At 42.4% G+C, this 72,089-nt stretch overlaps 2 protein-coding genes across 4 annotated transcripts; one reads left to right on the forward strand and one right to left on the reverse strand.

Annotated features, from left to right (window-relative positions):
* Positions 1–1,420: 1,420 nt before the first annotated feature.
* LOC111149402 (olfactory receptor 1052-like) lies at positions 1,421–2,530 on the forward strand. The gene has a single exon (XM_022506427.1). The coding sequence runs from the start codon at positions 1,421–1,423 to the stop codon at positions 2,528–2,530; it is 1,110 nt and encodes a 369-aa protein (XP_022362135.1).
* Positions 2,531–32,498: 29,968 nt separating this feature from the next.
* LOC111149671 (catenin delta 1) lies at positions 32,499–56,783 on the reverse strand. 3 transcript variants are annotated; one of them, XM_022506880.1, is made up of 19 exons: positions 56,671–56,783; positions 55,133–55,427; positions 53,136–53,207; positions 52,259–52,411; positions 50,888–51,423; positions 47,233–47,696; positions 45,722–45,905; positions 44,616–44,733; positions 43,984–44,137; positions 43,572–43,589; positions 43,039–43,107; positions 42,106–42,233; positions 41,852–42,002; positions 40,517–40,709; positions 40,044–40,158; positions 39,389–39,476; positions 37,080–37,142; positions 36,219–36,322; positions 32,499–35,816 (listed from the first exon to the last, which is right to left on the reverse strand). In XM_022506880.1, exons 2-19 carry the CDS (start codon positions 55,325–55,327, stop codon positions 35,589–35,591), a joined length of 3,033 nt encoding a protein of 1,010 aa, XP_022362588.1. In that variant the 5' UTR covers positions 55,328–55,427; positions 56,671–56,783; the 3' UTR covers positions 32,499–35,588. The 3 variants fall into 3 exon arrangements, with proteins under 3 accessions (XP_022362588.1, XP_022362590.1, XP_022362587.1); XM_022506882.1 differs by lacking the exon at positions 43,572–43,589 and having other exon boundaries at positions 32,499–35,439; XM_022506879.1 differs by lacking the exons at positions 43,572–43,589; positions 56,671–56,783 and having other exon boundaries at positions 55,133–55,605.
* Between the last annotated feature and the right edge of the window lie 15,306 nt (positions 56,784–72,089).

The following is a 72,089-nucleotide window of genomic DNA, read 5'->3' on the forward strand; positions in this document are numbered from 1 at the left end:
AAAGACCCATCCCCAGGCAGCAAGTTCAGGGAGGATGCCCTCACTCATTGTCATCGTCACAGCCAAGTGTGATCTCTGAGATCTTCCACGCCAAACCTTGACTCGCCAACGAGGAATCAGAGAGAAGAGAATTTCCCGAGGTAACAGAGCGGTAACTAAAAAAGCTGGTCTCTATCCTGTACATATTACAGCAGTTGGGAACAAAGGTGAGGCTACTCCATGTTCTTCTGTGAGGAGACACCACATTTCCTCCTTGTCTTCCACATAAACCATTTGACGTGGATGAAGGGATTAGTGAGGCTTTCCTAGGACTAATTTTCAGGGTGTATCCCAGATCCCCAAGGAGGTGGGATATGAGGGGCAGAAGAGATAGGGATGTAAGGGGAAGAAGGAAAGGACTATGGGCATTTCCAATACTCCTACAGATAAATATCTTGGAGGACAGTCAAGCAAGCACTAAAACACTATTTCCAAGCTGATGGTCTCCCAGGTAACATTCAACCTGATAGATTCTCAGAGGACACAATGGTTACTATATAGAGGGGATGCCCTGAAGGATGTTTAAATACGAGACAGAATTCATGCTACGCCATGAATAAACCTTGGAAACTTTAAGTGAAAGGAGCCAGACACAAAAAGCCACTAATTGTATGAATCCATGTATATGAAATGCCCAGAACAGACAGACCTAAAGAGACAGAAAGTAGATTAATGATTTTCAGGAGCTGGGGGAAGGGTAGAATGGGGAGCGCCTACCAATGGCCACGTGGTTTTCTTTGTTGGGTGATAGAAGTGTTCTGCAGTTAAATAGTGGGGATGGTTGTGTGGCCAGTGAATCATACACTTCATTTTTTTACAGATTTTACTTATTTATTTATTTATTTATTTAGCTGTCTAACTATCTAGCTGTTTATTTGTTTGTTTGTTTGTTTGTTTTAGAGAGATAGAGAGAACCCAGGGCAGGCACAGGCAGAGAGAGAGAATCTCAAGCAGACTCCCCATTGAGCACCGAGCCCAACATGGGGTTCAATCCCAGGACCCCCAAATCATGACCTGTTCTGGAATCGAGAGTCAGACGCTTAACTGACTGAGCCACTCAGGTGTCCCTAAAATGGTGAATGTGAATTATATCTGGATTTTTTAAATGAATGAAAAAATTGTCAAATCCAGTCATAAGCGTATGTATAGATACAGGCACTAGAAATTGGGGAAGAGGCCTCATAACTCATTGATCACTTACTGTGTCCCAGACGTTCAGATATTTTACATTCCTTTTTTCATTTGGGCCATGCAGCAAGCCTGAAAAGTAGGCATACTTTCTTCACTTCATGCAAAGAAAACTAAAGCGCATCAATACAGCTTATCCAAGGGGACAAAACTAGTTAGTGCCATATTCAGAATCTGTCGGGCTTCCCGGTTCATGTCCTTTCCACTATGCACCATGCTTCCCATTAGCATCTTGTGCAAGAAGCCTTATACCTGCTTATACTCTCCCTCATTGTCCTATGCACCACAGTGGACGTGCTTAGGTAATTCCCATTTGAGCGATTATCACTTGTCACCTCTGCAGATGACACCTGGAGAACTAGCCCTTGCCAGTGGAAACCACACTCCAGTCACCCAGTTCATCTTGTTGGGGTTCTCCAGTTATCCAGATCTCCAGGAGCTTCTATTTGTAACCTTCCTGCTCGTTTATGTTATCACGGTGACGGGCAACCTGGGAATGATGGCACTCATCTTCACGGACTCCCATCTCCATAGCCCCATGTATTTCTTCCTCAGCGTCCTCTCTTTTCTTGACATTTGTTACTCTTCTGTGGTCACACCCAAGCTCTTAGCCAACTTCCTGGCCTCTGACAAGACCATCTCTTTCGAGGGCTGTGTGGTCCAATTGACATTCTTTGTGGTGCACGTGACAGCCGAGAGCTTCCTGCTGGCCTCCATGGCTTATGACCGCTTCGTGGCCATCTGCCAACCCCTCCGTTATGGTTTGGTCATGACCAAGGAGACCTGTCTCCAGCTGGTAGCAGCTTCCTATGCACTCGGTGGTGCCAACTCTGCTATACAGACTGGGAATGTCTTTGCTCTGCCTTTCTGTGGGCCCAACCAAGTAACACACTACTTCTGCGACATCCCTCCCCTTCTCCGCCTGGCTTGTGCCAACACAGCCACAGCAGGAGTGGTCCTCTACATCTTCTCCGCTCTGGTTACCCTTCTGCCTGCTGCAGTCATCCTCACCTCCTACAGCTTGGTCTTGGTGGCCATTGGGAGGATGCGCTCAGCAGCTGGACGGGAGAAGGCCCTCTCCACCTGTGCCTCCCACTTCCTGGCCATTGCCATTTTCTATGGCACTGTGGTTTTCACCTATGTCCAGCCTCATGGGTCCACTAATGATACCAATGGCCAAATAGTGTCCGTGTTCTATACCATCATAATTCCCATGCTCAACCCCTTCATCTATAGCTTCCGCAACAAGGAGGTCAAGGGCGCACTGAAAAGGAAGCTCCAGGTCAGTATCTTTCCCTGCTGAATGCTGCAAGGTTATTTGTTGGAATGAGGAAGGCAGAGCCTCTTCCAAATCACACTGTGAATTGACTGAATGGAGAGCAGCCCTGGTTCTGAAGGAGGTGGAAGAAGTAGGGAAGGAACAGCAAATAGCATTCTTAGTACAGAGAACTGCAATTTTTAAAAGCATCTTCATATCCATTATGGTGTTGAATGTTTGTATCCGTATGGTGAGGCAGTCCTTGTTATGATGATCTCGTTTTACAAACAAAGCGACTCAGTAAAAATAAGTTACCTAAGGGCACCTGAGTGATTCAGTCGCTTAAGCAGCTGCCTTCAGCTGAGATCATGATCTCAGGGTCCTGAGATCGAGCCCAGCATCGGGCTCCCTGCTCGGTAGAGAGTCTGCTTCCCCCCTGCCCTCTTTTGCTGCTCCCCCAGCTTGTGTTCTCTCTCTCTCTCTTCCTCTCTCTCTAATAAATAAATAAAATCTTTAAAAATTTTTTACCTAAAACTATACAGTGAGAGAGTGAGTATTCAGTGTCAGGATTTCCCCACCAAAACCAGGGATATCTCTTCCACACCAGAGCCACGAGCTGAGTCCTCTACTGGCAGTTCAACACAATTTCCAAGAGACATGGGACAAGGGGCAGCAGAATCATTTCTGTCTTGTCACTGACTTAAGGAGGTAGGGGTAAGCTATGAGGGGCTCAGTTCTTTCTTCCTAGTCCCATTTCAAAAAGAAAGATGGCCAGAATAGAAGTCCCATTTCTTATTATTGCTGCATTGGCTGAGCTGCCCCATTAAATAAAGCCTCAGGCTCAAGAAAGACCTTTCCTCATACATCTATTTTCTAGTCAGATGTATGTGCATGCCTCATAAGTCTCCAGGGCACATGTGCGCATGTGTGTTTGATATTTGCTGTTACAACATCAAATAAGACAATGTGCTTTAGGAGACCGATTCCAAAAAAAAATTACATTTGGCCTAAACGTCTTTAAATATGCATGTAATATGGTTGAGTATATGTGTTTTAGAGAATCACACAAATGAAGGAGCTGAACTTGACCTAATTCAAGGCCGACCACTGGACTGGAAAGCAAGCTCTCAAACTTTCACAAAGTCCTAACTGGAGCTGAGTCAGCTTCAGTCTGAGATTTCTGGCCTGAGGTCATTTAAAAGACACTTTTTTTTTTCCAGTCAGATCTACCTTAAAGGAAACTATTCTAAATACAGAAAATCTTGCTATACAAACCGGTTTGTCACAACACTATTTTTTTTTAAAGATTTTATTTATTTATTTATTTGGGAGAGAGATCACAAGTAGGCAGAGAAGCAGGCATGGGGGTGCGGGGGAGTAGGCTCCCTGCTGAGCAAAGAGCCTGTTGTGGGGCTCGATCCCAGGACCCTGAGATCATGAGCTGAGCTGAAGGCAGAGGCTTAACCCACTGAGCCACCCAGGCGCCCCACAACACCATTTTTGAAAACAGAAAGTTGGAAACAGCATAAATGGTCAAAGGGAGAAAGGGTGAGAGGATTCTTCCCTGAGAGGGATTCTGATGTAACCGCTAACAATCATCCGTGTAAGGACGAAGTAAGAACACAGACAACAGCAGGCGGGAAGGCCCAGAGGGCGACAGCAGCCTTGTAACAAAATGAGTGGCCCAAAAGAACACACAGACATCTGAGTGACGGCTGTGTGAGAGTGGGCGTACAATGGAGGAAAATGTCATCCTGTTTCTCTCAAAAAGTCTCCAAAACTTTCGTACTGAGCATGTTTGATTCTGATACTTTAATCCTAAAAAGAACTAACTCAATCCTTTCCAGGAAAATGAGTGTGAATCTTCCACTTCTCTCTTCTTTTATTAAGCCAGTATTTCCTAAAGTCCCTCCTATGCTCCATATTCCTTTAATGTATAAACTTTAACGTATAAACTGAGTTTCTGGTACCTGCCTACAGTTGAGGTCAGGACTGGAACAATTGTACGGTCTTGGGTTCAAGCACCGTGTTGGGCTCCCTCCTCAGCAGGGAGCCTGCTTCTCCCTCTCCCTCTGCCCCTCTCTTTGCTTGTGTGCTCTCTCTCTCTCTCTCTCTCAAATAAATAAATAAAATTTTTTAAAAACCTGTTTTAATTAACTATATAAATGTTGAACAAATACGTATAAACTTGCAACCTGAGGAGTGGCAAATTACTATCGCAGTCCATTCCCTGTTGTCGCCTCAATGCCTGGCACACTGTAGGCACTCAATAAAGATCTCGTCAGTAAACGAACGGTGGGCTTCTACATGACTGTTCTTCTTGGACCAGTGGTACTGTCATCAACGGAGATCTTTTGAGAGATGCAGAAGCTGGGGGCCTGCCCCAGACCTGTTAAATCAGAATCCACAGTTTCACAAGATCCCCAGGGGATTGGTGTGCATATTAAGGTTTGAGAAGCACAGAAAAGAAATTTTAAAAATAAATGAGAATTTTAAAACAAAAAACAAAACAAAACAAAAAAAGGTTTGAGAAGCACTGATTCACATTACTTGATCCAGCTCTAAATTCTTGAGTGAAAACAGTATGCAGTTTTTCTCCCCGAGCTCACAGTTTAGTCTGGGAGAGGGTCCTTAGCAGAGGATAAAGCATGGCAAAAGCCAAGAAGTGAGAAAACGGCGTGTCTTCTTCCCTGATTCTTTCTCAGCACTGCGTGATCTACATTAAAATGAGCAGGAAGGGGTGCCTGGGTGGCTCAGTGGGTTAAGCCTCTGCCTTCAGGATCTCAGGGTCCTGGGATGGAGCCCAGCATCAGTCTCTGCTCCGTAGGGAGCCTGCTTCCCCCTCTCTCTCTGCCTGCCTCTCTGCATACTTGTGATTTCTCTCTCTTTCAAGTAAATAAGTAAAATCTAAAAAATAAAATAAAATGAGCAGGAAGAGGAGAATCAACAGGAACAGGGGAATCACATTGCCTAAGTGGGGATGGAAGGAGAGGATGGCAATGCCGCCTGCGTTGGTCGTGGATTAACACCGTGTCTGACTGTGGCTTCCCTTCCATAAAGTCCTGTTGTTGCTGGCAGGTAGCAGCCCAACCCAGGACTATACTTCTGTGGTCTCCTCACATCTGGATGTGGTCATGTGACCAGGTCTCACCAAAGGAATGTGATCAGAAGAGACATTTCATTTCCAGGCATTCACTTTAAAGAAGTGGGTGGATGTTGGGACCTCCCGACTCTTGTTCCCTCTGTGCCAGAGGAAGCAGGAGACTCTATGGCCCTAGGGCATAGTGGGGCCACAGGTTTCCTAAATCAGTGGAGAAAAACTGCCTTCCGAATGGGAACACAGGAACCAGATGTATACTCTGGTTAACTTACTTTGTTAAGCCACTGAAATTTAGGGTTTGTTTATTAAAGCTGTTAGTGTCACCTTAAATAAAACAATGAACATTAGGTTCCTTCCTTTCTTTTCTTTCTTTCTTTTCTTTCCTTCCTTCCTTCCTTCCTTCCTTCCTTCTTTCCTTCCCTTCCTTTTCTTTCTTTCTTTCTTTCTTTCTTTCTTTCTTTCTTTCTTTCTCTCTTTCTTTCTTTCTTTCTTTTTCTTTCTTTCTTTCTTTCTCTCTAGTAGGCTCCATGCCCAACGTGGAGCCCAAACCAGGGGCTGGAACCCACAAGAGTAAAATCAAGACTGAACCGACACCAAGAATTGCATACTCAACCGACAGAGCCACCCAGCCACCCCTTGTTTTGCTTTCTTAACCAGACTGATACAGCCCTCTCCTTTCCCCAGGTTGCATCTCTGAACCTGTCATCTCTCCATTGACCGCTGCATCATCTGGAGATGTATCCCCCAGAGATCTACTCCTCAGAGCAATACTAGTCAAAATGCTATCTAAAAGTAAGCTAAGCAAATGTCATTTGACCATGGCAGGTTCTTCCTCCAAAGGGCAATATCTTGTGAGGTGTATGTCATTACCCTCCTGGATTTCCTGATGAAGAAAAGAAGATCCAAATTAAGCAACACATCCAAGTTATCACAGCTAATAAGACGTGCTGTACTTGGTTGGCCAATAAATATTTGAAAGCCTCATTGACAATTAAGGAGATGAAAATTAAAATCCCGACATATACTTTTATACCCTCCAAAACAGCAAAAATTAGAAAATCAGACAATCTAGAGGCTCTTGGGTGGCTAAATCAGTTAAGCGTCTGCCTTCAGCTCGGGTGATGATCTCAGGGTCCTGGGGTCGAACCCCATGTTGGGCTCCTTGCTGAGCAAGGAGTCTGCTTCTCCTTCTCCTTCTGCCCCTTCTCCCCATAGCCTCTCTCCCTTTCTCTCTCAAATAAATAAACAAAATCCTTTAAAAAATCAGACACGTCAATAATGTCTGTGTGTAAATTGTACCAAGCACTTCGACCACAATGAGACATCAAATTTAAAAGTTGAGCCAGCAGGGGCACCTGGGTGGCTCACTTGGTTAAGCTTCCCCTTCTTGATTTCGGCTCAGGTCATGATCTCAGGGTGGTGGGACAGAGCCCCTCAGTAGAGCATCTGCTTGGGATTCTCACCCTCTGCTTCTACCCCACTTGCATCTCTCTCAAATAAATAAATACATCTTTAAACAAAACAAGTTGAGCCAGCAGTTCTATGAGTAGGCATGTAATCTAGAAAAATTCTTGCACACTGCATTGTGAAACGTGCTCACAGCAGCATTGTTTGTCATAGCAAAAAACCAGAAGGAACACAGATGTCTGTAACAGTAGAAATGGATGAATACAATAGGGCACAGTCACGCAACAGAAATTAACCAGCAGCTGGAACAAGTGAACTACAGGTTCACGTACCAACATGAACGTGTCTCTAAAACATAAGCTTGGGTGAAGTAAGGACAGAAATAAGTAACAGAAGGATGCACACAGTATTATTCCATTTGTATAAAATTTTAAAACAGGCAAAACTAAACAAACATAATGTTTAGAAATGCATTCACAGATGGTAAAACTATTTAAAATGAAGCAAAGTGTAACTGACGGAAAGTTTGGGATAGCGCTTCTCATGAGGGGAAAAACACAGGTGACATTTGAGGGAGGCACGCAGGAGCCTTCTTAGATCACACCACTAAGTGTGTGACCTGTGCACCACTGACATCAGCATTGTCTAGTTTCTAAATAGTTTCTAAATACTTTAAAATGTATACTTTTAATACTTTAAAATACTTTAATAATTTAAAATACTTTAAAATGTTTCTAAATACTTTAAAATGTAAAACTTTAAAAAGTTTCTAAGTACTTTAAAATGTATATAAATACAAAGACAAATACCATAAAATGACAAAGAAATGAAACCAAAACCTGGTATGTAGACTCAAAATCCAGCACTATTTCCACTATGCCCTGCCTTTGGCTCAGGTAGTAAATGAACTGACTACAGTGTTTTTATCCATTTCTAATTCATACTGCAATTGGGTAGGCCAAATCCGTGTAATAAAAATAGATAAACTACTGGAAGATTCAGTGGCTTGATCTTTTTTTATTTAGATATTCTGGGATGGGGAGTGAGCAGGAAAGTTATTTCCCCATTCAGACAATCCTTGCCTTTCCTGGAAATGCTTTCCTGGAACACGTTTTGGAAAGTGTAACGCCTGAAATTTGAACTTCATACTCACATGTTTTATTTGCTTGGAAGGAAAGGAGGAAGGGGAGGGGTACAATTCAGAGACCTAAAAAGAATTATAAAGGCTCAAATATGACATAATTGCTTAATTTGATTTTATATCTGAATGTTATATACCGTATACGTGAATATGTAAAGTATTCAAAATAAATTACACTTTAAATATTGACAATTAAATTCAATTTTCTGCTATTAACTTGTTCATCTGATTTACTTTAAAAGTTATTTGGTAAAGAGAAAATTTAACTTTGATGTCGGATAGAAAGATCTAATAGTAATTGTGCAAACGATAGAGCAAGAGATTGTATAACTGTGAAATGTCTTTTCAATGCTCATGAATAATTTGTAAAAAGAGGATTTAAACAGTGCTGGTCTCTCCCTTGATAAAGAAGCCTGTAACACAAGAAATCATTGCAAACAGTTTGTTGGACTGTGAGGTTCCCTCCGTGAAACTCGCTGATGCCCCTGCTCAGCCCAGTCAGAATAGGTGCTTAAGTGGCCCAAACTCACCTGTACAAGAAGTGTGACTACCCCCGCCCCCAAACTGGCAAATTCTCTTTTGAACTCCTCCTCTGCCAGATGGCTAAAACATCCTTTCTGTCAAATCTGGGCATTATCGGTCAATTTAAGAGTCCGCCTCCCCAGCACCCACCCATACACACACTCCGTCCCTTTCTCAGGGGTTAGAGAGTATCAGCAAGTACAGATGGGACAGACTGGGATGTCGCCTGGTTGTCTGGCGCGGTCTTTCCGGCTTTTACTGAGACATCTTATGGCCCTTTCTTCTCAATTGTTCCTACGCCTCGGGAGGTACAGGACCTCTAGAGACTGGGCTACAGGATTCCTTCCTAGGGATTCACCAGCCTCTAAACTTACTTCTGCTCTTTCTTCTCCTTACACGGCCCAGGGAACTTTTATCTAGTCTCTGAGAGAAAGAAAGCCACTAGAAAACCTGGCTCCGACTGATCACAAATTCTTATATGCCTGTGGTTGCCGCTTCAGTTTCTGCCCTGGGTTATTGATGGTTCTAGCTTTTGAAGTTCAAAAGCTTCTTATCACAAAGTTTTATCTCTGCCTTGGGTTTCTAAAACATATTTTAAACCTCAAAGGCCAGGGATTGACTTTTTTGGTATCTGCACTATGCTGCAACACCCCTAGCCTGAGGCATGGCTGCCAAGGGGTCTAGTTTGAACGGGGAAGGACCCCCGAGTAAAAAAAAAAAAAAAAAAAAATCAGAAAAACAAAGTCAGTGTCTCAAAATAATATTCTACTAAACATAATTGTCAAGATCTACCCATTTGTTCTACCACCATACCCTACCTTTTAGCCACAAACTATGGCAAGTTACTTAAAGCATTTTGTACATGTGTTTTAAATTGTGTTGTTTTCCTTTATAATTGAACACAGTTGACAGACTTGCTTAAATTCAATAAGCATCAACTTTACTGTTTTTGGCCTACCAAATGATATCTTCCTTTGTCTCGACTGTAAAATCATTAACATCAGCACTTACTTTTACCATTTTCCACTATCCCTTTATAAATAAGGGCAAGTATGCAAAAATAACGTTAAAGTAATTACACAAACATTGCCATATTTAGATGGTAGTACTGCCTAAATGAAGCTATTGGCTGGCAGACAGCAGTACCTTGAGGGAACTTAGAGTGGTTATTTGCTGAAATAGAAAAGTACAATTTGGTGAAGGAAGGAAGCTTAGAGGTGTATATATATAATATGGGAAAGGGCCAGCTGTGCAAATTAACGATTACTCTCCCTACCTTCACATCTCTAAGTATGAACAATTATAACAATTGTATTTGTAGCACTATAATTCACCTACCCTACAATTTACCTAAGTAGGAACATCACCCTTCTGCTCCTGTGTTTCTCCTTTACCCTCCACACCACTACACTCACAACACTTCTGACCCCAGATGTTTGGGGATCTTTCCCACACCAAGCAATTCCTGGCAACATCAGCTGGGTGTCCTAAAATTCAGTTCATTTCTAACACTAATCAGAGTTAGCACAGACCCCACAGGTGAAAGCTTGGTTCCACAAGACTACCTCTGCCTTAGTTCAACACCAATCCCAAGTAGGTCCCAAGTTACCCACAACTTCTGTCCTACTTGGCTACAAACCAGGGGCTCCCATGATCCATCCACCCACCCTTGGATCTGATTATTTGCTAGAAGAGCTCACAGAACTCAGGAAAGTTTACCTGTTTATAAGTTTACCTGTTTATAAAAAATAAAGGATACAGATGAACAGCCAAACTAAGAGCTCTATAGGGCGAGGTCTAGCAGTCCCAAGTGCAGAAGTGGAGTTGGGGTGGACCACCCTCCCAGCAGGTAGATGTGTTCACCAACCCTGACGGCCTGAAAACTCCATACTATTAGGATTTTTATGGAAAGTTCATCATGATTTGATTCCCAGCCCTTCTCCCCTTTCTGGAGAAGTTCAGTGGGGCTTAAAATTCCAAGCTTCTAATCATAGCTTGATCTTTCTGACGACCAGCCCCCATCTGGGAACCCACCAAAAGTCACCCCATTCAAACAAAAGACATTGTTATGACCCAGGAAATTCCAAGGGATTTAGGGACTCTTGTGGAGAATCAGGGTCAAAGACCAAATTTTAGGACAAAAGATGCTCCTATTGCTCCTATCACTTAGAAAAATTATAAGGGTATTGGTTCCCATGCCAGGGACCAGGGTCAGAGACTAACATACATATTTTTTCTATTATTTCACATCATCCATTTAAAGTGTACAATGCAATGACTTTTAGTTTATTCACAGAGTTGTACAACCATCACCACAATTAATTTTGGAACTTTTTTTTAAAAGATTTTATTTATTTAGGGACACCTAGGTGGCTCAGTCTGTTAAGCATCTGCCTTGGGCTCAGGTCATGATCCTAGAGTCCTGGGATCGAGTCCCGCCTCAGGGTCCTAGTTGAGTGGGGAGCCTGCTTCTCCCTCTGCCTTCCACTCCTTCTGCTTGTGTGCTCTCCCTCTTTCTCTCTCTGATAAATAAATAAATAAATAAATAAATAAATCTTTAAAAGATTTTATTTATTTAGTTGAGAGAGAGAAAGAGCATGAGTGTGGGGGAGGAGAGAGACGAAGAAGCAGACTCCCCACTGAGCAGGGAGCCCAACGTAGGGCTCAATCCCAAGACCCTGGGGACCATGACCTGAGCCCAAGACATATGCTTAACTGAGCCACCCAGGCACCCCAGTTTTGGAACGTCTTTATCACACCTAGAAGAAATCCTTCACCATTTGGCCACCACACTCCAATCCCTCCACACTTCAGGCCTTGGTGATCACTAACCTATTTTCTATCTCAAGACATTGGCCTGGACATTTCATATAAATGGAATCCTGTGGTCTTTATGACTGGCTTCTTCGACTGAGCATAATGTTTTCAAGGTTTATCAGTATTTTGTTTCTTTATATGGCTGAATAATATTCCATCGTATGGATACACCACATTTTATTTATCTTTTCAACAGTTGATAGATATTTGGTTTGTTTCCACCTTTTAACTATTGTGAATAATGCTGCTAAGAACAATCATGAGAATGTAGCCATCTGCAAGCCAGAAACAGCCCTCAATGGAAACACTGACACTCTGATCTCAGGCTTCCAGCCTTCAAAACTGAGAAATAAATTTCTGTTGCTTAAACCACCCAGACTATGATATTTTGTTACAGCAGCCTGAGCTAACTAAGAAATTTATTTTTTTCTTTTGTTGCTTATACTTCTGGTGTCAAATCCAAAACTCCATCGCCAAATCCAAGGTCATGAAGATTTACCTCTATGTTTTCTTTGAACAGTTTTTTGGTTTAAGCTCTTGTATTTAGGTCTTTATTTCATTTTGAGTTCATTTTTGTATATGGTGTGAGGAAAGGGTCCAACTTCATTATTTTGTGTGTGGATGTCCAAGTGTCTTAACACCATTTGTTGTAGAGACTGTTCTCTATTAAATAATCTTGGCATCCTTATAAAAAATCAATTGGCCATAAGTGTATGGGTTTATTTTTGGACTTTCAATTCTACTTCATTGGTCTATATGCCTATTCTTTGCCAGGTCCCACACTCTTTTGATTATTGTAGATTTGTAGTAAGTTTTGAAATTAAGAATCATGAGTCCTCCAACTTTACTATTCTTTTTTTTTCTTTTCAGCGTAACAGAATTCATTGTTTTTGCACCACACCCAGTGCTCCATGCAATACGTGCCCTCCATAATACCCACCACCTGGCTCCCCCAACCACCCACCCCCTCCTTCAAAACCCTCAGGTTGTTTTTCAAAGTCCATAGTCTCTCATGGTTCACCTCCCCTTCCAATTTCCCTCAACTCCCTTCTCCTCTCCATCTCCTTATGTCCAGTGTTTTAGCTATTCTTGGTCTCTTGAATTTCTATGTGAATTTTAGGATCAGCTTCTCCAGATCTCCCCAGAAGCCAGCTTGGATATTGATAAGGACTGCATCAAATCTGTAGACCAATTTGGAGAGCATCGTCATTTTAAAAATATCAAACTTTCCTATTCATGAATATGGGACGTCTTTCAATTTACTTAGATCTCTTATTTCTTTCAACAACGTGTTGTAGTTTTAGGGTATTAATTCTGCACTCCTTTTTAAAAAATTATTCTAAAATATTTTGTTCTTTTTGATGCTACTGTAAATGGAATTTTCTTAACTTCATTTTAGGAATGGTCATTGCACGTATATAGAAATACAACTGATTTTTTAGCAACTTTATTTAGGTATAAATCATACTATACAATTCACTCACTCGAAGTATACAATTCAATGGTAGAAATACATTCGATTTCTGTACACTCTATATCTTGCAAACTTGCTGAATTCCTTTACTACTTCTAACAGTTTTTAGTGGATTCATTAGGAATACAGGGTTATATTGCTTCCTTCTTTACAATCTGAATTCCTTCCTTCCCACCCTCTCCCAAATTGCCCTGGATAGAAACTCCAGTACAATAAAAGTTGTGAAAGCACATACTCTTTTCTTTTTCCTTAATTTAGGTCATTTAATATTTCACCATTAAAAGTATTATGTTAGCTGTGGGTTTTTCATAACTCCTTTCATCAGGTTGAGGAAATTCCATTCTATTCCTAATTTGTTGAGTGTTTTTATCCTGAAAATGTGTTGGATTTTCTCAAATGATTTTTTTTTTTCTGCATCTTATCCATGAAGTCAGTGATAATGTCTCCTCTCTCATTCTCGATTTTAGTAATTTGAAGCTTCTTTTTTTTCTTGGTCAAGCTAGTTAAAAAGTTTGTCAATTCTGTTGATCTTTTCAAGGAACCAACATTTAGGTTGTTGATTTTTCTCTACAGTTTTTCTATTCTGTTTCTTTTCCACTCTAATCTTTATTATTTCCTTTTATTTTTTATTTTTATTTTTGCTTGCTTTAATTTTGGTGTGCTCCTCTTTTTCCTTAAATGTCTTAAGGTAGAAGCTTAAGTTATAATGATTAGAGAGCATTCCTCTTTTATAATACAGGGGATTATAGCTGTAAATTTCCCTTTCAGCACTGCTTTAGCTGTACCCCATAGATTTTGTTATATTGTGTCTTCATTTTCATTCATTTCAATGTATTTTCTAGTCTCTCCTGTTATTTCTTCTTTGACCTATTGGTTACTAAGGAAAGTGTTTATTCCATATATTTGCAAATTTCCCAAATTTCTTTCAGTTGTTGATTTCTAATTTCATTGTAGTTGGAGAACATTGAACAATTTTAGTCCTTTTAAATTAACTGAGGTTTGTTTTATAATCTAGTATATTGTCTATCCCAGAGAATGCTCTATGTGCACTTGAGAAGAATTTATATTCTCTACTATTGGACAGTGTTCTATAGATATCTGTTAGGATTAGTTTCCTGTTGATCTTCCGCCTAGTTATTCTACCCACTATTGAAAGAGAAGTATTGACGTCTGTAACAGTTATTCTCAGATTGCTTATCTTTCTCTTTATTTTCTGTCAGTTTTTGCTTCATATATTTTGGAGCTCTGTTGTTAGGTATATATACTTATTGTTATATCTTCCTGACAGGTTGGTCCTTTTTTCATTACAAAAATTCTCCTCTTTATCTCTAGTTACATTTTTTTGTTTATTTGTTTTAAAACCTCTTTTGCTGGGTTGCCTGGGTGGCTCAGTCAGTTAAACATCTGGTTTGGGCTCAGGTCATGATCCTGGTGTCCTGGGATCAAGCCCTCACTGGGCTCCCTGATTAGTGGAGAGCCTGATTCTCCCTTTTCCTGCTGCTTCTCCTGCTTGTTCTCACTCTCTCCTCTCTGACAAATAAATAAAATCTTAGAAAAAAAATAAAACTTATTTTGTCTAATATCATTATATTCACTCCAGATTTCTCCTAAGGCTCTGTTCATTTTTCTTCTTCTTCTTTTTCCTGTTGGTTTTGTTTTATTTTGTTTTGTTTTTTCAATAATCTCTTGATCTATCTTCAAGCTCACTAATTCTTTCTTCTACCAGTTCAAATCTACTGTTGAACCTCTCCAGTGAGTTTTTTTACTTCAGGTATTGTACTTCTTAACTTCACAAAATCCATTAGTTCCTTTTTATAATTACTATTTCTTTATTTATATTCTCTACGTAGTAACAGATTGTCATCATATTCTCTTATTTCTTTGAGCATGATTTCCTTTAGTTCTTTGAATATGGCCACTTGGAAGTCTCTGTTAAGTCTGACATCTGTCCTCACAGGCAGTTTCTACTGCTTACTTTTTATCCTATGTATAAGTTCACATTTTCCCATTTCTTTGTTACATAATTTTTGTTGAAATTAGACACTCCAAATAATATATCATAGCAACTCTGGATACCGGCCCCTTCCCTCTTCTTCCAGAGTTTGTTATTATAGTTTGCCTATTTGTTTATCAACTGGCTGGACTCTTTTAGTGAAGTCTACTTCGTTCACACTGTGAAGTCTCTGATGTTGCTCTTCAGAAGCTGCAGTATTGGGCATGCACACAGTCATCCTAGGACGACAGTACATTTTAGCAGGATCTCTTCCACGCTCTCTTTCCTTTATCACTTCCAGCTCATAGGATCCACTAATTACCAATTTATTGGCTCTTCTTTGTGACAATTCCCTGGGACATAAACATATTTTGTTTGTAGCAAGAGTCAACAGTTTCCCATATACTTATTAGTTCTATAACCTTTTTTATTTATTCATTCAAGGGTTCTGACCATCTATTATATAAATTTTTTATATGATGAACACATTAACCATGTGCTAAATATGTGCTAAATTTTTGCCATTTGTCATGTCTCATTTTATTCTGGTTATTTATGTAGAGAACTGTTAGATGTCTGAGTACTTTTACATATCTTTTCCCTTTTTTGTCAATTCTACCATTTAAAAGTTTATGTAGAGAACTGTTAGATGTCTGAGTACTTTTACATATCTTTTCCCTTTTTTGTCAATTCTACCATTTAAAAGTTTGCAAATTAAAGAATTTTCATACAGGCCACAGGCTGAAAGAGAATATTTACAAAACACGCATCTGAAAAAGGACTGTTATCCAAAATATATGGGGAACTCTTTTATTTATTTTTTTTAAGATCTTATTTGTAAGTAATTGCTATACCCAACATGGGACTTGAACTCACAATCCTGAGATCAAGTGCCTCATGCCCTACCAACTGAGCCAGCCAGGCACTCCAAAAATATGTGAAGAACTCTTAAAACTCAACCACAAGAAAACAAACAACCCAATTTAAAAATTGGCAAAAGATCTGTAAGATACCTCACTGAAGAAGTCATAAACATGGCGAATAAACATAGGAAAAGCTGCTCAATATCATCATCATTAAGGAATTGCAACTTAAAAAAATAACGAAAAACGAGTTCCACAACACAGCTACTAGAACGGCTAAAATCCAAAACACTGATAACACCAAATGCTGGTGAGGATGTGGGGCAACACGAATTCTCGTACATTACTGATAGGAATGCAAAATGGTACAGCCACTTTGGAAGGCAGTTTGGTTGTTTCTTACAAAACTAAACATTAGTTTTTACTGAAGAATCCAATAAAAACACTCTTTAGTATTTACCCAAATGACTTGGAAACTTCTGTCCACACAAAGCTTGCAGGCATCTTTATAGCAACTTTATTCAGAACGGCTAAAACTTGGAAGCAGTGAAGATATCCTTCAGTAGGCAACTTAGGATAAACAAACTTGGTACATCCATACAACGAAATATTATTTGGTAATATTTTTTTTAAAAAGAGCTATCAAGCCATGAGAAGACATGAAGGAAACTTACATGCATATTGCTAAGTGAGAAGTGTCAATTTCAAAAGGCTACATAATGTATGATTCCAGTTACATGACATTCTGGAAAAGGGAAAACTATGGAAACAGTAAAAATATCAGTTACTGACAGGGGTTCAGAAGGAAGGGATGCATAGGGAGAGTAGAGAGAATTTTTAGAGTGGTAACATCATTCTGTGTAACACTGAAATCTAAGAAGTCTTCTTCTAACTATTAACTCCATCATCCCGACATCATCCACTGACTTTTCTTCCCTCACTCGTTCGTGATACTTTATCATACTCTTAGGTACAGTAGGACCTACTTCTGTTGGTTCAGTTAACATTTTTGAATTGACCTACTCATCACCCCGTAAGTTCATCTTTATTCTTAGCCTTCCATGTCCCTGGTTCGTACAGTGAACTTTAAAAACGAGTCTATTCCCGGGGCACCTGGGTGACTCAGTCAGTTGAATGGGACTCTTGGTTTTGGCTCAGGTTATGATCTCAGGGTTGGCCTCCACCCTCTGCACAGAGTCTGCTTAAGATTCTTTCCCCCTTTCTCTCCCTCCCCTTATGCCTACCCATCCCACACACCCACACTCTATCAAATAAATAAAAATCTAAAAAAAAAAAAAAAAAAGTCTAGGGGCACCTGGGTGACTCGGTCATTGGGCATCTGCCTTTGGCTCGGGTCACGATCCCAGGGTCCTGAGATTGAGCCCTGCATCGGGCTCCTGGCTCAGTGGGAAGCCTGCTTCTCCCTCTCCCACTCCCCCTGCTTGTGCTCCCTCTCTCACTGTGTCTCTCTCTGTCAAATAAATAGATAAAATCTTAAGAAACAAAAACAAAAACAAAAAGCAAGCCTATTCCCTTTAAGATCATAGACTATCAGAGCCAACAGGAACCTAAATATTACAATACCCAAATGATTCATTTTATAGATGAGGAATTGGGGCACACAGAGCACACAGACTAAATTTGTGGTCATGCAACTGGTTATAGGAAGAAAGAGGACAAGTTCCCAAGTGTTTTTCACCTATGTTGGAACATAATCTAAATTTAATCTACCAATACTTCCAACGGTTTAGCCTTAGGAAATTTTAAAGATGTGTTCATTTATTAATTAGGGTGTAGTGGGCAAATTGGGGGGACCTAATGTGCAAATGCACTTCGGGAGCTCTAGGATAAGATAGGACCCTGGAGTTTTGCGTGAGACACTTCCCTAGCTCATTCTCAGGGGAATGCATTCCAAGTTCCTGAATGGAGGGATGGGCAAGAAATTGAAAGAGTAAAGCCTCTTGGTTAGTAGGGCTGAGGATCCAGAGTGGGCCAACAAGGGCTTCAAATTCAAGACAGGAACAGCATGGGAACAAGACAACAGTAGTCCCAGCAGAGGGGCCAGAGGGAAAAGACAGCAGCAGAAAGAACACCAACAGAGGCAAGTCTCCAGAGAGTGTAGAATAACAATGGCAAACTAGGTTGGGGGTCATATTCCAGAGCTCTTGTCAGGATGTTTACTCAAGCCTCAAGCCTGGGAGAAGGTGGTGTAGGATTGAAATGCTATGCTTCCAGTATTAACAAAGTAAACCCCTCCTCCTCAGAGGACAAGGAAGTTGCTTCCAACTATCCTGGCCCCTCAACCCTAATGACCCCACCCCCTCACGGTAATACTTGCTCCTGTGAAAGCCCTCTGAAGTGTTTTTGTCATGTAGAGCAACTTCCAAGTATGGTAAGTCACTATTTCTGGAAAATAGTTTGGTACTTTTAACACAAAAATTCCTCTTCCAGGGAAATAATCCAGATGACAAAGATTTAGGCACAGAGATATTTATTATGGCATAATTATAATACTATACATAAGTATTACATCTAAGTATCCAACAACCAAGCAAAAGTTAAATAAATAATGGTATATCCACTTGATTAAATATCATGCAGCCTTGAAAAAATATTATTATGGTCTTGAAGAATTAGCTGGGAAATGCTATAAAACAATGTTAGACAAGAGAACCAGCTGTTTATATTGTAGAAGCTCTATTAAGTTTTTTTAAAAATAGAAAAATACTTGATGGAAGGGTGCCAAAATGTTAATAGTGGTTGCCTCAGGGTGGCAGGGCCTAAGAGTACAATGGACTTACCTCTGCCTTTTGTAAGAAACTTTTTGCACTTTCTAAATTACTTTCAATTATGTTTAAAGGGGTTTTTTGGTTTTGTTTTGTTCTTCAATAGCAGTAAAAGGAACCAGTTACAAGAAAGCTACCCAATGATCTACCCTACTCTTGTCATCAGTTTCAAACTGGTAGCATATAGCTGGGCCAGCCAGCACTAGCCTTAACACTTTAAGTCGGTTTCCCATATCCCTCTATCCCACGGCCCAGGCCCTCTCATGCTGAACCGCTGGCTACCCACAGGAATAACACGCCCAACATGAGGCAAACATGCAAAAGCACAGGACATCTTGCCTTGGGTGGGAATCTGCATCTCTAGAGAGGCGAGCTTGCACTCTGGATTGGGGAAGGTGAGCACAGAAAGAATTGATGGAAGATGGATAAAAGGAAAGAAGGAAATGTGGCTCTCCAAATCCCGAGCTGTGCCTGAAAATGAAAGAGACCCAGCCCCACTCTCTGACTCTAGAGCTTCTCCTAGCAGTGGTTTTACTGCAGTCCTGGAGGAGAGCGTGGCTGACTCTTGAACGACATGGCTTTGAACTGCATGCACTTAGTGCACTTAGACATGGGTTTTTCTTGATAAATACAACACTGTAAATGAATTTTCTCGTCCTTATGATATGCTTAGTAACACTGTCTTTTCCCTGGCTTACTTTATTGTAAGAATTCAGGATAGAATACATATACCATACAAAATATGTGTTAATTGACTGTTTATATTAGTAATACGGTTTCAGCAGTAGGCTGCTAGTAGTTCATTTTCTGGGAGTCAAAAGTTCCATGTGGATTTTTGACTTCCCTTAACCCCAGCATTATTCAAGGGTCAACTGTAGCTGTTTTCTTTGAAGGAGGACCCAGACTGCAGAGTTTGAACCCCTGTAGCCACCATTAAGTGGCCGACAGAGATGAAATAGACCTTTTTCAAATCGTAGCATACTTAAGAATCACCAGGGATACTGTTTGAATTGCTGGTTCCTAGGCCCTACTTCCAGAAATTCTGAGTTAATATGTCTGGGGCAGATCCAAGAACACTGTGTGTTTATCAAGCAGTCCTTACCACCGCCACCAAAAGGCTTCCTGATCCACTGAGCACAGCTTTAAAAATGCAGACTCTGAAATTATAAGCAAAATGCTGTGTGCACATTTTTCTAGAGAAGGTCCATAACTTTCAGATTCTCAAGGAGTTCTAGAATTCCAGAAGGCTAAGAACCATCTTGATAAGCACAAACACAACTAAGGAGGCCTCATTCAAGCATCAAGTTAGAGGGTCAAGGACAAAGTTTGAAATACAAAAGCGAAAACAAAAAACAGCCCACAAAGCCAAACCATCAGAAACTGTGAAAGCCAATGGCAGGAGGTCCCTGAGGGATGTAACTTAGCTATTTTCCTCTACAGGTCTGGAACACTTATTTGTATTAGCCATAGGCAATTTGGTGTGTGGGTGTGTGGCTTAAAGGCACAGGAATCAGGGAGATATTAGCTCCAGGGGAGATGAACAGGAGGGAAGGTCAATGGATACTCTTAGGAAGAGAGATCCCTGGGTTACGGAGATAAGGGAAGAAAAGCGAGTTCATTGTTAAGTCTTAAGGTCTGGAGTTAAAACTGCTACACTAGGCTAGAATATGGTCAGGTGAATGTGGTAGGGGCATATCTGAAGCAGCTGTAGCTGAGACAGGGGCATCAAAGACAGAAGAGGTCACCATGAGCCCAAGCACCTGGTGTCATTCCCTACCTCCCTACACCATCAGTCATGGTACACAGGAGGACCAGGCTAGAAATTCACATCAGTGAGGCTGAGACTGCGGCCAGGAGGATGGGAGCTCTCCTGGTGCTCAGCCAAGAAGGGGCTAGGAGGCGGAGCTGGGGTGCAGCCCTTCCTCAAGCAGGAGCTCAGAGAGACTGACTTTGCTGTCAGAAGAGTGAGCATTATTTCCTCATGCTCGTTGTTTGTCCTTGTGAGGGCTGCATGTACTATCACAGGATACTTTTAATTCCTGGACTAAATCTTCATTAGCTAAATTCCTCTCGAAACAAATTTCTCATTTATTTGTGACATCATAATAGTCTCGTAGCTAATATCCCTATCTCCAATCTTCTGCACTACAGCTCAAGTGATAGCCTTTAAAATATTCAATTGTTCCCCCAGTGGTTAGAGAAAACTTTTAATGCTGCAGAATCTTGTTTTGAAATAATACCCAGAAGCCCAATTTAATAAAGCAGTTAGAAGCGAAGCTGTTAAAATGTGTAGGGGAACTGGCGTGTCTTCTGTTCAGCCCCTCTCCCATCCTTGTGGCTGCTCAGGAGGCATCACCACAGAACCCTAGGTCTCCATGGTGGTTTGAACCCATTTGCCCACACAGGACAGGAAAAGAACTTCATAATGCATGCATCACTGCTGCCCTCCCCATCCACTTGGTAGTCCTATTTCTTGCTGTTATCTGCATGGCCCTGTGTCTTGGCTACCTGGAACGATTAGCTCCCAAATTAATGATCACCATTTAAAAACAAACAGGGTCGCCTGGGTGGCTCAGTGGGTTAAAGCCTCTGCCTTTAGCTCAGGTCATGATCCCAGGGTCCTGGGATTGAGCCCCCAGTCGGGCTCTCTGCTCAACAGGGAGCCTGCTTCCTCCTCTCTCTCTGCCTGTTGCTGCCTGCTTGTGATCTCCGTCTGTCAAATAAATAAATAAAACCTTTAAAAAAAAGATTTTATTTATTTGACAGATGGAGATCACAAGTAGGCAGAGAGGCAGGCGGCGGGGCGTGGGGTGGGGGTTGGCAGGGGGAGCAGGATCCCCACTGAGCAGAGATCCCGATGCAGGGCTCCATCCCAGGACCCTGATATCATGACCCAAGCCGAAGGCAGAGGCTTTAACCCACTGAGCCACCCAGGTGCCCCTAAATAAATAAAATCTTAAAAAAAAAAACACCTTATTATGGGGAATTACAAATAACTATAAAAATCAAATAGAATATTATAATAAACCTCCATATATCCATAGCACAACTCCAGTGGTTATCACCTCACACACAGTCTTCATTTATACCTCCCCCTCTACTCTTGCCTCATACTACTAGAAGCAAATTCCTCATAACATTTCCTCCATTAAAATTTCATCACATTGCTCAAAGTGACAAGAAATTACCACTGCCACATCTAAAAAATAGTAATAATCCCTTGGTAATATCAAATGTCCAGTGTTCAAATTTCTCATTATGTCATAAAATATCTTTATATCAGGATCCAAATAAGACTCACATCTTGAGACGAATCAGTGACTTTAATCTGTAGGTATCATTTCATCTTTTGTCCTCATTAAATCATTATCATTTTATAATGATATCATTATAAATTGGGTCACTTGTTCTGTCGTTCCCCCATTTTTCTAATTGCGTCCCCATGGTATAGTTTAACATTTCCTCCATCCTCTGTATTTCTTACAAATTCGGGATTTGATCAGATTCAGGATTTTTTTTTTCCAGAACCACTCTGCAGATGGTGTCGGAGTGGATCTCTTTGTGACGTTAGCAACTGCTGATGCTCAGTGCCCAAAATCTAGTTAAGGATTGCAATGTGATGATGTTGTACTTTGATCACTCTTGTCATTTATTAGATGAAGTGTTTCCATAAAGAGGAACTTCCCCTCACCTAGGATACCTAGTGAACCATATTCCTTTTACACTTCTGTACTTTTGCACATTATTCCAGCTGACCTGCATGACTTCATACCTTCTCCAATTGGTGGAATCCTAGATATCCTTTGAAACCAACCTAAATTACCACCACAGTGAAGCCTTGCCCTCCTTCCAAGCAGTTTACCCCTCTTACAATGCTAGCAAGTCATCTTTATAATAATATTTATCTCATTAACTCAAATTTATTTTTTTTAAAGATTTTATTTATTTATTTGACAGAGAGAGATCACAAGCGGACAGAGAGGCAGGCAGAGAGAGAGAGAGAGAGGGAAGCAGGCTCCCCGCTGAGCAGAGAGCCCGATGCGGGACTCAATCCCAGGACCCTGAGATCATGACCTGAGCCAAAGGCAGCGGCTTAACCCACTGAGCCACCCAGGCGCCCCATTAACTCAAATTTAATGCCTCCATCCCTAGCACTGGAATTCCTCAAAGACAGGAACAGCTTTTGGTTATAAAATAGTTATTGAACAAATGTTCGCAGGATGAATGAAATACTAATGGAGTCAGGATTTCAGTTTAGAAAAGTATCATTTAAGTGACATTATATAGAATGAAAGTTACAAAGCAGCTGACTGGCAATGAGGTACCCATCACTGGAATGAGAATTATCAGAATTCGAGACACTCTACAAGAAGTAAAGGAACTCGGAGCTGAGTGACCAAGTGTCCGCAGTCAGACATTATTAACCAGGCTGAAAGAGGAGAGCTAGAAGCCTGTCTTCTCAAAAGTATAAAGACATAGTAAGAATCAAGTGGGCTGAAGGTCCTAGGAATTCCACCAGTAGCAAGTCAGAAGCAGGCTGCAGCCTTCAAAGGGCTAGCCAGGACTCAAAGACAACTACATCCCACTTCCTGTCTCGCACTCACATCATGCCTGGAGATGTCAGGAAGAGCAACTCCTGTCTTCAAATGAAATCGAAGTAAAAAAGTCAAAACCCTCCATGTGTTCTGAGGGACAGAGAGGGTATGATGCTTAGCATCTCTGCCCAGGGGCACAGAGCAGTAGGAAGCTCATTTCCAAATCCTCTGGGGAGGTGGGGTGAGGTTGGTAGGTTGAACCACTAAGAGGGACCAATCTCCTGAAGGACTGGGCTGTTGAGCTCCATGTTAGCCCAGAAGCATGAATGTGCCAGGGTCTAACATAACATTGTGGTAGACTTACAGAAGTAAACTGGCCAGGAGAGCAAGGGAGACCTAGATATAGTAGAAAGATGTCTATGATGTATTTTTATGGGAAAACAAAATTACAGAACAGTATTATCATATACATACGTTAATGCCTTTCGAAAGAAGCATGTATTGTATAACCACAAACAGAAAGACATCTGGAAGAAAATGTACCAATTGTCAGTAGTCATCCCTGAGGAGTGACATAAAAGGGAATGAAGAATTTTAGCTCAATAATCTTTTGTATTAAATCTTGGGAGGAAGAAAGCTATATAAGCTTTTATCACTTAAGCCAAGGTTTAAAAGAAAAAAAAAAAAAGTATGAGGCAGAATGGGGTGGGGGCGGGGTGGAGATGCCTGATGGTGATAGGCTCTGCCAGCAGAGGGCACCCATTCATTTTCTCTTCCATCAGGCGGCTACCATGTACTCATATATCCAGCACAAGCTATCCTCTGTGCTTGGTGTTTTACTTCTACTCATAGGGAGAGAACTGCTCTGCAAGGACAAGTCTCCAGCCTGCACTGGGCCCAACTGACCCTTGAAAGCATGGGGTGATGTGGCAGGAAGTCTGCTGTAATCAGACGGAGCCACAGAGTAAGGGCCCTGGATGGAAAGAGTAGATGGATGGACATGTGTTTCCAGGTCATGTCCTGCTGTTCCTCAAGGATCCTATATGGAGTGAGCTGGGAACCTCCCATGAAGTGGCTTCCTTCTGTTAGCCACAGGATGGAAGATGGCCCTGCTCTACGGGCTATGCTGAGCAGGGCACCGGCAGAGAACTAGAGATTTGTGCTTCTTGACAGGTTACCAGGGAGTACAGGTCTGGAGTGGCAGCAACCAGAGATACAGTGGAAGAGAAATGAAGAGGAAAGCAAAGAAAGAGAGGGATCAAGGGGCAAGAGAGGAGTAGAGATAAGACAGGACAATCAGCTACATGGATGAAGGTAGGAAGAATCTGAGCTATTTCCCATTTTGTCCAACTGATAGTCATCCTTCAGGATACTGGACCTTAAAGGGAGGAAGAGTTAAAAGACTGAATCCATGCCCTCTAGGGTTCCAAGACCCCAGACCCCAAACGTCAGATCAAGATCCAAACAAACACTCAAGGAAGATTAGAAGAAAAACAAACACATCATCCGAAGATGAAAGATCAAAGCAAACCCTGCTGTTGGCTTGAGTTACTTCTCTTCACACCGGGAAGCCAAGCAGGCATTTTTTTTTAAAGATTTATTTATTTATTTGAGGGAGAGAGTGCAGTGGGAGGGGCAGAGGGAGAATCCTCAAGCAGATTCCCCGCTGGGCACAGAGCCCAATGGGGCTCATTCTCACAACTCTGAGATCTTGACCCGAGCCCAAATCAAGAGTCAGATGCTCAACAGACTGAGCCATGCAGGCACCCTGCAGGCTTCTTTTAAAAGAGGAGTGTTCCTGGGGTGCCTGGGTGGCTCAGTGGGTTAAAGCCTCTGCCTTCGGCTCAGGTCATGATCCCAGGGTCCTGGGATTGAGCCCCACATCGAGCCCCGCATCAGGCTCTCTGCTCAGCGGGGAGTCTGCTTCCCCTTCTCTCTCTGCCTGCCTCTCTACCTATTTGTGATCTCTGTCAAATAAATAAAATCTTTAAAAAAAATAAAAATAAAAGAGGAGTGTTCCTAAACCAAACCGTTCTCTAGTTTTAAGCCCCTAGTGACATCAAACATTCCTGGAAACAGACTCTCCAGATCTTGTTTTAGCCCTTTTTTTCAGGATCTCCCTTCCCTTCCTAGATATGGATGTGACACTAGGGTTGGCATCCAAACCCTCTGCTCTTATCACATGAACACTCCTTGATCCATAGCTTAGACGCTCCCATGGCTTAAAATCTGACCTACAGGTTAACCGATACATTGAAAATAATTCTGTGTTGCATATTTGAAAGTGGCTAAGACGGTGTTACAAGTCCTCATTACAAGAAAAAAAAATTTTATAACTATGCATGGTGATGGGTATTAACTAGACTTATTGTGATGATTTCACGATATATACAAATATCAAATCATGGTATTGTACACCTGAAACTAATGTTATAATGATATTGTACATCTGAAACTACCTCAGTAAAAAAACAGACAAAAAACAAAAAAAAAAAAACAAGGGATTTAGAATCCAACAAATCTGGCTGAAGTCTGACTTTTGCCACTGAGAGTAACCAAAGGCAAGCTATTTAACTGCTCTATAGGGATAATGAGAATTGTAGTAAATATTAAAGAATAACGCACATGAAGCCTTTAACACAAAGGTTGGTCCCCAATATTTGCTATTACTATATATATTCATGTCATTTCCCTTATTACAGGGTTGATACGAAGACTGAATGTTAATATACTCAAAGAATTCAACATCTCAGAAATAATAAGCACTAAATATTAGCTATTATTACTATCACTGCTGAACAAACCTAAAATTGATAAACTTTTGTCTCTACACTATGGTCTAGTCTAAGCCAGCATCTCTTGCCTAGAAATCTTGCAGCTCCTTCTAACTGGTCATCTTGTCTTTTGCCTCTTATACTACTCTCTATAGCTAGTGACCTAGTCACTTCACTGCTGAAAACTCTGCTCTCGGGTAGTTTACTACAAGTGTCTTGAGGACAAGGGTATGTGGTCACTGCAGCATCTCTATCATCAGACTAGGGCCTAGTGTATAGCAACTATGTGTCGCTTTTTTCTGATTAAGCTTCATTATTCATTTTAATTTCATAAAATCTTTGCCTTGGAAAGTAACATTAAAAAAAAAACACCTAGATAAAAGCACTGACATCCATCTAGTTACTGCACTGACTTTTCTAAATGCGTACACTGCTTGAATCTTCTTTTTCTAATTCTAGTTAGTTAACAGAGTACCCTGTTAGTTGCAGGTGTACAACACACTGACTCCACACTTCCATACGGCACCCCGTGCTCATCACTCTTTGATGCCCATCACCTATCTCACCCCTCCCTCCACACACATGTAGCTTTTTACTCATTCTTTCCCTTAAATCTCTTGGTATATCTCACGGTTCTGTAAGAAAAGTACTTCTCAAGGCTTCAGACATAAGGGAAAAACTGCAGTATCTCTCGTTCAGAGAAATCTACATGTCACAAGCACTGCCAGCTTTAAGGGACATGTCCACCTGGGCCTGTGGCAGAGCAGTCTCTCAGCAGTTACTGTAAATTCTGCAAGGTTCATTCCTAAACATCCTCACATCTAGAATGGGGCTGGGACGGAAGAGTCCTAAGTACCCAGGGAGTGACCGACTACCACTAAGCTCTTCCTCAACCAGAGGCTAGACATGTGCACCACTTGCTTCTTATCTGGGTTGCCCTTGAAATCAACCCTGAAGTAGTTGCACACAGACACTCAGCAGAGCACACACACAGCTAAACATAGATTATACATACATATATGTAGGAGAGAGGTACCCGGTGGTTGATAGACTGACAATATGGTTAACAGCCTATGTGCCCACACTGTTCTAAGTGCAACTACACCATCTCATTTAATCTTCATAGTTACCCTGTTGGTAAGTATTATTATTCCCATGTTACCTATGATGAAAGGCACCAAAAGCTTAAGAAATTTGCCCAAAGTCTCACAGCTAAGTAGCAGAATAAGGACTTGAACTCAGGCAGTCTGGTTCCAGAGCCTGAGTTTAGTGTGGAGTTCTTTTATATGTATTACCATTCTGAATCATCTCAAAAACCTATGAGCTAGATTTCAGAGGTATTAACCCCAACAAAGAGAAAATAAATAATGGAGTAAAGCAACAGGCACTTGAATAAGACATTAGCACATACTGGTCTTATGGAAAATCTATGCCTTCCATTGCAGATGCACATGCTTTAAAAGAGAAAGGAATGCATATTACAAATGTGTGTCACAGAGATCTATCAACAATCCAAAATTTGAAACGACATCCCTGAGTCCTAAATCCCTCTTAGAGCCCAGGAAATGACTCAAGACACAGAGCTGAGCTAAAAGAGCCCAGTGTGGGATGCCTGGATGGTTCAGTTGGTTAAGGATGCCTTTGGCTCAGGTCATGATCTAGGGTCCTGGGATCAAGCCCCATGTCAGGCTCTCTGCTCAGTGGGGAGCCTACTTCTTCCCCTCCCTCTGACCCTCTCACCCCTCTCATACTCTCTCAAAAAAATAAAATCTCAAAAAAAAAAAAAAGGAGCCCAGTTCTCCCCCTTGAACTCTTTAGAACTAGTAGTTCTGGTTCATCTCCCAAAATGTACATATCCCTCATGTCAGAGAGACAGCTTCCAGCCTTAGCTCATCCCTACTCTGAATCAAGCCCTATCAGGATATGGTGAGGCCGCTCAGGCCTCACATATCAAGGGATCAGCAACTAAGTCAACAAAGTATGAAAATATTCTGTCCTGACCTTCTGTTTTTAGGTCAGGCTGACCAACTCAACATACCAGCCAGCAAATAATCTTCATTTAAATTTTAACTTCACTTTAATGGAAATCGCTTGACTCTTCTCTTTTCCCCTTCTTACACTTCACTCACTGCTCTTTCCCCGCTACTTCATTGACCACACACTTTGCCCCAGGACTATGAAATAGAGGTAGGCTCTTTACCTCCTAAGAATGGTTTGGAACTTGGGTGCCTGGGTGGCTCAGTTAGGTGTCTTGCCTTCCTCTCAGGTCATGATCTCAGGGTCCTGGGATCAAGACCCACATTGGGGCTCCCTGCTCAGCGGGGAGCCTGCTTCTCCCTCTCCCGCTCCTCCTGCTTGCATTCCCTGTCAAATAAATAAAATCTTTGGGGAAAAAAAAAAAAAAAAAAAGAATGGTTTGGAACTTACATGCTGTCTGTTCTTCAACTATTTAGCTAATATGCATAGTTCCACACAAGCCTTTAGTTATCTTTTACCCCTGACTATAAGAAGATTAAATTAGCACTGTCATCACCCCAACTGACATGCTATTGTCCAGTATTTCATTCCAGTCCATATCCCCCTCTCACAAATTACATATAGCTCTAAGTTAATGCTTTCTTACTTCTACCAACATTTACCAGTCTTTGTTTAGTGTCCTTTCTTGAATCTGGTTTGCCACTTGAGATCATTTTCCTTCTGCCTCAATAACATCCTGTAGATTTTACCTTTTCTGAGAGGCAAACCTTGCCTAGGTCCAAAAATAATGTTAGCCCCCCTTCTTTAAGTTCTGCTAAGTATCAATTTCCATAACAGTTCTTTTGTTCTCAACAGGATGAATGGTTAGAATTCCACGTTTCTGTCTTTGTTAATGCTGAGAAGTTACCCATCTGGGCTGTTTTCCACAGGTAGTTTGTGTTTTTGGTCTAGCTGCTCAAGATTTTAAGTTTTCTGCACCTCACCCTGTCTCTAGAAATGAGTTGCTTTTTTATCTTGTTTGGAATGCACTGGGATTCCTAAATCTGGGGTCTGGTGCCTTTCACCAAATCTGACAATTTATCTGCCATCTCTCTCTTCGGGTATTGCCTCTTCCTATAATATCCTCCTGGAGCTGCAGATAACGTACATGAAATCTTATTCTCTTGTCCCAACCTCGACATTGTTGCTATTTTCCATTCTTCCTTCTCTTCCTTCTTCTGTGGAATTCATTCTGGATAATTTGTTAACTATCTTCCATTTCACTTGTAGCCTTTCAACTTCTCCAACCTGTTTCATCTAAGTTTTTAATTCAACTTTGTCTTTCTCCTAATTGAAAATGGCTTTTTTTCAAATCTGATTGCAATCCTCTCTTACTTTCAAACTTGTTTTAGTTTATAATCAAAACGTTATCTCATTACAATCTGTGTGAAAATGCCAACATCTGAAGTATTTAAGGATTGGCCTCTGTGTCTTTCTGTCCATCTTTTTCACTTATGGGGCCTTATCTCTGTGCATCATCATTCTGGAGCAGGACTGCTCATCTGCCTTAGGAGTCTCTCTGTGGGAACTGAACCATTACCAGGACTGCATTTGCTTCTGGAAATCCCCTGGAGGCATGACCTACTAAGTACCGCTTTAAATTCCCCACTTACAATTTTTTGGACCACACGGACAGGCACAAAAATTTGTACTGAAAACCCACAGAGGGCCATCCTGTGGCTATGAATTCTCAGGGAAGATACTGTACTTCTTCCTTCTGTCTAGCACCATGTGAGACAAGCGTTCCTTGCTACTCCCCTCTATAGAGTTCATTTCTTATTCACCTTGACACTGAAGGTATTCCAGCTTTACCTGGAGTCACCTGCAAAACTCATTTCCTGTTTCCCATACCCTGTATAGTCACTAAAATAGATGCTTAAAGTCTGCTGAGTTTGGCAAAAACTCTGGGTAAAAGCTAGCTTTTAGCAATTGCTTACTTTTTAGGATTCCAGTTTTCACTTCATTTTGAAGATCTTTAGATTACTTATTTTTATGCTTGTTCATCAATGTGTTCATAAGTATTATTTATAAATATATTTACCCAGCATCTTGCTTGTTTCTGCTGAAATGACATTTCAGATGATCTAATCTACCCAAAATGCCAACAGAAGCCTGAACTAGTCCAAGCTGTAGGCACAATACTCTGCCCACCCTTGATTCTGAGAAGGGTAGGTTGTAAGAAGACTGAGAGCCCAAAGTTCACAAAGACCAATGCTAACCTTGTCTTGCCTTAAAGGTGGAGGGGAAAAGGTGTCAAGACAAGAGCCAAGTAAGTGCCTCACACAACTTCACCACAAATAATCCGGATTTTCTTTTCCTCAGGGACAACCACCTTTAGGGCATTCAGACTATGCACATTAACACTAGAGTATCTGCAGAAAAACAGCAAGATAGTATTCTCTTCTGCATCCTCACTGGAAGAACCTGTCCTTTTCAACAAAGAGATGTATATGGAGAGAAACGCAGCACTTTTTCCTTAGCTAAAAATCAAACCCCACACTTAAGATAATGTTTATAGCTCTTACGATGTATACTGACAAGTGTAAAGCTCTTGACTCGTCCACTTGTGGATAGCTAGTCCTGGTCACTTCAGACCACATGAAGAGGGGAAAAGACTAAGTCAGAATATAATGCAGACAGACAACATGGTTATTTTCACGCTTTCCCTACCTCACTTCCTCCAGCTTTCTTTCCATCCACGTCTGCCTCTAACTTCCACGTGGGTCAGCTTAAGACCTAATGCTTTAAGTGACTGTCAGACAACAGGAAAGTAAAAGAAATTCACTCCTACAATGTTTTTTTTGTGTGTGTGTTTTTGAGGTACCCTGCCTTTCAGGAGTGATTTAAGTTTCCAGACACACCTCCCTGGCTTTGGCCAATGGGGCCACATGCTCTCCAGTCCAGATACCCTTTGTAGCCAGAAGTGACACACTCATCAAAGTCAACAGCTCCAGAAGATTCCCTCTGTACCACCAGGCCCCATATCAAGGACTAGCTTCACCTCTCAGCAGCCTAGATATTATCTGTAGGACAGTTTGTAAGGTAAGAAGTCTTTCCTACCTACACACCAGCCTATCACCATTATCTCAAATTCGACTATAAGCAATTCATTACTTTGAAATCAAGTTTTCTTTATGAATTCTCCCATACTGTGATTATCATCATGCACACCATGTTACTAGCAATGGTGCCAGTGCAGTCAGAGACAGTTATCCCGGATTCCAGTTTGAGGCTAAAACCTTCAACTAAGTCATTAACTAGACCACGGTCTCAAGTTGCAATTAACTGACCACAGGCATCAGAATAACCCAGGTGACTTATCAAGATTTCAGATTCCTGAGTCACTTTTTTTTTTTTTTCCAATCAGTTTTTGGAAATGGAACCAAGGCATCTGCATTTTTTTAAGGTTCCCAGGTAATTCTTGTGTACTTGTTCAGATCCAGAAGTGAGGTCTAGTTGGTCTATTAAGTCTCTCCCTGAAAATACCAAGATGAATCTCTACTATCTTATACTTCAGATAGAAAGACAAAATTGAGAAATAATGATCTAGAAATACTGGCTGGTCCTTAGTTCTTCCTGGGGGAGGTATTTCCACTTTGTAACAAAATACTTTAAGTTCAGCAAGAAAGAACAAGTGGCCAAGTGAGGTCATAGCTTTGAGCGGTCAGAAAGTATTGTCTCAGCAGGACCCATTACAGCTAGCTATTTCACAAACATGTGCGGGGGGCTGGGGGAAGCCTCACTGAGATATAAGACTGGTAGAGCATCATCTATAACCACTTCCAGAAACAACTCAGGCTCTCAAGGTTCAAGAACATCATCAGCATATCTTGACAAAATCCATGGGATTCCTAAAGTTGGTGTTAGTAGGAGATAGCAACGGGCTTCCAAAGCATTCCTCAATCGGTGTCAAGATACTTAAGAGATATAGGGGATTTACAGATCATTCTGTTTAACACCTTATTTTAGGTAGGAGCAGAGAAATGTTTTGAAAAGGCCACAAATCAGGGTGCCTAGCTGACTCAGAAGGTAGAGCAAGTGGCTTTCACATCATCTTGGGGTCCTGAGTTTAAGCCCCATGTTGGGTGCAGAGCTTAAAAAAAATAAACAGAAGACCACAGATCTTAATCACACAGGGTTCGCATGGATTGTAAAGAGGACGTGTCCATCTGTTTCATTCTCTCACCCTAACATCCACAACACCTAGCACATAGAAGATGCTCAGTAAATATTTAGTAAGATGAAACAAATGGACCAACCCAGGGAGGAGGGAGACAGTAAGTTCTGTTTACAGTTCAGTATCCGTGGATAATAACTATAACAGAAATAAAGGCTATTCACCAGTAGCCTGTTTTTTCCACAGAGATTGAAAACCATCTCAAGTGAAGCTACCAAACCCCTTTGGAAAGCAAACTCTGATAGCTTTTTGGCTCTGTGACTCACCCTTCTAGTCTAAAACTACAACTGTTAGACACAAGCTTTAAAAGGGACCAGCTACAATGCTTAGATTTCCTGGTCTCACTAGCCCAAGAAAGTTTTTATACCCAAGACCTAGTTCAACAAAAATTGAGACATGACCATCATCAGAAGCTATAGATTTTTAATCTAAAGATTGGGCATACAGCAAGCATTTTACATAAATTCTTGAGTTTTTTAATTATATAATAGGAAATAGGGGCCCCAGAAAAATAAGTCTCTTTCCATAGGTCTTAATCCGTGGCCTCTGCGGTAAAGACAATCCCTAGCAACCCAGCCAAGTGTTTGCTACCCATCCACATATTATTTGGTAGGACATAAGAACAGCTATAGGTCTGTCCCTTGTCTTCTTACTGAAGGATTACGGATAGCCTGAAAAGCAATGTTGTGGCCCAGTATTCACTTATATACACGAGCCTTTTAATTACACATTTTCTTATTAGGAGGGCAGTTGGAGTTGGTAGCGTCTAACCTTCTAGTCATAAATGTTAAATGTTCAAAAGGACCATGTATTGCAATGGGCTTTGTTCCAACATTCATTTTATCGAATTTCCAAAAGAATTCCGGTGACTAAGAAAAGTCATTAACTCCTTATACTTCAGTGTCCCATCTAAGTTAGCAATAAGTTTCCTGTGCTCTACTTAACCACATTTAATTTTTAAGAATCTTAAGAGGAAAAATGTCTCACATGTAATTAAAAAGAATGTTGCTTGGTAAGAGTTGGGACTGAGCTCACAGTAATTCCATCCTGGTATAACCCCCTTCTGGCTGCTCTGGAGAGAAGAAGGACCCAGATACATATAAGGAAGTAACCAAGATGAAAAGGAGGGAAGAGATACAGCTTGAAGTGAAGAAATGACACAGACCCCCCACATACACACTTTAAAAACTTTATTTATATAAAAAACTCATTTGTTTTTAAAAGCATTAACAAGAGAGAAAGAAAAACAGAAAAGGTATGGAGCAGAAGACATGCCCCTTAGTAGTGTTCGGTGGGAGGTGGGATTTTTGGTTCTCTGGAATTGAATGTTTAGTGTTTTTATAAACAAAAAAGAAAAAAAAAAGTTAAAGGTCCCCAAAGCCCATGGCTGTTCTATTACCCACACCCCACCGAGAAAAAGAGCACCAGGAAAAGAGCAGAAGAGGAGAAGAGAAACCAAGAGTGGAGCCAGGTCCAGATGGGGGCAATTTCCCCTGTGCAGTATGTTCTTAGGGTCAAAGAGGGGAAAAGGCTCCTTTTTGCCAGAAAAGGAGTGGGAAGAAAAGGGGGGGGGTGGTAAATAAGGGATTTTAATGTATAGGGGAAGGGAAGGGGGGTAGTGGGTTGTGCACTTTTCTCTTACCCCATAGCCTCAATTTATAAGGGGAGGGGGGAGAGAGAAGGATAAAGATTTCCAGTTGCATTGAACAGAGCTTTTAGATTAAGGGGAGGAATAAAAGGCAAAAAAGTAGAAGGGTTAAAAAAAAAAAAAAAAAAACCCAAAAAAAAACAACCAGCGTAGCAGCTGATTCCTCTAACCCAACCCACTAATGAACACTGAACTGAAAGGAAGTGGTACTGGGGTGGGGGGCAGGGGAGGCAGGGAGGGAGGGCACAGAGGCGAGCGACCTCCCTCCAGCCACTTCAGAGATGACAGTAAATTTTGAGCAACTAAGGAGTAAGAGTCACACCACTCACTCCTCCCATATTTTGAGATTCATCAGAACAGGATTTTTGCAAAATCCCAACCATATACTATTGAGCAAAAGCTGAATGGCTGAAATCAGAGGCTCTACCAATTCCCAACAGAGAATCTGAGGTTCTCTAGGTCACCTCTCCTTTCTGCTATTTAGGGCCAATAGTGGGTAAGAAAGCAACAAAATATAATTTGCAAAATCATGAAAATGAGACCGCAGAGGCAAAGAAAGGCACATGGAAGGGAAGGAGGAGATGCACCCCAGGCCAAAGGCACAAAGATGAGGCAAATCCAGGGGCGATCTCTACCTTTTAAGGGTAAAGGGGGTGGGAATATGTACATCAAGTCCTTTTGTCAGCCAACCAATCCAGGGAAGAGGCAAGGAGGGAAGGGCTATAAGGGTAGGAAAGGAGACGTAAGGGCAGGGGGAAGCCAACTTCAAAGCTTCCTGCCAGTTTCAGACTAACTGATTCATGTACATTCCTACTAACTCCTCTTAGAGGTTCTTCTCCTCCCCAGAAGACATCTTTCTGCTCCTTCTCACCCAAAAAGTCTTCCTTGATACATTCTCCTCTTTCTACAGCCTCTTGCAAATGGCCAGGCCAAGTCAGCAGACATTATCACAGGATGGAAGAGGAAGATTAAGGACAGCCTCAGTAAGGGGCAACGGCAGCAGCCCAGGTTGTCATGAGGCTTGGAGAAGAGATGGAGTCTGTAGGTCCATGATGGTCCCTGCCCTGGAGATGAGGAGAGCAAGGTTTCTTAATCTCAGTTCTAGAAGACCTTCACTTACTCAAGGGCCCTTGCCAGGTGGAATGTGCCAATGTTGCCAGCCTTCTTTTAATCAAAAATAGTCATTGGAGTAAGGGAAGAGCTCACACTTCCCATTCTGCAAAAAAATAAAAGTCCCTTCCCCACCAGGGAAAAAAATCTTGATTAAGAATTATCAGTTTATCAGAGTGCTGGACACTGCATATACTGCATGTAACTTCCAATTCGTCCCATGGCTTCCAGTGAGGACTCCCACTTGCTCCCTCCCTCCATACAAGGCCAAGAGTCCCAGAGAGACCTGGTAAAAAGAGCTAATCTGCAGCAGTTTCTCGAAATATGCATATAACTGAGTCAGGCTTCTTGGGAGCAACTGGAGGGGATCTGCAGGGGGTAGGAGGGACAATTAAGCTTCACTGGAACAAGTTAGGAGTTGGTGGAAAGAAGGCGGCCACTTAGGGCTAGAAGGGCAGGAGGCAGCCTGGCAGTTGGCACAATAGTCCAGCGAAGAAAGGGAAAAATCATCAGTCCATTTCGCCACCAAAAAATAAAAGTACATATATTATAAGCTCAGATGTAGCGGAGATAGTGGTGCTAAATCTTCTGCTGTAGGGAAAAAAAAGAGAAAGAGATGTTAATAGGATTGGGAATGAGGAGAACCAAACGATAGTTGAGCAAATCTGGAGGGAGGAAAGTAGCACATAATGGAGAATCTGATCACCAGAGGCATGTCCCAGCCTTGTAAGAGGCAACAATCACAAAAGCAGCACCCCCCCCAAGCTCCAAGTGGCTGAGACTAGGGTCTCTGGCCTGATCAGATCAGCATGATTGGCAAACTGCCAGCACACAGGGGCCTCCTTCCTCAAGATGATCTTGTGGGAGGCTGGAGGACATACCATGGAGGGGTTAGACACTTGGTCCCCCTCATCATCCAAAACCAACACATCCAACTCTTCCTCCAGAGATTCCTGCCCCTCGTCCTGCTGTGAACACATGCAATTTGTTAGTAAGTAAGGAAACAGAAACCTCATGAGTGTGTGCCAGATCTAAGGAAAAATCCCCAAACTGGTCAACTCAAACAAAACAAGAGAATAGTACGAAAAGGGCAAGATATTTGAGAAAAGGCAGGGACAGGACAAGAGTAATGTATGAGAATACATCGATCAGCATTAGTCACATTTATTGTCTACCTTCCCCTAACCTGACCGTCGTAGAATGACCCAAGAAATCCCAACGTGAGTCAAAACTCCTACTTTACCTGAAAACCCCTACCAGGAAAGGATACTGTCTTTCACCAGGTACTTTTTTTTCCTATATCTCAAAACATGGAGGTTTCAAAACAGAACTAGCCTTAGAAGGACAATAGTATATAAAAGAGAATTTACCATCAGGGGTGTTCCCTTCAACGGCTCCATTTCACCTAGATCCCCAGATCGATCCAGTGTTCTGTTGTGGTCCCCTCTCTCGTTCAGTGTGGAATAGTTGTTATCTAACGAAAAAAGTACAACAGGATAGTCCCCTCTTGTGTACACTATATATTAAGCAGAGAAGTTGAATTAGGCACCGCTGTTGGGAAGTAAACTTTGTCAAATGTTCCAGAAAGGCATTAAGGTCTCGTCCTTGACTTAAAGTCCCGGACTTAAACAGAACTTGTAGGACATAGGATAATAAGCTAAACAGAAGCAAGCTGTCTATAAATGGTACTGGAATTAAGAGGAGAGACAGTAAGGGGTGGTGCCAATAGTCAGGAAGGACCTAACAAAGGAGACAGGACTTAATTAAGGCTTTGGAGATGAAGATAATTTAGCAAAACAAAGGGGAAGGGCATTCCAATAAGAGGTTATTACCTGAACAAAACCAAAAGAGTATAAAGACAAAATAGCAAATTAGACCGGGGGGGCGGGGTTTGAAACAGAGTACATGGAAGGAAAATGGTGAGGGAGCCTGGGGCCAGCTGGTGAAAGGCTTTAACAATTTAAGGACCCACAATTGATATTGTAGTAAGTAGGGGTGGGGATAGAGAATGATTTTTTTTTAAACCTTTGCATATGTGGGAATGTAGAAGAAAGTAGATAGATGAAGTTTCACTATATCTCTTCCTATCCTTACAAATGGAAATGTCCAGCCAATGAATGCTCTCCCAGGATAAGAAATGGTGAAGGTGCTAGAAAAAAACCACAAGGCCAGACAGTTCTCATCCCAGTGAAATATTACTCCATGTCCTCAGGCAGGAATTAATCACCTACCTAATGACTTTGTGTTTGATCCCATACTGCTCATCTGAATTTCTTCCCGATCAGGTTTCTTATCTATACGGAGTCAGAAAGTTATCCAGGTCAAAAACCAACTCTTCAAATTCTATACTCATCATAAAAATTGCTCTCTGGTTCGTCCTCCTTCTCTTTCATCAAATTTTTACTGAGCACCCGCTATGTGCCAGAGAGTAGACAAAGCCCTCATGGGCCTTAAAGAGATCCCTTTCCAAAAGACTCCTAGTGTAAGAAACCATTCACTCTAAGCCAGCAATTATCAAATTATTTGGTCTCCAGACCCCTTTTAGTCTTAAAAATTATTAAGAACCAAAAAGCATTCATTGGTATAAGCCATATGCATTACTATTTTACTGAACTGAGAGATTAATACTTATTTCACTTAAAAGTAACAAGAAAGTTATTCCATGTCAACATAAAACTTTTAATGTTTTAGAAAAGCAGGTTTTTGTTGTTTTTTTCTTTTTTTTTACATTTTTGCATATCTTTTTCAAGTTTGGCTTAATAGAAGACAGCTGGATTCTCATATCCACTTCTACATTCAATCTACTGTGACATAATTTTAGTTGAAGTATAGGAAGAAAATCCAGCCTCCCACAGATAAAACACTGGAAAAAGGACAATTTTAACAATCTTTTCAGGTAACTGTAGATATTCTTTGATAGTATACTAACACTCAACAAGTACGGTTCCTCTAAGGTTAGCAACATATGGAACCTGAATCCAAATGAATGATCTCCTCATACTTCATTAAATTAAAATGCACTGGTCTGTCCTGAACTTTGACTGGGTCAATTACCTATGTATGCTTCTGAAACATCACGCATTGATCACTTGGAAAATACTGGTTCACAGAGTAAAAGGCAGATCTACACATTAACACATTTCATTATACAACATCAAAAAACCAAGTCACATTCATTACTATTATCACTGATTTCAATAAAAAATATTTAAGTATTGGGGTGTTACCAGGCTCATAATGGCAGGTGTAAGTTTGCCAAAGTTATCTTTTTGGGGGCGCCTGGATGGCTCAGTGGTTTAAGCCTCTGCCTTCAGCTCAGGTGATCCCAGGGTCCTGGGGATCGAACCCTGCATTGGGCTCTCTGCTCAGCAGTGAGCCTGCTTCCCCCTTTCTCATGGCCTACCTCTCTGCCTACTTGTGATCTCTGTCAAATAAATAAATAAAAATCTTTAAAAAAAAAAAAAAGTTATCACTTTTACTTGAAAATTCGGGCAACAATTACGGTCACTTATTTTTCCTCAAAGTGACAAGCTCACTGCATTCATTTTTGAGAAAAATATCTAGCAAATATCCAAGTCTGAATAGGTGTAGTTGGTCTTTCCTTCTCCCCCCCCCCACCAAGGAAAAATGAGAGTCCATAAAAAGTGGCTAGTACACTTGGAAACTCCTACTATATCAACCATCATGCTCTGTATGCAGCACAGGATCTTTCAAGAAGATGCATACTCAAGGTTAGAAAAAGTAAAATTAATTTTTACAGCTCCATCAAGTATATTCTTAAATGACACCAGCTCTTTTTTTTTTTTTTTTTTAAAGTTGTGAGTCCACAGCAATAGAGACTGCGATGACTGATGTGGCCTGGCGTCACTGCCAGTGTGCACCACCAGGGCTTTGACACAACTGGCACAAAAGTCAACAGACATGGGGATGGATCCTCACACCACATTTCAAGAGCCCTGACTGAGGCAAAAGCCAAGTGTCATCAAGAAAATAAGAGTTACAATATACAATTCCATGAAAAAGAAAACATTTCATAAAACAAAATATATAATTCATCTTTTGGGAAAAAATGTATTTGCCCAGATGGCAAAAAATAAAACCACAAAGAGCAGCAGTTATCTCTGGGTAATAGAAGTAAGTGGTTTTGTTGTTGTTATTTTTCTGGTTGTCTGTATTTTCTAGTTTTCAACAGCCCATAATGTTACCTGGTATTACATGGGAATTGAAAAAGCAAGAAATAATCATTAGGCAACATATACATATATCAAATCATTGTGTTGTACACCTTGCATTTATACAATGACAGATGTCTGTTCTCTCTCAAAGAGAGAATTAGGTGAGACTAGGGTTCACTGCCCTATCACTGTAACCCTGCAAGCAAGGACAGAGAATCCCACCCGGGCTCCTGCCTTGGACAATCCCCAGGTGAAGTATTATTACCCTCATTCAGTAATAAATATATATTCTATTCCTCAGGCAGTCTGCCCACTGAAGAACAGCAGTGGTGGGATAAAAGGGGTATGCCCCCTGGATACTGTACCTGTTTTCTGGTTCCGGTCAATGAGAGGGAGAGTGCTGTCATCATATGAATGACTGCTCTGGCTTCGAGAAGCGTTGTTTAGATTCACCTGGAGGCAAACATAAAATGCAACAACGTCAGAGAATACTGAATTCACCCACATCTTATTCCCCAGTGGGCACACACCATTAGGACCCTATTCTCAAATACAACTCTTACCGAAAGACCGAAAGAGAACTCACACAGGTTAAAGAAACACCTATATAGTGAAACAATCTAGGATGTTACAGCTTCTATTTACGTTCCTGATGGTGTTCAGGAGGCGACAGAGGGACCAAACACTCATACTATCAGAAGGTGACACAGTCTCTGGCAAATTCCTTCAAAGGGCTATGGCAGATTTGGGGCAAAGTCAAAAAGGCCACCTTCCTCCGTCACGACCAGCACTGACAGCATGCTGTGATGTAGAGGAAAACTGCAGCTGTTTGGGCAGCAAATGAAACGTAGGCACCACTCTTTTGGGAAGGAGGGGTAAGCCCAATGATTTCCTCACTAAGAGAGACTTGGGATAAAGTAGGACTTTTTGTGACAATAAAGCAGAAGAAACCAAAGACAGAGTGGTACATGAGACCCAGGACAAAAAAAGTACATGCCTAAGGCCCCAGAGCTGCTCTACCTGGAAGTCTGATTTCTTCCATCCTTCTTTTTCCAGTGGCTTCCGTAGTTCCTTATAGCCCCAGATTGTCTGTAATACAAGTGCTGCTGCTCGGACTTCTTTTTCTGAACGGTTCCTTTTGAGAAAAGTTAACACCACATGAATTTGGACGTTAAGACAAGGGAAGAAGCTGAGAACCTGTATTCTCTAATACAATGTCACACTAGAAATGCCAAAATGGGCAGGAGAAAGTATTCACCAAGCTCTGTATTCTGTCCCCACCACTGACACACACACAAAAAACGTTTGATGGAAAAGCAGGTTATCGATTGATAGCTCAACATCAAGACAAAAAACAGAGCAGTATCTCTTCATCCTTTACATATAAAAAAGGGAAAATAACCTTAGAAAGCAAAAGGGGAGCACTCCTTCCTAGCAACTCCCCCCTCTCACACTCAAACTCTTCCAGTTGTCATTTTGCGCATTAAACTCACCCTGATTTGTTGATCAACACCAGCTTCTCAATGCCCTGCGTCTCTCGAAGCTTTTTGGCAGCTTCCAAGTTCTCAGCAATAACCTCATTGATGGTGTTCAAGAGAGAGACCACGGTGTCCTCAGAGAAATTCTGGGAAGAGCTCTGCTGCCCTCCTGGCAGATTCTTTACCAAGTTGGGAATAGCATGTTTACCTATAGCATTAGACGAAACGAATGTGCGCAGGGAGAACAAGCCAGGTTCAGCTATAAGGAGCCCAAGACTACACTTAACTACACTGATCACTGAAAATGAGGTACTGTCCCCAGGAATCAACTTCATTCTGCTATAGTATTATCATACCAGAGGAGCAAAGGAGCTGGAATAGCCATGAATCCATGGTCTTTCTTATTCATTTATTCTCTCCTCTAGTCACACTGAAACAACATGAATACTTTATATCAAATATGCTAGTTTTTTCAGGTAGTCTAATGAAGACAGTATACATATTTAAATTGTAATAGTTCAATAAAATAGTCGTTATGAATTTAACAAAAAACTGGGCTCTGCCACAGCCCACCTATATAACTCTGGACAAATTACGTTAAGTTCTTTCCTGGGCCTTTTTCCTTATTCTATAAAAAACTTGACCTCTGGGGCACCTGGGTGGCTCAGTGGGTTAAAACCTCTGCCTTCAGCTCAGGTCATGATCCCAGGGTCCTGGGATCAAGCCCCACATCGGATTCTCTGCTCAGTGGGGAGTCCGCTTCCTCCACTCTCTCTCTCTCTCTGCCTGCCTCTCCGCCTACTTGTGATCTCTGTCAAGTAAATAAATAAAATATTAAAAAAAAAAAACCAAAAAACTGGACCTCTGTAAAGAGGTCATGATCAATAAGAATGTGTGGAATTATTAACAATGCCTACTAACAAAGGACATGTTTTTTTTTTTTTTTTTTTTTCCAAAATTTATTTGACAGACAGAAATCACAAGTAGGCAGAGAGGCAGGCAGAGAGAGAGGAGGAAGCAGTCTCCCCGCTGAGCAGAGAGTCCGATGCAGGGCTCGATCCCAGGACCCTGGGATCATGACCTGAGCCAAAGGCAGAGGCTTTAACCCACTGAGCCACCCAGGTGCCCCAAAGGACATGCTTATTAAATAAAGCTGTTTCTGTTCTGTTTTTGAAGAGTCATCACTTCTTATCTTACTAAGAATGATTAAACTAGAATGCTTGGAGTTGCAAACTACAGAGAGCTACTGGGATCCCTCCTCTGTCGTTTCAGTCATAAACTAAACAGCATCAGCTAGATGAAAGGCTCTGTACTAGATGCTGAACAAATGGTTCACATCCAACTCTTTACCAATGAGCTCTTTGTTGCGGGCATCCACAGCCAGATTTCTCAGTGCTCCAGACGCAGCTTTCACTACACGCTCATGTTCATTGGTCAGGAGGTCGGCGATGGCAGAAAGAGCCTTCTCTTGACGCAGAGCAGAGCGAATATATCGACCATACTAGAAATTAACACATGGAAAGAGGTGGAACAGATTACAAATGGCGGCAAACTAGTTAGCTGAGTTCTTCCACCCCTAAATCCATTTTCTAAAAGGTACTCACTGTCCAGCGTCCAGCACACAAGTTCTGGATAGCTCCAGCTGAGGCTTCTAGGATGGCAGGAGTCTTGCTCTCCTTGAGGAGTGAGATATATATCCGAACCACCTCTGGTTGAAATAAAAGCTCATAGCCTGCACAAGAAAGGACAGAAAAACAGAGAAAGCTAGTCAGTACCTACATGCCAGGCTCTGGCTGGTTGAAGTCCAGCTTCAATACTCTGGATTGACGGATTTATGCTCCTGTACCATCAGGCTTCCTATACTTTCCCACCTACCCAACAGCCAACTCAGAGTCTTGAGTCCATGCCTTCTTAAGAATAATTCATCCATGGTAGGAGAAGAACAGACATCAACTCATCATATGCAACTCCTCTCTCTCCTCTTTCACAGTTTACTTTGGCCTTGACATTCGGGGGATTCATTTGCCCATTGACAGCACTCAGGATTACAGATTCCTCGTCTCAAATGATTTGTTTCTAACTTAACTGAGTCATTCTGACCCCTCCCTTTACTATGATTAAGTAAAAGGGCCTATCCTAGATTTAACAACATGTAAAGTTTTTATATCCATGAAGAGCTATGAATTTTAAACCCACTATACTGATAAATATAAACACCCAAACTGTGAGAAAGAGGCTTCTTAAAACAGGTAATGACTAAGAACTATAGTGGATACCTAGGGCACCTACATTTCTGGCCTGGACTGCCATCAGGACCTTACCCACCCTCCAATAATCTGAAAAGTTGCCAAAACAAGTCCTTCATAAGTTACTGCTACAATACCAGTTTCTCAATGCTTCACCATCACTCCACATCCAGAGTTGGAGGAAAGAGAACAGTGATCATACTGCACAGTCTACAGTTAGGCTACCTGATACTCATCTGTGGACTATGTGTATGAGACTCCTGGAGACTAAAAATAAAAAGATTAACTTACCTCGAGCTGGACTAGTTCTTTTAGGGAAATCCACTGTATCATTTGCTGGATCCTCTGTGGGTTTTTTCCCTTTGGAAATTAAAAAAAGGACAGAGAGGTAAAGTTTGAGAAAGGAAAGAGTCCATTTAGTGCACTTTTTACTCTTCAGTCAAAATCTTTTTGGATCAGAGATGCACTGACGCGGGGCAGGGGTGGGGGAGAGACACCAAAAAGAAGAAAACAGAAAACCAAGCTCCCCTCCCCCATCCCAGCAAAGGGCTGCGCAGAAACAAGGACAGAAAACAGGCAGCAGACAAGTAAGATGAGGATAAGCACCGTTGTCGCTGTGGTCCTGAGGTCTGGTAACTGGGACTGCTGCCCAGGAATAGCATGCCATGAGCCATTGGCTCCAAAGAGCTGAACTTGTTTCAGTGGTCTTCCTCAAATGAATTTTCCTACATGCATCCATAGGGAAGGGTTAGGAAATACTAGAGAAGCTAAAACCAAAGCATGCAAATTAGAAGTAGGGAAGTGCCTTAAAAGATTCCACTCACCTCTGGAGAACCACTCATCTTCCAGTGCGTCACCCAAGATGGAAAGCAGAAAGAAAGGAAGGAAGAAAAATGCAGGAGAGTGATGTCAACAGGATCATGGGCAAGTAAGTAGGAAAGCAGGGAGAAAAAGAAAAACACAGAAAACACAGAGGAGGAATGGGGGAGAAGGCCCCAGATTAGTTGAGTTCTCGTCCTTTGCTGCCCCCAAACTGATACCAGTACCACCACCACCACCATCATCACCACCTTGAATGAAGCACATGACACAGGGAAGCAGCTGCAGAGCAAGGAGACATCCTTGACTAGGCAGACTCACATACCACTCAGCAAGTATTTTGTACCTAAAGCTAAAAGTGTTCCTTCCCCTTCCTGTCCTACATTAAAGAGCAAGGAACAACGAACCAAGACTCACCTTTGCCCTTCTTGGCCCCAAAGCAACTGGCACCATGTGGCCCAGTATTGTTGGCAACATTGGGAGGTGCCTCTTGGTAACGCTCTGCCTGTGGGATCTCCCGGTGAACTTGATACGACAAATTCCGAAGAAGGCAAACGCAGTTCTCCACAAGCTTGGGAACACAAGATAGAGGGCTTAGTGAACAAGGAGAACGTCTATCGTGATTTCCCAGCAAGAACAGGTTTCCCTGATTCAAGTATTAAAATACTGATCCCCAAAAAGCATAGCCCCATCCATTATCATTCACAAAGACTCTTATGTGCGCCAAGCTTCTCAAAATCCTTGCAGCCTCAGACTAATGAAGGTTTCTGCCACCATTTGGTGTGTGACACAAAACTGAGGATCACCCTGACTTTTTCCTACTTAGGAAAATATATAACCTTGGAAATACAGCTACAAAGCTTTAAGATAGAGGATATAGGTAGAAGAAATTCGAAAGAAAACTGTTTTCTTCTAAGGTGAACATCTACTTTAGGGAGCAGGGGTTGGTATAGATACCTAATGTCCCTTAAAAGCCTGAGATGGTGAGGTCTGCATGACAAGTACCTTCATGGCTGCTGTGCCTGGAATTCACTCAGCCATTAACTTACCTTGCTATCTGAGTCCTTCTGCCCAATCTCAGCCTGAACAATGAAAATGAGGGCATCCACTAAACCATCACATTCACGAAGTTTCCGGCGAGCTTCACTCCTCTCTGAGCTGACGTTCCTGAGGGGGAAGGGAGAAGCTTCAAGAAGACTCCAATCTACAAACCCTCCCTTAGTATCTTCAACATCTACAAGCCTCCTCCGTACTTTTTCTTTTTACTGTAACAGTTAGTGAGTACTTGTTACAAACAAGGTACTGCAGTTGAGAGAAAGCTGAGTAAGACAACTCTTCTTCCAGGACATTTATAACAAGGTCAGGGGGTGGGGGGTGAGGGGATGACACACACCTAGGGAGGGTCTAAATAAGGTAAACCAACAATACTTTAAGATCAGACGGATACTTCTTGCACAGGAAGTACAAATGAAGAAAGGGGCAGAGCACGCACGGGTATACGCCAAAGAGAGAAAGACTATATTGTAGCATTTATAGGATTTAGGAAGAAATCAGAAAAACTTGCATGAAATACAGGCACTTTTGAGTTTAGCCTCAAAAGATAAATAAGGAGGGGCGCCTGCCTGGCTCATGTGGTAGAGTATGCAACTCCAGATCTCAAGGTCTTAAGTTTGGGTGTAGAGATTACTTAAAATCCTTTAAAAAAAAAAAAAAAAAAAAGGTAAAGAGACAAGGGCACTGTAGCCTGAAGAAAGAATATCTCTCCCCCGACACCACCACCCTTCTAGTACTGTGTTCCTCCTACTGCATTTGTCACAGCTTTACTTGAAATACAGGTCACTGAGGACACACTCAGGCTCAAGACTAGACAACTGCCTTACATGTGGTAGATACTGAACAGAGGCTCACTGAATTAAATGAACAAAGTCAAAGAGACACAGAAGTGAGGATGTGCAGGGGAACAAGTAAACCAACATAGCAAATATATGTGCACACAAGCAAGTAGTGACAAAGGTAAGACAGGCTAGAGTCACAGTATACAATACGGACGGGAATGGAAGCTGAAGGACAGGCCAAAGAATTAAAAAAGAATTTCTTTTGTAAACTTAAGTCAGTCAAAAATTCAATCTTCCTATTCTTGAAGCCCTTATGTTACCTAAGACAGCCAGCTGTGTTGGTGAGTACCGATTCCCACTCAATATGGCGCGGCTTACAATCTTCATTGGGTTCCCGCTCCCAACCAGAATGTGGGATGATCACTTCATCTGTCAATGCATGCAGTGCATGGTCCACAATCTCCATCTTGATTGAGTCATGGGATGAGAGATTCCACAGGGTTCCTGGCAGAGACAACCCATCAGATACCTCTCTAACACCCAAGACAGTATGTTTGAAGAATGCCAAAGAGAATCCCTTATTCCATCATTTCTCGGTCTTCCCCAATGACCAAATACCTTGTAATGGTATTCAAGCTTTTGTTTGTGACCCATGATAAGAAATATACATTACGGCTCAACATATATATACATATGTGTACATCATGAAACAAAAGTTTCATAAAACAATACTTACTATTTATAAGCAATGTTCTCTGGGTTATCCACACCAGAGTTTCTCAACCTCATTAACACTGACCCCTTGGGCCAGATATTTCTTTGCTGTGGCAAGCTGACCTATCCATTATTAGATTTTGAGCAGTATCTATGCCCTTTACTCCTTAAATGCTGGTACCACTCCCTCCTGCCCAAGCCAAGTTATGACAACCAAAACTGTCCCCAGACATTGCAAATGTCCCCTAGCGGGCAAGACCAGTCCTGAGAACTAATAATCTATTCCACTTCTTGTTCTTTCTTCCTCTTGAAATACTGACTGGGATCCACAACTGTGTTCAATACACACTAATGGATCACAACCCACAATATGAAAAACCACTCTTCAAAGCAAGGATCACAAGCTCAAGTATCTACACATGTCAGGCAGGTGCGTCACGACAAGCAGATATTTAAAAGAAATTACAAGAGAGTGGAAAAATAGCAAAAGACACTCAGCTTCAGTGCTGGGGAGACAACTTGTTATATGGCAGTAGTTGGCAAAAAGCTTCAGGATTACTACAAATGGGAGAACACGCCTACCAGTCAGCTCAGACTAACCACTGTCAGGTAGCAAAACAGATCCATTGTTGCCAGTTCCCACACATTTTTAATAGAAGCCAAACAAGCTGCAATTTTAAATGAAATCTTCTGAGTTTTAAATATCAGCAAGCAATTCTCTGAAATTTTGAACACTTTGCGTGATCCAAAAATCAGGGAGATGAATCTGCCCCCAAAGACCACCAGTTCACAAACTTAAGTCAAAAGTAAAAGGGCTGGGGGCACCTGGGTGGCTCAGTGGGTTAAAGCCTCTGCCTTCAGCTCAGGTCATGATCCCAGGGTCCTGGGATCGAGCCCCGCGTCGGGCTTCTCTGCTCTGCAGGGAGCCTGCCTCCCCCTCTCTCTCTGCCTGCCTCTCTGCCTACTTGTGATCTCTGTCTGTCAAATAAATAAATAAAAAATCTAAAAAAAAAAATAAATAAATAAAGTAAAAGGGCTGAAAGTCCTTCTAGCTCTCAACATCTCTACGGGTCACAGTAACCCCAACCCAGCAGCTGCCCTTGTGCCCATAACTCACCGGTGATAACTTCAGTGAGATCCATATCCCGAGCCTTTCGAAGCAATCGCACAAGTGCAGGAACACCATCACAGTTTTTTATGGCGATCTTGTTATCCTGGTCACGCCCAAAAGAGATATTCTTGAGAGCTCCACAGGCTCCAAGGTGCACTTCCTTTTTGGGGTGGTCTAACAATCCCACAAGTACTGGGATCCCCTTGAGCTTCCGAACGTCGGTCTTCACCTTGTCATTGCGATAGCACAAGTGCTGCAGGTATGCAGCTGCATTAGACTTGACAGCATCCAAGCGGAATCCTAACATGGCGATCACCTCCGGCAGCTCTGGCTGTCTCCAGCTGTGAGGCGGGGGCCCCCCCTTACGCAGGCTATCCAAGCTTGCTAAACTTCCCCGTTCATGCTGGGCCAGAGGAGCCCAATAGTACTGGTCCGATGGCACCTCCTCACCAATCATGTCTTCATAGCTCCTGCAGTGTTGGAAGAACCAAAAGGAAAAGAATACATCAAGTTGTCGAGTCTGGTTTCGTGGAGAGCTCCCATGACCCCTCACCTCCAAGGCAGGAGGCAGGAGTAACTTCAACTCTAGCACACTACATCTTACCTGTCCTTTGTAAATGATATACTGATCAATTTTTCGTAAGGAGATAAGGGAATAATTTTAAAGGCATCTGCAGTTAGATTAAAACTACATTTTGTCCTGTCAAGTTTACTAGCTCGGAGGAGAGTAACAAGCATTCAGAGACGTTAATCACAAAAAGAACCAAATCCTGACTGCTTAGCACTAAAATGATACCTGACAGCTAAGCTCTCTGGATAGTGACTGAAATAAACCTTCAGAAGACAGAGTTAAACCAAAGAAGTCAGCAAACAATGTCTGAGAACAACTCTTACAAGCCTTCGGCTAAACAGGAAAATGTGGCATTTACACACAGGAAACAGCTGCTGGGATTAGACCCTTAAACACATTTTATTTAAGCCTCTCCTTATCTTATTTTGGAAATTATAAAAGAGGAGGTAATAAGAGTAAAAAGAGTACAGGCCTTCGTGCTACACCGAAGGGGGACCTGGCTTTAGTAGAAGCTTGAACATTAATTTTCACAGTTCATCCCAACGTCATCTCTGCTACTCAACAAACGTGTTCCAGATAATGATTGCCAGCCTCCAATTTCTACAGATGACAATACCTTGGATTCTGTCGAAACAGAGGCTACTGAACACCACAGCATTTGGGATAACCAATGACTAAGAAAAAGAACAAAATAAGCAAGGGAAGGCTTAGAGAAAAGTCCCACTGGAGAGAATTCTTCCTATTTCAGTACTACTAGCAACCACTAGAGGGTGAATCTGTCACACTATTATTTATTCATAACCACCAGGAAGGAAGAGACCCATTATCTGCGAGCTCATCTCACCCTCTGGCTCCCGTAGGAGAGAGGAGAATCTATTGTGTGGAACTCTCCAAATAAGCCTGTTGTTTGTTCCACAAAACCCCTCCCACTGTCACCAAACCCTGAAAGTTAGCTGCAGCAGAGGCCCTGCCTCAGAGCTGTCAACATCAACCACTCAACAGCAACTCAGATGGACAAGGCATTAGTAAAAATCCCTATTTTCAAATATCATTGCAACAAAGTGAGCAGGTTATAGCTAAGCTTTAAAAGGAGGCTACTGAACAGTAATGTGAAGGAAGATTCCATTTTAGTAGGGGAAAAATAAGATCAGAGTATGTTGAGTATGTCCACCTGCATAGGAAAAAAAGAAATCAAAGCAAATGCACCAAAATGTTAACCAAAGTTCTTTCTCTATGGCCGGAGTGCCTTTCTACATTTTTATAGTTTTGTAGTGAGCACGTCTTACTTTCATTATTGTTTTAGTATAAGCAATTACAAAAACAATCGCCATAACCAAGATTTTGGTCACTCAGTTGTATTTCCTTCTTTTATAAGCAGGGAATCATGACATTCTTTCCTTTGTTTTACAAATAACAAAGCTGTGCCCAGAAAGATTAAATGACTTGCTTGAGGCTATATAGCTAGTGGCAAAGGCACAACTAGAACCAGAAGTCTTCTGGTTCAGTGCTTTATCCACTAATTATTCTGCCTTACTGTTTCCGTTTGACCTTGTATTACTCTCCAAGGCCTGGAACAGGAAGCAGCTAATGTTTCTGCTAGTCAAGCAGGTTTCCAAGTCCAGTGCCACCCTGGAATGGACCCAAGAACCAGGCCCAAATATGCTCTCTTTTTATGTCAGTTGCCACAGTAGAGAATGATCTGTCCACCCACAACCACCTAGGTCTAATCACTCTACTAATGAGGAAGTCCGAAAAGCAGACTTGTTTCAAGCAGACGGGCCAACGCCCTGGGCAGACTCCTTTGGTGATAGCTGTTACCTACCACTGCTTCAAGTTGCACCAGGTGAAGTCTGCTGCTCACCCCACTGCCCCCTACCCCAATAGAAGGTGAGTCACATGGGAGTTGGACTAGCTGTCCACATGATACAATACCTAAAAGGTGAATGACTCAGGCTGAGATAATGCAGCCTCTAACCTGGGCCCAGCCCAGTTCACTACTAACTAAGCTACCTAATATGAGGAAAACGAGCACCAAGGCATTTGCTTTAGAAGGTTATGACCCCATACAGAAATTCAACAATAGCTGCTAGGTTATCCTTACTACGAAGACATCCATAAATCTTCTCCTTTATTTCTTATTATTTTTCCTTGCCTGGAAAACACTATGTCTGTGATTTATCATAAAGCAGGGCTGACAACCCATGCGCCAAACCTGTTCTTCTACAGTCCCAGAGCTAAAAAGGGGTTTTTATATTTTTAAAAGGTTGTAAAAGGAGAACAACAACATTAAAATATATACATATTATATATATATATATGGCCTGCAAAACCTATTAAAAAAGTTCTGCCTGGTCCTTTACAGAAAAGGTTTGCCAACCCCTATTCCAAAGCATTCTTTCAAGGCAAACCTTCTACCAGCCCAAACATCAATCACTCCCTTTTACGTATCACCAAAGAATCCCCAGGGATGAGTAGCAAAGTCAGAACAGGCAGCTGCTAAGCAACCTTTCAGAATGTCACTTATATACCACCCTCAAAGGATGCCACCCCCATTTCACTTTATAATCAAAGGTAAAAACCAAAACACGAAGTGTCAGGGCTTTGGTGAGATCAAGGTTTGTTTTTAACTTGAAACTAAAATCACCACTGGGAGGGTTCTCACGTATACCCTTAACTATCCACTCTGGCCCTGAAAGCCAAAAACCCTCAATTCTCTCTTATTACCAAACCAAATGCTAAAGAAATTCATAGGAGCAAGGCAGTATCCCATAGCCCCAAAGCACCAAGCTCCCTTGTGCAGCTGCCTATCACCAAAAAGCCAGATCTTGGGCAGAAACAGCGGCAACTCTTGGCATGGAAGCAAAGGCCACTCTTCAGGATGTAGACCAATAACCACAAGTCATTATCTATAAATAATTAGAATATAGGATTTTCATCATGAAAAAGACAAAAAAGCAAGTCAGTATCTGGTAAAGTCACAAAAGGGAAGACACTGTCTCAGATTCAAAAAAGCACTTAGAAGGAGAAGGAATAGCTACCCCTTATCTCTGTCTTGGTTTAAGACCCTTGCCTTCCCCTTTTCTTCCCTACCTGAGTCGTCGGCGAGGGTCAGAGGGCGTCCCAGTCCGACGGGCAGTGCCATAATCGGACATCATGCCATAATCCAGATCATCATAGCCCATGCTACGCTGGTCATCTTCTAGCCCATAAGGCTCTGGGTGAAAACGATGCAGATCCACACTGCTCCCACCTACCCGAACTTGGGGCTGGGGCCCATACACATCCTGTCTACTAGGTGCCCGATAACCTTCCATGCTGGGCCTGTACCGCTCCTCAATGCGGGTCACCCGGGACAGACTGCCATAGTTGTCACTGCTACTTGGATAACCATCTTCATAGTGGCGGCTATATCCATCGGGAGGGTAGTGGAAGTTCCTGGGAAGGGTAGCAGTGCCTGCTTGCCCAACGTAGGGACCAGGTCCCCCATTGCCATTCTTGCGGAAGTCACGCCCCAGAGTCTGGATATAGTTGTTAGAAACTGATGAGGCATCCACAGGCAGCCCATCTGGTCCCACAGGGACTGGCTGTACTGTCCGTGTTGTCACAGTCTTCACAACTTTCTTGACCTTCACATAAGGAAAGAGAAAAGCGTGAATAATATAAGCCTCGATTCTAGACCTCTTTTTTTTTTTTTTTAAGATTTTATTTATTTATTTGACAGAGGGAGACACAGCAAGAGAGGGAATACAAGCAGGAGGAGTGGGAGAGGGAGAAGCAGGCTTCCTGCCGAGCAGGGAGCCCGATATGGGGCTCGATCCCAGGATGCTGGGATCATGACCTGAGCTGAAGGCAGAGGCTTAACCCACTGAGCCACCCAGACACCCCCTCCCCTTTTTTTTTTTTTAAAGATTTTATTTATTTATTTCACAGAGATTACAATCAGGCAGAGAGGCAGGCAGAGAGAGAGGGGGGAAGCAGGCTCCCTGCTGAGCAAAGAGCCCAATGCAGTGCTTGATCCCAGAACCCTGGGATCATGACCTGAGCCGAAGGCAGAGGCTTCAACCCACTGAGCCACCCAGGCACCCCAATTCTAGACCTCTCTAAGAAATGAAACAAACCCCTCCCACTACCTCATTTTATCCAGAAATGCCTTACATTTTACCATCTACCTTTCACTCTCTACCTTACAGGAAGTGCCCAGGCAGGAAATCTGTGCTGGCAGTAACTATGCCTATAAGGGAAGCTATTGTAGACCTTGCAGACTTCTCTCTTCCCCATTCCATTCAATTTTCCCATATCTCTTCTATCTTCCCTATCTAGCCAGAGATCACGTTCTTTATGCATTCACTACAGATTGATACTTTCCATCTACCCTAAGTGCTTAATCTCTTCTCCACCACCAAGAAAGACCAAAGGAAGACCTCCTCTATCATCCCAGACCTTATACAAGTCTTAGCTTACTGTGGTCTCTGTGCGCCGAGTAGTTCCATCATCAGAGGTCTCCACAGAGACAACAGACATGGCTCCCTCAGGGTCCTCCTCCGTGTAGGTCCCCACAATCTGCCCTGGCTCCTGCATTCTGGGAATGGTGCTATACACAAGGTGACTGTGATCCTGTATGGAAAGGTGGAAAAGGAAGGAATGACTATTAAGCCATATATATCAATAGTCCAACCCAATGAGAGGTAGTCTCCCTAGAGAGATTCCTCATGCATCTTCCATGGGCCCCAGGATTTTTAGTGGAGTATATGTCCTCACCTTTTGAACTTATACAAAAGAGCAGAAGATGTAAGTCCCCAGTTCTAGTCATTTAACAAATATAAACTGAGTTAACTACAGCCACATCAACACCCAAGTGACAGAGACAGCAGATTTAACTTCCCAGTTCTGGTCATCAAAGTGTCTATGAACTGTGTTAACTGTGGCTACATCTGCATCTGGGTGATCCTTCAAGAAAGAAGTTCACCAGTAAAGAACTTTTAAGATGAACCAGGAAGTCCCCCAAAAAACCCTCTTCTGACTCTGTTACTCTTTAGAAACCGCCTAAGGCTCAAGACCAGTGAGATTTCAGGTAAGAACAGAAGCATGCCCATTCCAGAAAAGGGATGCAGTAACTGAAGGATCAAATACAGGAGCAGTGGCCGTTAAAACTCATTCCAAAATACAACTACGCGTATACACTTATGCTCCACTACTTTATTTTCCTAAATGAAAGAATCTAATTAATGGGTGGGTTCTTACAATGTATCAGGCACTTTGCAAGACACCAATATGCTCTTACAGGCTGGGGAAGTAAGAGAAAAATGAAGCAACCCAGAGCTTGAGCCAAAGACATTACCTGGGGTCCGTTGAGTTTCAGATCTGAAAATTTCTGTCGCTCAAGGTCAGCATCGCCCACAAACCGGCCGTTCTGAAACATAGCCCACAAGAAGACAATTCATTTTGTGGCCCTCCTTTGCTCTATCAAATACAAATGATCTTTTTTCCAAACAGGAAAGGGTTTTCAAATAGGTATTTGTGGCCTGGAGTCCTTCTGTCAAGTACTTATAGAAGAACCACATCACTCCTTAGTTTTAGCACTTTCCTCAAAAGTGGAATTGGGCCTGGAACTGGCAGACTGGGTCTCTGGAACATAAGAAGGTAAGCTCCATGAGGGCAGACATTTTTTCTATTTTTATTTTTGGTCAGTTTTGTTCAATGATATATTTCCAGTACCTTGAACAATGCTTGGCACATAATAGGCACTCAAAATCTATTTGCTGAGTAAACAGCAGAGACTCAGGTAAGTCCTTAAAAATATAAGGAAAGTTAGAAAAGCTAGGTTGGGGAGTTTCCAAAAGCCCTCTTTATTGCTCCATCCATCTTCATGCTCTACTACCACTGGAAACTCCCACATCAGCCAGCTTTTAAAGAGAGACACAAGAGGTAGAGTCTCCCTTTCCTAGTAGGAAGAAAACGAGGACCCCAATTCCCCTCTGCAAAAACAGTTGTCTCAACATCATCATCATCACCAATTTTTAGAGCCACAGAACATAAGCTGCTCTGTTTTGAGCAGCAGGAAATAATCTAACAACATTACACTACGTAAAAATACAGTTGACTGCTCCTCTTCCAATAGGAAACAGTGAGATACAGCCGTGGAAGACTTCCCCCACCCTACTCCTATTACACAGGGAGTGTAATGCTGCAGGGAGAGGAAGTTAAACATTACTTTCAGGAAGAAGGAAAGGTGTGGCTTCGTTGCCGAACAGAAGTTAAAAATAAGAGAGAGAAAGAAAGAAACCTAGTACTAAATTCTGGAATTCCCCACCACCTCCAAGCCTGAGCCGTCCTGCTCTCCCCTTTCAATATATACCGCTCATTGCTAACCCTCTATTCTGATTCCTATAAAAATCCTAGGAACACTGCAAACATACTGCTTCCAAGTCTCCTAAATGGACTTTTGTCCTCTCACGCAATATGCTTCTCAGCATGATGGATCTTCTCTGTCTTAAAAAATAAGTAAGTAATCAATGTAAAGGACTACTGGAGCATAAGCACTGTTGTTAGTTCCCAACCAGAGATCCCTTAAGATGGTGGAATCTACCAGGCAAGGTCTACCCTACACATACACACCCTCAGACAGATTACATCACAGCGAAGTCAGACCAGAGAAACCATAGGAAACACAAGATACTTCTCATTTCTAACACCAACTCCCCCAAGTCACTCAGAGGCAGCCAACCCAGAGACCACTGGCTCCTGTAGTTATCTGGGTTAAATAACAGCACAATGCTCCTTCTCCAGCTCTAACCAACAGAATTAACAGTGATACCCTCCCCACAAGACATGATCTGCAAAGCTAACAAAACAAGCATACAAGGACAATATGGAGCAGGAATATACAATTTATGGATACTGCCACACCTTCTGAGCAGACTCTTCCCTGAGCAAGACTGAACCGGAGCTGAGAGTATAAGATACCCAACCTCACCAACCACTAAGCAGGCATTTACCTTTCTGAATGTTTGATACCAAGTTGAGGGGGAAAATCAGAGAAAACAGAAGGACCTTAGGTACAGCTCCTAACTATATGATTTACCATGACTAGAATTACATCCCAAACCAGAAACCCCACTCCAGCAAAACAGGAAGTCAGACAGATGCTTCTTGAGATACATCTATTCAACTCAGCAGAGCAGCAATATTCCCTATTTCTTACATCAGTACTGGAAAGGAGTACACGGGCACCGGACAGCCCATCACCACAAGGAAAGCAGTTTCCCAAGTAGGATCATAGCCTCTCTATGACCATGCCAAAGTCCTACCTGCAAGTCTGATGGAGAGAGGGGTTACCTGATGCCGGCGGGTGAGGGTGCCGTTGGCCATGAGTGGGTTGGCATCTTGTGGTGAGACCCGGACGCGTTCCAGTTGCGCCGAGACGTGGCGCCGTTCCTCCTCCAGCGCCCGGGTCAGCTTCTCAAACTGGGCCTCTTGTTCCTTCACAGAGGCCAAGATGCTGGCGGTCGACTCCACCTCTGAGTCGTCCATGAAGGTAAGGGGCGGAGCCGCCGCAGGGCAGGGTAAAAAGGAAGGTGTGGATCACAGAGGGAGGAGCAAAGAGGGAGAAGGCCCCCCTCACTTCACACTACTGAGAGAAGGTAAGGGAGAGGAGAAAAAAGGTCACAGGTCAGAGAAGACAGATGAATCATTAATCCCAGAGCCAAAGATGCCCTCTTGTGGTTTTACCGCAAGGCAGAAAGCCAACCACCACCAAGCCTAGGAGCCCATCACCACTGTCCGCTCAAGCAGGATCCTTTGCCCACTACCCTTTAACACCTCACCAGAAATAACCACCGCATGGAAAGGTGCAACTAGATCCAAGTCTACACTGTTGGCAGGAGAAGGAGAATATGGCTAAGTACTATAGTCATAGTCATAACAGGAGATTAATATTAGATTATTTTTCCCTGGAAAAATTTGCTGGCATTAACTCAGTGAAAGTTGTAACTCCACAGCACACACCAGCACCCACTGGCCTGCAGAGGTACGCCATTTCTAGAATTAAGGGAACAGTACAGACCTACAGTTCTTACCTCCCCAAATCTGAACACTGAAATTGCCTCAGGGGTGGCCAAGTTTACAAAATGAATATGCAGGTTAAAAAGCCAATCAATCAAGAAATATAAATAGTAAAAAAAACTTCCTACCGTCAAATGCAGGCAACAAAATGAAGGCCCTCATTTTGAATACATTTATGAAGGTGTCTTTCTACTTTTCAAAACCATACTATAATGCTGAAGGCAAACCATGGGCCTTGGCTCAAGGAGACAAGAGAGCAGTAAAACCACAAAAAATTCTGTATGTAAAAAGGCTCCACTTGCAGTGACCTTCACCTCTTTGGGAAGTTGGAAAATGAACACTGGGCTCAAACTCTGAAATTGCCCCTTGAAGTAGTTCACATTCTAACCTTCAGTCAATGTCTGGGAACTTCCTATATCCCTGTTATCCTGCAGAAAGCTCTAAATAAACCAAGTGCATTTTTATATCTTTACCTATTCCAACTCAGGTTAAACACCCAAGTAGCTAAAAGATTTGTGTTCTATTTATACAATAAATGATTGTTGTATAAAAAAGAAGAGTTCCCCACACCCTACTGCATTAACTGCAAGTCGGCCAGTAAATGGAGGGGCCCTGTAGACACACCATTGGACTCAATAGGGTTTCTCGCTTACAAACTGGCTACAGGAGACTTTATGGCCAGTCCAACATATACCATGTCAAGAGGTTTTAAAATAAACTTTCTTCCCCTATTCCCCACCCTCTTCTCAACCCCTTAAAGAAAAAAAGGTACTTAAAAAATTTATTCTTAATAAACATATTTCCATACACACCTGTTAAGACAAGGTCGTAACTGACTGGTTTTAACACAGAGTACAGCCCAGTCTAGATTCAAAAAATCATGGGAGAAGCATCCCAGCCACCACAGCAAGGAGGAAGCAGGAAGGAGAGAGCTGCAGAAATATTTGGAGGAAAAATGAGATTGAGAGGAAAATAAAATATACCCAAAACATTAAAAAATAAGAGGAAGGGGCAGGTATTGGGAGAAAGACAATCTGGGAATGGAAGGGAGTCACATAAAATAGGACTTGCAATTGCTTAATGTGACAAATGCCCTTGGGACTTTGTTCTGTCTTCAGATACCAGGACCCTGATGTAGTTTTTATTAAAACCTGGATTCTACTGTCATGGAGTACTTCTGTACAGAGTAGGTTATAATATAGATAAAAATTCACTTATCCCCTATTCCCAGCCATCGAAGTGGGGGAGAGGAATTTCTGATGTTGGAATGCCCTTCCCCCTTCTTCCGACCTCTAAGGCAGAAACCTCAAAGCCCAGTCCCAGCATGCCCACAAAGACATTGAGAAACCAATGCAATAGTGGGGAAGACATGTGGGGACTAGCCTAGACTGAGCCTTTTGCTTCAGTTCCCTTTCCCACGCTCCCCAGGGCCCCTACCAAACACAAGCGCTGGGGCCTGTTTGCTCTAGAGTATATGCAGCATTCTGCAAGCAAGAGTACCCAGAGGAACAGATAGACAGGTGTCCAATAAACTCCCTAATTAATCCTCTACCACTAAGACATCTTCCAGTGGATCCAGCACCGAAATCCAAGAATGTGGCAGCCCCCTCTAAGTTTCTCTGTCTTTGGCTCTGGGTTCCCGTAATCACTTATCAACTACTGTTCTTCCTTCCGGTCTGTTGCTGAGTTTTGCTATTCCCACCCTACATCCCAACAGGCCACTCAAACGTCTTTAATAAGTATCCTCATTAAAAAAAAAAAAAAAACTTTTTAAAATGCTGCTCCCTCATCTCTATTGCTTCATTTTAAGCATTGAACATATCCGCTCTGTACGATGACCTACGAACCTTCATACCGGGAGGACTCTAAAGCTCAGGAGAGATCTTCCAGTTCTAGATTTCAACAGGGTCTGAACTGCACTTACCACTCTGGCAGCCTCCACCCTGTAATCTTCTTTGTTAATAAATACCCAAACTACCACTATCATGGGGCATACAGTAACAACACTCCCTGCTGCAGAGAAATTGTCATCGTGTGGTAAACAGCTACTTTTTACCCCTACAACTTTCAATAAAGGGAGTTAAGAAAGGATAGTCGGAAAACTACCCAGGGCTCTAAATCAGGATGCAGGATCTTTTCACATCCTTCACGGCTTTAAGGACTGAGCACCAGGCTCTAATCTGCAGAAGATGACAACACAGCTAAGCAGAAAGAAAGGACCAGATTCCTAGACCTAACAGCGCGGTGAGATTTTTCTGCCTGAAAGGGGGCAGAGGCAGAGGCTATGTAGGATAGGACACAGAAGACTGGTCCCAGTCCTGGCGCTGCCACTAGCCAACAATGGCAGGAAGTCAATGCCATGTTCTCATCCAAGAGATGCCAGCATCACCAACCCAGTTTAACTGAGAGTTGCTAAGAGGATCAGGTGAGATAATGTATGTCATACAAATGTGAGGTATGAAGTTGTTTCAAGAGTTAGTTTCTATCTCCCAATTATATTACTTAATGGTAATGCCTCAGCCCAAAACTATTTTGTGAACTAGTAGATGAGACTAACCGGATCAAAAGCATAACTGGGTTCTAAGGAGTGGATGAGCTGGTTCCCCTGCTCCAACTCTATTTACTAGGAGGTCCCACCTAGACCAGTGTTTCCAGGACACAGAGTGCAGGATTACACACCCGCTATAATAAGTTCTTGACCCCTTATTTGAGGCCTTAGCAGTTTTTGACCACAGAGAAAGGGAAGGTGAAAAGAACTAACAATTACTGAGTGTTTTACATTTATTATGGTGGTAATACAATGCTAAAGAAGGAAGTTTTACTTTACTTTACTTTACTTTACTTACAAATGAGAAAATGGGCTCTAGGTGAAGAAATTACCCAAGATCTTGGTTAATAGCAAATTCTGAATTTAAACTCAAGTATATTCCATTCCAAAGCCGGTGTTCTCTTTCTACTACATGCTGTCAAGCCAAGAAAGTACAAGCCCAGTATAAGATGTACAGTCCAGCCCTTCTCCCCCATAGTCCTTGCACTTTCTGCCAAAACATCACAAGAAATAAGTGAGGGAGGGGATTTCCATTTTTCCTTACATTAAAGGGTTATTCATAATGTCTACATAGAGGATATAAGTGGGAGAAGGGAAACAAATGGGAGGAAAAAGAGAGCGGAAGTGGGGGAAGAGAACGAAGCCAAGGACGAGCTACAGTACAACAGCCCACCTCACAACTCAGACTTGAAGAGTCTTCATCAATGCCATACACATAAAAAAAATTGTGCTTTAAACCAGAATCTGCAAACCACTAATGGACTTTGGCAATTAGAGTCAAGAAAGTCACGGGAGTCCAGGCCAACACCTTTCTTAATATTTTCAAATGCATTACACTGGTTCTCACTACAAAAAGATGGTCAAGGAATTCTCCAAATGAGGAGAGAAAGACCACACATAAAGTGCGCCCTGCCATTCCCCTAAGAGTAGACTTTCCCCTAAGACTATGACTGGTTTTACTTGTAACAAGCCACAGGTGCTATAGACCTGTGAATCTACAGCAAGTCTCCAGCATTCAGGTGATGACAATGGTAAAAATTCAGTCTCTTCCGTAAGAAACCCAAACCAAAAGTTAAATTGGATCAAATACCCAGAAGGACCAAAGAGATGATGCCAACCAGTAGCTGGGTAAAAAGTATCAGCAAAGCACAGCCCCTGGAATGGCCTATCCTACTGTCATGTGGCTATAGGAATGTAACTTAAGATTCTCAGTTAAGAATACAGGCTTTGGAATCTGCCTGGGTTCAAATCCCAGTTCCACTGCTTCTTAGCTGTAGAACTTCGGGCAAAATACCACTTAAGCTCTAAACCTCAGGTTCCTTTTCTGTAAAATGGGGGAAATAAAATACACATAAGAGTAACTGCAAGAAGTATGTGAGACAATCCACATAAAGTGCTTAGAAAATGTTTTGACACACAGCAAGCTATTAATATGGTTACTGATAAAACACTACCACAAATAGCTAATACAAGGGGCCAGAGTTTGGTGGTGTTAATAGGACTTTTGAATAAGCCACACATATCTCCACATGCCCCCCTCTCCGCTTTTATAAGAAGCCCAGTAAACTACAGGAATTCTCCACACTCTCAAAGGGAAAGACAAAATAAAATTCCAGACTAGGGGTCAAAAGACCTGGGGTTCAAGTTCTGGCTCTGCCTAAAAGTAGCTGTGAGAACTAACTCAAAGGGTAAGTTATAACCCCTGTAATCTTCACTTTCATTACTTGTCAGGGTTTAGCTTTAATGGGCTAATATATGTAAAAGTATAGGCTGGGTGACTGAAATTCTCCTACATCCCTGCTATTCTGATAAGTATATCTGAAGACATTGGTGCCTGGGTGGTTCAGTTGGTTGAGTGACTGCCTTCAGCTCAGGTCATGATCCTGCACTCCCAGGATCAAGTCCCACATCCGGCTCCCTGCTCAGCAGGGGGTCTGCTTCTCCCTCTAACCTTTCTTTCCCCTTCCAGGCTCGCTAGCTCTCATTCTCTCTCTCTCTCAAATAAATAAATAAAATCTTAAAAAAAAAAAAAAAGTATATCCAAAGACATGACCAGAATTAGGCAAGCTACCCCTTATGGAAAGAAGAAAAAGTATCTGCCCTCAGATGGAGAACTCTAAACCCCCTCAGAATAGTCTTAGAGTTTCTTCGGAAAGAAATTTTATCTTCTGCAGCCAATCCCAAAACCAGTCGTCCTCTTTCCTTCCTTTTTATTATGAAATCAAAACCAATGTCACAAAGTGATACCTTCCCCCAAAAGCAAGGATAAGCAAAACTCTATGTCATCCTAGTGATTTCAAATGACTGTTTTAAAAAGCACATTGAGCCTCACACTGAAGAATACCAATCAATAAAATATAGCACCTGTAACACCACAAAGCTATACTATGTAAGGCTGAAGCCAACAAAGGTTCGTCTTCTAGATCCCTAAAAAGTATCTGTTTGCCTAAAACCACATGTGCTCCAAAATTCAAAGCAATTATTCCTGTTCAACCATATGCACAGAAAACTGCCATTTTATTTTTAAATTAAAGGAATATATTTAGTAGTAGTTTTTTCTCTGGCTTCTTATCACCAAGAGTGCATGTACATCACCAGGAGTGCATGTACAGGTCCAAGGTCTAAGTGCCCCACCTACCACCTGATGTTCCACCATCTCAAGCTCCATGAGAACAATTCCAGTGTTCCCTGCCTTTGTTGGAAGACTTAACTGCCACACTAAGCCCAAGTCCCTGGACGTGATCTGCAGGAAGACCTAAAGAGTACTCCGCCCACTTCATGATCTCAACTGACCACTTCTCAGTGTTACAAAACTGGTATGATGGAAATGGCCCTTTCTTAGGTGTTAGCAGTTTCTGAGCTTCGCTGTGAATGGGCCTGATGCAAGGTCCAGCTTCGCCACCTAAGAGCACCCAAAAGGCAGACTGGGGTCTTTCATTTTCACAGGGAAAAACTAGATCTCAATGTGTCCACCATGAACCTCTCTGACGAATTAAGAAGTATGACAAATCACTGTCCTCTTTGGGAAGAGTGATACTTCTGATTGGAGATCCAGAGCAAAGAAGGAAAATAAATATCTAAAAGTTTTGGTTTTTTAAAAATATTGTTAAAAGGAGGTTGAGTTGGACATCTCCACAGATCAATAGGACACCTTAAACTCACCTCAGTTTTATCATCCTGACCCAAATTTACATATCAGAATTTCGTTTTTACTGTGACTGTGACTTTAAAAGAAAAAAAAAAAAAATCAACTCCATCATCTTGACCCTAAATTCGGAAACCAGATGGAACATTATCCTTGTTCTCTTTTCCTCTACCTTGAATTCTGGGAACCCCCAAACCATAACATACTAAATGGCTGAATGCTGGACTGGCTTTGAAGCAAAGGAAGGGTGTGGCTCTCAGCTAGTGAGGGGCCCAGGGCTGAAAGGGTATGGAAAGAAACAAAACCTGCTTCTCTCTGGGGCACGTATGACACACACACACAGGACTGGTCTAACAAGTCCTTCTGATCTCTCAGGCCAGGCCGCCTCCTTCTCCACCCCCATTACCCACATGCCTCTCCAAGGCCCTCCACTGGGACAGACAACGCTGAATTTTCTCTCAATCCTGAAAGTCTGAGACACATCAGTTGCTTACCTGGATCCCTGATGCAACCCTGTCAAAGAAGCCTCACCTAGCCTTATAAGGCCAAAGCAGAGCTTTAGGGAGAGGCCGATAAGGAAACAAAGATAAGAGGGAGGGGCAAAAAGAAGGAGGTGTCAGACTGGAGGAAGGGGAGAGGCCAAATGCCTTTCTCCTCCCTACTGGAGAAGGGAGAAAAAGAAAGGGAGGTCAAGTACACAATGGGAAGTGAGAAAAAGTCTAATCAAACTGGGAAGGTATTGTGTAACTCCTGTGTCATAAAACAGAAATCCTAAAATTAACTAGGATACCTTATACCCTTCCCTACCCTAGGCTAGAAAAAAAATTTTCATGGAAAAAAAGCTTAACCTTAGGGTTTTCTAGAGGTCACCAAACTGTTTGAGCTCACATTCCTTTTTTAAAGAAGTAGCTTCTCACCAAACCCCCTTACTTTCTATCTATGGCATTCTCAACATTTCCTTCCCCATCCTCTGTTTTTTAAGATTATTTATTTATTTGTCATAGAAAGAGAGGTGGGGGGGGAGCACAAGCAGGGAGAAGAGGCAGAGAGGGAGGGAGAACCAGACTCACTGCTGAGCAAAGACACCATGAAGGACTCAATCCCAGGACCTGGGATCATGACCTGAAACAAAGGCAGCCACTTAACTGACTGAGCCACCCAGGCGTTCCCCTTGCCCCTCCTTTGACAGTGACTTGGGATAGCTGCAACCAGCTAATTGAGTCACATTTATAGTCCTGCTTCCTCAAAGCACTGAAAAGAGCAATAAGACACCCCTCCATCACGTTGAGAATATACACACTTTTTGAGACAAGCAACAAAAGAGTCTATGAGGAAATAAGAGAAAGTGTGAAGGTCCTGTTTCAGCTATAGGGCAGACTGCTGAAGGAAATGTTTTTCCCTATCTAAAAGAAAGAAGAAAATCTGACTTTACAGGGGAAGAAAAATTGTGATCTATTAACTGATCTCCCCTTCTAAGTTACCACACATAATCTTCTCAGCAACCTCTGGGGTGACACTAGCCCCTTTTTATAAATGGCCCCTTTTTATAAATGAGTAAACTGTACATCAGAAGAACTCAGTATCCTGCCCAAGGTCATAGAGCCAGTGAGTAGTGGAAATGCACCCATTCTACTCCAAGTTCATGTTCCTTCTTTCTGACAGAGTAAAGAGGGTATGCACTTTCTACACATCTTGTGGGTAAAAGTCATTCTAATTTCCAATAGAGAAGCTGACCAAAAGTAAGCTTTTTTTTTTTATGAATTTTGTTTATTTATTTGACAGATAGAGATCACAAGTAGGCAGAGAGGCCGGTGGGGGAGTGGGAAACAGGCTCCCCCCTGAGCGAGAGCCTTACACGGGGCTCAATCCCAGGACCCCAAGATCATGACCTGAGCTGAAGGCAGAGGCTCAACCCACTGAGCCATCCAGGCCCCCCAAAAGTAAACTTTTGAGAAGGAGGATGGTGTGAAGGCAGATAGACTTTTGGGTCTTACCTTCACTTTATTTTTTTTTTTAATTTTTTAGAAAAGATTTATTATTGGGGGGGGTGAGTGTGCATGAGAGAGCTTGGGGAGGGGCAGAGGGAAAGGAAGAAAATCTCAAGCCAACTCCATGTGCTGAGGTGTGCTGAGCTCTGAGCCTGACACGGCTCAATCTGAGTGACCATAAGATCATGACCTGAGCTGAAATCAAGAGTAGGGTGCTTGGGCGCCTGGGTGGCTCAGTGGGTTAAAGCCTCTGCCTTCAGCCCAGGTCATGATCTCAGGGTCCTGGGGTCAAGTCCCACATCGGGCTCTCTGCTTGGAAGGGAGCCTGCTTCCTTCTCTCTCTCTGCCTACTTGTGATCTCTCCCTGTCATATAAATAAATAAAAACCTTAAAAAAAAAAAAAAAAAAGAGTGGGGTCCTTAACTGACTGAGCCACCCAGGCGTCCCTGGGTCTTACCTTCATTTTAATGAGCAAGAACTGGGGCCCCTGGGTGGCTCAGTTGTTAAGTGTCTGCCTTCAGCTCAGGTCATGATCCCAGGGTCCTGGGATGGAGCCCTGCATCTAAGCCCCATATCTACGCTCCCTGAGCCTGGTCCTCCCTCTCCTACTCCCCCTGCTTGTATTCCCTCTGTCAAATAAATAAATAAAATCGTAAAAAAAATAATAATGAGCAAGAATTTATTTGATTCTGAGGAAAAATAGCTTGCAATCTACCTCAGATTTCCCATTCTGTAAAAGAATAGAATTCAGGAGGGAAGGTGCTGGGGCAAAAGTAATACAACTTTTTACATAGTCACCTATCCACTGGAGGGCTTGCTCTAGAAATCTGGCCACATGCCACATTCTCAAATCATCCCCATCTCAAGGAAGAAAACCTAATTACAAATATACCTACTCTCATTTTTAATGTGGCATCTCACTAAACCAAAAGCAGAGATCAGAGTTAGGGTAGGAAACAGAAGGAACTAGAAGCAGGGAAGTTTTGTGCTGGCCAGTATCAGAACAGAGGGGAGGGATTGTTCTAGTGGTATGTTAGCAATCTGCCTCTGGGGCAGCTGTCCTCCTGGGCAATCAAAGGCAGGTTTGTGTGTATGCTCAGGGCCTAGACAGCTTGGCAAGAAGTTGAGGACTCAGCCACCCAATCCACAAAGTTAGAAGAGATGCCTGTTTCACAGCTGGAATGGAGGGCAGGGAAAACATAAAATTAAGAGGGAAAAGGAAGGAGGGGCACAGAGAGTGCTACAGGTGCTATTTCGGGGTAGGGGGGTGCTAGAGAATCCGAGGAAACTACTAACCATTCCCTAGTAATGTGCAAACAATGAACTACCAGTACCTCCCAATAATGAAATCAAAGAATGGATAGGTTTCCCTAGCTCTGTGTGTAGTAGGGTGCCAAGTGGAAGGGTGAAATGTAAAATGCTGGGCCCCAGCATCTCCTGGTTCTCTCTGTCCCTTTCAGACCCAACAAAGTATCTGCAATATAGAGAATGAATAAACATTATATAAACAAGTATCTATTTCTTTCTAGAATTCCTTTCTTAATTAAATCCTAGAGATCTATAAATTAACAGTAACACACATAAAACTCGGTGAAATTCCCCAATGCTAGGAGATGGAAGCCATTTATATAACTCAAGTACTGAGATGCAAAAGGCCACAGTCAGAATTCACACTCCCTAATCCCTCAGAATAGCTAGATGCTCCGAGACCCATTAGACACACAAAGGCTGCTCTCTTCTCAGTAGAGCCCTGGAGCAGAGCTGCTCTCCAGGGACAAAGAGATTTCACAGGAGAACCACAAAGACATGGCCCCTCTCTGTTCCCCCACTCCCAGCTTTCTCACTTCCTGTCACAGTAGCACCAGACCACAGTCTCCCAGAAACAAACAAATACAAAGTGCTGGATTCTGGGCTGCAGGCCAACCGCATTCCAGGGCATCCTGTCTACCAATCACCAGTCAGAGCTCCCACTTTGCCCTGCTCAGTTCCTTATCATGTTCAGGAAAACAACCCTCCTCCCTGCCCCAAGCCAACACTACATAGGACAAAGCTAAGGCCTTTGAGAATCCGCAGAAAGATACTGTGTGGATCTAAGAGTTGAAAGGGGGTGAGGGGATTTTTAAGATTCCTACTTGGCAAGTGTCTTTACTTTGCAGGCATGCACTGGGGATTTTAAAGCTGCTCCTCGTATTCCGTTCCGATACATGGGATACCACCCAAAGAACACTTCAGAATAGCAATCTGACTGCCACTCCGGAATCAGTCAAGGAAACATTCCCAGCTGGAGAACGACTTTAAAACACATCCTCTGCCACCCCTTTCCACCGTCTTCAAACTCCTTTTCCCCCACAAGCAGAAAGTTAATTCTTAGAGGCCCCACAGAGGACAAACAAAGGCAGCAAGCTCCACCCTAAGAAGAGGCAGGATAAGCACCAGCAGGTGCTGGGAGCAAAGTTCTCTACATCCCTAGGGAATGAGGGGAGGCCTAGAATTGCTCAGTAGTATTTACAAGCAAAGAGGCCAAGACAGCAACCTGTTCTTCCAGCTCACTACTGCCCCTGGAGTGGGTCAAGGGCTGTAGATTTAGAACCTCTACGGGGGGGGGGGGGGGGGGGGGGGGGGGAGGAGGCTTCCTTTCTAATAAGGGTCCTCAACTAATTTCAAGAATGGGATAAATGATGCATTCTTCTGTTATTTTGTAGGAGCACAGGGGACGTTAGCCCTAAACCCCAGAAGCAAAGATTGAGATAGAAGTCAATCTAATCTATTAGCTGGAGATTCTTGAAATCCAAAGAAGGAACACCCTTTGCCCACAGGGCTCAATTCCCTTTGCATAAAGCACAGCACAGGCTCAGCAGAGTTCTCCAACCAGGAGGGACTAGTAATATGCTGTAATTTCTCATCGTTTATTCCTTTTCTTTCTCCTAAAAACTCCTTCCCCCTTCTTCTTGGATCTGCTACAAGTAGTCTGGGCTGAAGCCTCATTCAGATAGTACACGATGCAAAAGGAGCCTAAGTCTGAAATAGCATAACTTAGAAAGAATTAACTCATATTTGGATCTGACATAACCAGGTGGAAGGAGGTAGGGCAGGAATATACACACCAGTCAGCCATCTAAGGCTGGGTAGTAAAATGGGTATTTAGCAACGCTAGGCTTTAGAACAGAACTTCAATAGCAGAGCCTAACCACTGCAAACTATCACAGAGACACACAAACAGAAGTTTCAGATCTCTTACCTAGCACTGAATCAGACTAACTCCTTTTTTCTCTCAAAAGTAACAGAGCCTGGGTGGCTCAGTCGGTTAAAGCCCTAACTTTTGATTTCAGCTCAGATCCTGATCTCAGGATCCAGACGCTTGTCAGGCTCTGCTCAGCACGAGTTGGCTTGAGATCCTCTCCCTCTGTCCCTCCCCTTGCTCTCTGTCTCTCTCTCTCTCTCTCTCACTGATAAATAAAATAAATCTTAAAAAAAAAAAAGAATATCTGAAGAAGTAGTACCAGTTGTTATTATCTTTTTTTTTTTTTTTAAAGATTTTATTTATTTGAGAGAGCACATGAGTGGGAGGGGCAGAGGGAGAGAATCTCAGGCCTACTCCGCCCTAGTGCAGAGCCCAACACTGGGCTCCATCTCATGACCCTGAGATCATGACCTGAGCAGAAACCAAGAGAGGAACGCTTAACCAACCAAGCCACCTAGGTGACCCCAATTGTTACCATTCTTATCCCATTCTCCCTCATCATAGCCAGGCCAAAAATCAGCCAATTAAGTAGTATCATGTGAGGTAGTCATATAAAAGGAAACCAAAAACTCTAGGAGTGTTTTCAGACATACTTTAAAAGAAAAAAAAAAAAAAAAAGGCTGTGAAAGACTCACCCCAGAAGACTGGCCACACCCATATCAATGCTGCTGCTCCAAAAGGATGCTTGGCAGGTTCTCTGCCTCAAACTGAGCAGGTGAGACAGAAAAGCAGTGCTGACTCAGAAATACAGTCACCCCAGGGTGTGAGGGAAGGAAGAAGAACAGTATAGTCAACCCATTACAATTCAACATGACTTCACCAAAAGTCCTGGTTCTAATTGTATCTCTGGCTGTCTGCAGACATATTTAGAAAACCCAACCAAAGGAGTAATGAATGGGTAAGGAGAAAGTCAATAGAGGGGCCCAAGACTTAAGCTGAATACTCAGTGGTTGGAAAATCATGAGTCTGTTTTGCTATCTAACTTCCCACATACCCCGCTTTCCAAATCAAGCCCAAAGCTGAAAGAATTGGGGTGGAGGGGGGCAGAGAAAAGAATGTGACTGAAGAAGGTTTAGCTACATTCCAACTAGCCAGCATCCCACATGGTATTAAGAGTGCCTGAGAATCCAATCCCACTACATGGGAGTTGCTGGGGCTCTGATAACATACATCCAATTCCTCTAATCCTCCACCCCCCCCCCCACCCCCAACACTCTGAGAAGAAGCATAATTGAGATAGCTTGATGAAGGCACCAGCTGTTTCCACCACTCTCCCTCCCCCCAACCCCAGAGACCACAGTTCAAACTCACATCAAACACTTAATACAATTGACTGGCCAGTAGGAAGGAGAAGCCTGGACTAAAATAGCAGGAAGAGTGCCAACTGGCCCCACTTAGAAGGAATGTTTTCTTGGCTCAATTTAAAAATAAGAAACCTTTGTCACCCGCTCCCTTCTACCCAATTATGTTCTCTTTTCTGCAACCTACCCCTCAGCATCAAATGGATTTCAGTTTCTTCCCTACAGCTCCTTGATCTATTTTCAAATGTCAGGGAATACAGAGGAGATATAAGGTTGAATATAAAGTAATGTCTGGGAGACTGGGAGGCTTCCTGGACTGCAACAGCCAAACCCACCACAGGGCTCTCACATAAGAGCAAAGAGACAAAAGACCACACAACACCTGTCTCCACGTTTCAAATGAGGAAAGAAGGGAGTGAATATGATGTTCCCAGACTTGAACAATGATGGTAATCTGATTTCCCAAGGCACAGGTAGTCAGTGAAAAGTATTAACATGATCAGTCCCTCCCCCACCCATATTAGAAGTTGGCCAGAGCTAGCCAAGGAGGAAGGGAAGGAAGCCAACACTTCCTTTTCAGACAGGAAGTAACATTGGCCCTTCCTGTTGAGTTTTAAACAAATTGTCCAGCTGAGTTTCAATGAGAACATCCTCTCCTGAATCTGTTCCACAATTTCAAAATGGAGAGGGGAAGTGGAGATACGGTCTAAAAGTCTCCCTCCCTCACAACAGGCGAGTCCTCCGTACCATGCTAAGTACTGGCATAACCCCCAAATCAGGCAGTGACATCTGTAATTCCTATACAATACAGCATACAGAGGTAGAAAACTTCAAATTAGTCAACTTCTCATGTCCACTACCATGAACTATTCCTCTATACTTCTCATACTAATTTAATAACCACCCAACTGAGAAATCATATAGATATGCAGCTTAACTCAAATGTTCAGCTTTTATGGTCCTCGAACCTAAATTATCAGAATCACCTGGGAAGCTTTATTAAGAAAATACAATCTCTGGTCCCCTGGCTTGGCTCCATCGGAGGAGCATGTGACTCTTGATCTCAGGGTCATGAATGCAAGCTCTATGTTCAGGGCAGGGATCACTTAAATAAATAAATAAACTTTAAAAGAACAAAAAAATTAAAAATACCATCTCCCAAATCTACCTCCTCATCCCCCATACCTGAATTTCTAGAGGGAATGCCTGGGAATTCATGTTTTTAAAAAGCTCTCAAAATGACTGATAGTCCGCTGTTGGGAACCACTGTACTAGCCTATTCCTGACAACCCTCCAACCACCACACTCCTCTAACAAGAAGGGCACTGGTTATTAAATACTGTACCGGGCCTATTATTGTCCACCAGATAGCTCAGGTCATTATTCCAGGCTGGATTAGAGGCTGATGGAAAGCATGAATTTAAATATAAGGATAGCTGGAAAGACACAGTCCTAAATCCTATACTCTAGACTCAGAACCTAGAAAAGAATTATCTCATTTTTTAGAATCCTGAGCTGTACAACAGAGAATATCCCTATTTACAATGCAGACTGGACAACCCTGATTATTATTTTTTTTTAAAGATTTTATTTATTTATTTGACAGACAGAGATCACAAGTAGGCAGAGAGGCAGGCAGAGAGAGAGGGGGAAGCAGGCTCCCTGCAGAGCAGAGAGCCCGACGTGGGGCTCGATCCCAGGACCCTGGGATTATGACCCGAGCAGAAGGCAGAGGCTTCAACCCACTGAGCCACCCAGGCGCCCCCAACCCTGACTATTTTTAAAACAACTTATTTCAACTGTCCTCCCGGAAACAAAGAGCTGCCAACATTTTCAAAGACTGGTTCCATATCCCACCCTAAAATATGTCCAAAGTCCCAAATCTAGAATTCACAATCCTAGATAATTCTAGTCCAATTAAAAATACTGATTCAAAAAAAAAAAACAAACAAAAAAACAAAAACAAAAACAAAAAAATACTGATTCAAGGGTTACATCTGACTCTTACTCCAGCAAAAGTCACTTTAACTTCTAGTTTGAGTAAGAGCAAGTGAGTAGCAAAATGTTTTTAGAAGAACCATAAAGAGAAATATTTCCACAGGAAACGTGTCACTAAAGATTTAGGAAAGAAGAATACCACTGAAAAACACTTTCAAGATAACTACAAGCACGCGACACCTGGGTGGTTCTGTTAACTGAGCATCCGACTCCTGGTTTCCGCTCAGGTCATGATTTCAGGGTCATGGGATGGAGCCCTACAGGGGCTCTGCACTCAGTGGGGAATCTGCTTTTGAGATTGGCTCTCCCTCTCCCTCTGCCCCTCCCCATTCACGTGTGCGTGTGCTCTTGCCCTCTCTAAAATAAGTAAATATTTTTTGAAAAGACAACTACAAACATCTATGAATACTGAAGTAATATGCACCAAGCAGTTATTTAAAGCAACTTCAAAATTAGGGGAATCTGTGATTGCCTAGAGTTTTTCCTATGCAAGATGACACAGTTACTTGACCAAAGAAGGGGATGGTAAGGAAGTAAATGTTTCCTGACTGAGGTCATCTCCCAAGGATGATATTAAGTAACACGATAGCAACAGATAGGTATAATTAAAGAGAAGGACAGAGGGTAATCAGGTCAAGTTGTAGGGCTAAACTCCAAACTTAGAGAGAGAGAAAGGGAGACAGAGAGATTCTTTCACTGAAGGACAAGACTAGCTAAACCAGATTATCTTGAGAGGGAAAGTAAGAATGGGTGAGTCAAAACACAAGTACTCTGGAAATCAAATATCCTTTTACTTTCGCATACATGGCTGCCATAGTACATCAATCACTAAATAGTGGGTACTTATCCCTCAATCCCACCAAAGTCAACCAGGCCAAGTGGCTCAGTATATCCTTAATAACCCTTAATGCTTAAACATATATCTGGAAAAGGAAAACAGTGCAAAACAGAAATATAAATATGGTGACCTATATCATGGTCCCTGAAGCCATTAAATACCAACGATTAGGACTTGGGGGAAGCAGGAGCCTTTTGGTCAAATGAACAAAGGAAAACCAACAGATAAGTGGGGCAGGCATATTTGGTCATAAAACAAAGGAACAAATGTACTCAAAAGGAAACCATACCAGATCTAGGCTATCAGTTCTCCTGTTAAAATTGACTATGTAGATAAGAAGTTAGAGAAATATACTTCTCTAGGGAAGAAATTTTTTTAATCTTACTTCCCAAACACATATAAGCTTATTTTAAGTAGTTCCCTACTATTATATTCTCCAAGACAAGGGTCATCAACCTATGCAAAATGCTACTCTGCAAATTATGTGCTGACTATACTCACACAGAACTTCTGCAATGGGACAAAGATAGAGGCTGGGTCAGGTATTGCCTCAAGTCTTCACAAAGAACACACAAAAAATTGTTAACGGCTGCCGTCATTGGGGTCTGAATTGAGGAGGAGACACTTTTTTGCATTGTACAATGCATGACAAGGTCCTAAATTATCCCCTCTTCCCCCCAAACACATATCCATTGAACCTCAGGAGGTCTACTTCTCCCCTCATCTCTCTTGCTCACTGGTAACAATGAGCCCCAGGACCTTTGCATTTTCTACTCCTATCTACCTGACTTTACCCTAGTTATCTTTTAGGTCTCTCTCTCAAACATATTTTAGGGGCGCCTGGGTGGCTCAGTGGGTTAAAGCCTCTGCCTTCAGCTCAGGTCATGATCTCAGGGTCCTGGGATCAAGTCCCAAATGAGGCTCTTTGCTCAGCATGGAGCCTGCTTCCTCCTCTCTCTCTTTCTCTCTCTGCCTGCCTCTCTGCCTACTTGTGATCTGTCTGCCAAATAAATAAAAATCTTCAAACATATTTTATTAAGTGAGACCTTTCCCAACCACTCTCTATATTCAAAAACTTCCCCCTACCCTTGCACTTCTTATTCACCACTCTACATATTCTGATTTTTTTTTTAAGATTTTATTTATTTATTTGACAGGCAAAGTTCACAAGT

The sequence above is a fragment of the Enhydra lutris genome, unplaced genomic scaffold, assembly GCF_002288905.1.
Source record: "Enhydra lutris kenyoni isolate GAN:26980312 unplaced genomic scaffold, ASM228890v2 scaffoldscaffold22, whole genome shotgun sequence".
Classification (NCBI taxonomy): domain Eukaryota; kingdom Metazoa; phylum Chordata; class Mammalia; order Carnivora; family Mustelidae; genus Enhydra; species Enhydra lutris.

Coding starts and splice junctions, on each gene's coding strand:
- LOC111149402 (XM_022506427.1), top strand. CDS start 1,421: ATGTCCTTTCCACTATGCACCATGCTTCCCATTAGCATCTTGTGCAAG.
- LOC111149671 (XM_022506880.1), bottom strand. CDS start 55,327: ATGGACGACTCAGAGGTGGAGTCGACCGCCAGCATCTTGGCCTCTGTG. Junction 47,697..50,887: donor GACCCTCGCCGACGACTCAG/GTAGGGAAGAAA, acceptor CCAACACTGCAG/GAGCTATGAAGACATGATTG. Junction 45,906..47,232: donor TCTCACTGAAGTTATCACCG/GTGAGTTATGGG, acceptor TGTCTCTGCCAG/GAACCCTGTGGAATCTCTCA.